Source organism: Gymnoscopelus braueri, assembly GCF_963280865.1.
Source record: "Gymnoscopelus braueri genome assembly, chromosome: 3".
NCBI lineage: Eukaryota > Metazoa > Chordata > Actinopteri > Myctophiformes > Myctophidae > Gymnoscopelus > Gymnoscopelus braueri.
This window is the reverse complement of record NC_137612.1, coordinates 35,718,319-35,790,407: the sequence shown is the minus strand read 5'-3', so window position 1 is coordinate 35,790,407 and position 72,089 is coordinate 35,718,319. Positions and strand designations below refer to the sequence as shown.

Below are 72,089 nucleotides of genomic sequence, written 5' to 3'. Positions count from 1 at the left end.
TAGTTGTATCTCTTGTTTTCTGTATCTGTCCTGTGTTTCATACTGCCATACTGGCCATGACAACTTAATTTCCCTCGAGGGATCGATAAAGGTCTATCTACATCAGAACACTTTCACATTCTTCACCAAAGCCCACTGAAACCAAATTAGGTTACATAAGCCCCTGACCATGGGAAGTTTTCCTCTCATGAAATATTTGGCACTAACGATGCCCTTTTGCCATTGGCTTTCTTTGGACAGTTTGGCATTTAAATCACTTCCAAATGAACTGTGTTCCCGTTAGTGGGGCGTTTTCAACCTGTTGTCAAAGCACTTTCTTGGACCACGTTTCCTCAGCAGCTGTGAGCCTGTGATCCAACTCACTGGGCTAACTCATAAACATTGAAGCGCTTTCATTTATTTAATCAAGTAGAGTTTAGAAAGCTCATGTCGCACACAGATCCTGTTTTGTTCATGGCGACCTTTTTTTCCATCTGTAGAAAGTTATGATTTCATCAGATGATTTTCACACCCATCATTATAATTTTACACAAGGAAAGCGATGTTTAATGAAAATGTTTGCTGAACCTATTTGTGCTCTGTGTTCTATGAAGGTCAATTGTACTTGTTTAGATATATTCTGGGAATGCTCTCCAGTGGCCAGACTCTGGGAGATGGTGTCTTCTAACCTCTCTGAGATGTTTGAGATTACAGTGCCTCACTCGCCTGTTAAGATGATCTTTCCAACCTGGGCTTGACACTGTTCAAAAACTGAGCACTATTAGCCTGGCTTACAGAAGCAGAAAAATGTATACCAACGTGCTGCAAGCTCAATACAGCGCATTTAGGTTGTAGATCGGCAATCTTTGGTGAAGATATTTAGATCTGGTTAACTAAGTATAGGGCCCTTGGGAATCAGGTCAACTAACTATAGTAGGGTTTAAGTGGTTGAGTTGGATGTGTTTTTTTCTTTCTTTCTGTTACCATAATTTTGTGCAACGATTGTGTGCATTGCTATTCATATTGAGAACGACTGTCTGTTTTTCAATTCATGTCATGAAACAAACGTCAATAAAGGAAAATAATTGAAAAGGACTTTTACGCACCAAAACACTTGAGTAACCTATAACCATTTTCGCTAAGGCAGTGCTTTCCCTAATTGCTTTTTGAGTAGATTGCCCAACATTGTAGTAGTGCATTCAAATGGATATTATTTTACATCATGAATGTGTGTTCCAGGCTGAGGAGTATGGTAAAGCAACTGGAAGAGAAAGATGTCGACTTTGAGGAGATCAAAAAGAATTTGGATTTCACGGCATCATTACTTGAGGCAGTTTACCTTGACGGAACAAGGTAAGAGTATATGAACAGGTATTAACAAAGTCTTAGTGTCTTTTGCTTCTGTCTTCATTCCCTCCATCAGTGTCATTATAGTATATAGCCTTTATGAAGATTTGTTTCTGCATGACTGGGACAGTGGCTGTGCCACACTCAAAGCCAGTTTCCTTTCCTATGTGTTGTTCTAGATTGAAGAGGGTTTACTTTTAATGCTGATAAATTCTTAATACAGTACTTGCACAAATTCTTTGTGTACTGTGTTTCTGCATGTTGGCTTCCGGCTCTGTGGGTGACTTCTCACCTATACCTGCAACCCTGTTTTCACTTTGCTGAAATGCTGGCAAATGAGTGGTATACTCTATGTGATGTTATCTTCTATCTTTGATTTGATCTCTGATCTTGTATGGCGGTACTGTATAGGGCATAGCAGTGGTGGCCATTTTCTGGTTCCACTCCAAAATAGTCAAGGGATTTTTCCCATTGACATTTCCAAAAATATTTATATAAATTATTTTAAGCCTAGAATCAAGCCATCCAGGGTCCTGGTGAATCATGACCATAAAACATTTTTTTCTGTGATTTTTTAAAATTTTATATTTAATTATATGATATACTATATTTAATTTGTTTTGCCGTTTTCAAAAATTTTTTTTCACAGAATCAAACGTTTTATGGTCATGATTCACCAGGATGCCAGCCTGTTTTTAGCTGGCAATATACTGCCATTGTAGTGAAAACATTGTGACAGTGAGTCCGTGTGTGTATGTGTATGTGTATGTGTATGTGTATGTGTATGTGTATGTGTATGTGTATGTGTATGTGTATGTGTATGTGTATGTGTATGTGTATGTGTATGTGTATGTGTATGTGTATGTGTATGTGTATGTGAGTGTGTTCAAAGACAGTCCCTGGACTCTGAGGATGACCTTCAGCAGCTCCACAAGGACGGTGTACCCTCAGAAGTCACCGACTGGCTGGCTTCCACCTTCACTCAGAGAGCCCGTCGGCCCGCACGCCGCTCAGATGAGAAGCCCAAGTTCCGCAGCATCGTGCACGCAGTGCAGGCTGGGATATTTGTGGAAAGGTCGCACTTTCTATTTCACTTTCATTCTATTTTTGTCTCTTTGCTGAATCAAATTGGAGTAATGGTGATAAAAAAAAGCTATTAGGCCAGTTGTTGTTAGTGTTTATAAGTCTATCACAATGCAGTTACTGTAGGCCAGTGATTCTCAACCGTTTTTAATTTCAAGGACCCCCAGTTTTATATGCATTCGCAGGTCACAGACCCCCATACGATTTCTATCCCTGGGACCGGAATCTACACTGTAAAAGTCTCAGAGTTAAAGACCCGTAAGGGTCCATTTGGTTCCTAACTATCAATCATTTAGCCCCCCTCAACGACCCGTGGGGGTCCTCTGAACCCACGTTGAGAACCACAGCTATAGGCTGTAAACATCATCAGGCATATTATTAATGGATATAGTCTCTAGGGTATCACAGAGCATAAATAGCAGAATAGCCACGTTATGTATAAATTAGTATCAAGTATAAATACACCACTGTAAAGATTGAATGATTTCCACGTCTATAACTGTAACTGGATCATCCATTTGCGTCTCTCTCAAAGCCACAGAACAGACTGCCCGTGAAAACTGAGCACCATCATGTAAAACATTAGCCTCCTTTCCTCTGTAAAATATCCTGCCCAGTGGGGGGGGACAGGTCCGTCCACGGGAGGATTTATATAAACAGCTCCTGAGGCTAGCTCGCTGCACAGTGTCACCATATGAACTGGAGCTGAACTCAATATAAACATCTCATCATTATTCCAGGATGTTCAAGAGGGCCTACACTGCAGCGGTGCCAGACCAACCTGAGGTTGTCGTAAACTGCCTCAGGGTAAGTGATCATCAATATCAATCTAGCCTTACTCTTCGCATGTTACGCTATAAATTGGATGCCACAAAAGGAATTGTATATAGTCCAGGCAGGTATATATTATACGTTTCCTACCCATAGTAACCAGTGGTGGACAATTGTTATCAACCCCCAGTATTCCTGGTCAAATATTACTCAACTACTAAGTGAATGCTGCTCTGTCAAATACTTGAGTTAAAGTACTGGTGTACTTGCTTTTCAAAATACTTATAATGTATTAATAGTATAACAAAGTACAAATGAAAAGTAAATTTTATCTGAATATAATTGCATTGCTGTATTAACATTTTAGAATTAGACAATTTCTTTTTCACCATCTTAAAATAAATGTGCGAAATTTCAAATTTGGCACATGCGTCGCAGATGACCCGCGCCCAGAGGGAGTGCAGTGCATGGCATCGAGTCAGTCGGTAACCCCAGCCTAAGCTTGATTTAGCAAATTCCCCACACCTGTCGAATTCCCCACACCTGCCATTTGATTAGTTAGTCAGTCCACTTTCCATAGACAGTTTGCACTCTTCAGACATTCTCCACATATTCTCCTCAGACGTTTACCACTGCACAAGGACTTTTCCATATGGGCACAAAAGTGGCACAGACAGACAGGTACAACAGGTATAACGGGTATTGCATAACAGGGTGCGGCATGCATTCTCTATATGCATCGTTCCCAAGTAGGCCGGTACCAACGGGCACCGGTCTAGTATTTGAAATGGAAAGTGGTTAATTCATATTCATATTTTTTCTCTTCCTAAACATGTACTGGAGTCAAAAGTACAATATTTACAGTAACACAACTTCTCTCTCTCTCTCTCTCTCTCTCTCTCTCTCTCTCTCTCTCTCTCTCTCTCTCTCTCTCTCTCTCTCTCTCTCTCTCTCTCTCTCTCTCTCTCTCTCTCTCTCTCTCTCTCTCTCTCTCTCTCTCTAGGATGTTGACCGTTGGAACTTTGATGTGTTTGCTCTGAACTCCGCCAGCTCTGGCCACTCTCTGCAAGCGCTGTTCTTCGAGCTGATCATCAGATATGGGCTGAACAGCCGCTTCAAGGTCAATAAACTTCGGTTTTCATACTACTGTATGTACAGTAATAACATAATGCACAGATTTCTTCCTGCCCACCACCAACACGGAGACTAGGGGTTTGAATCCTCTGCGGTGCCTCAGGCTTAGTGGGGCATCCAAATGAACACAATTGGTGGGGGGAAGCCGGGCGGGGAGGGTGTTCTTTGTTGCTGCACTAGTGGCTACAACAGGTTGGTCAAGGGCGCCTGTCAGAAGGCTGTTGAGCTGTGAGGAATAGGATGTTCTTGGATGTCCTCCTGGTGAAGCTCCTCACTGGCAGGTGAAAAGAAACGGCAGGTGATTCCATGTATATCGGAAGAGGCATGTGGTTTCAATACCGACACTAGAACTAACCAGTCGCAAGACCAACTAGTAGGGGTCAGCAGTGATACGATTACAAGTGTGTGGGGAAAGAACTAAATTGGGGGGAAAGGGGAAAAACTCACAAAAAATCAAATTAATACAATTTACACTCAGGTTTCTACTATGTATTTTGTAGATCCCCATTTCCTGTCTAACAGAGTTCCTATCTGCGTTGGAGAGAGGCTACTGTAAACACAACAATTCTTACCACAGTCACATCCATGCTGCTGATGTCACTCAGACGTTACATTGCCTGCTCCTACGCACCGGACTAGTGGTACAGTACAGAGCACTGAGCACATCACTCATATTTTTTTGAAAAATGGAGATACAAGGTTTCTGCCCGACAACGATATAATTGAACGATCAGTTTGGTGGCCCTAAACCTGCTTCTCAGATAGAGAAGTGAGGACTTGCTGTCACTACAACAGATTGTAAACCGATCATTTAAACTACATATTATAACCCTAATTGAAAACGGGCAGTCCTTGTATTTGATTGTTTTCATGTTTTGTGTCTATATAGCACTGGCTAACAGAGCTGGAGGTGATGGCGGCCCTGTTTGCTGCGGCCATCCATGACTATGAGCACACAGGAACCACAAACAACTTCCATATTCACACAAAGTAAGTACTGTTCTTATATTTTCATATGAACTCCATCCACTTACTGTATACTGTATATACAGTACTACAGTACTAGCTATGTCACATCCTGGGGCTGGAGTTTAGGAGGGGTGACCTTTGTTTATACTGTGGGAGAAATTCAGTGCAAGCTTCATTCAGCTGATGGCTGCTCAGATGAGATGGCACCATTTCCTTCTACTCACTCTCTGTCTCATTGGTGGGTTTAGGTTATGGAAAGTTCTACGAATGACATCATCAATGGGGATTCCCAGCAAATGGAAACTACAGCCTTTCTCTTCCTGGAAAGTTAGCGTGCTAAAATAGAAGCCATTAGTAAAAAATTTGAGTTTGAAATCATGTAGTAGCCAGGTTTCTGAAATGTCCACAGCCCCCCTCTGAGTCCCGCCCGTAGGAATATGCACAATGACAAATATCACCCTCCACGCCCGGCTTACCCCCCACGGGCCAATTGTTTTCGTATAGTCGCTTGACAAAGCCGGATCACCACGGTGGGCAGGCCCTTTACCACTGTACCGCCCCAGAGCGCCCATAAAGATCATTACTGAGGACCAAGTATATAAAGATAGGTTGAAAATGTGGGAAGTACTTTAAGAAATGGCAGAGAGACATGGACAAAATGAAATATCCCAATATGATATTATTATTTTTCTTAAGTGATTAGACTCTGACCTCTAATGACATTCCTAGGGTAGGGTTTTGTGCAGTTTTTCACTGTGAGAACTTTCACTTTCTCACGCATTTGCACTGAATGTAATGGACACTTTATTTGTTTTATGACGAGATATGGTGAGACACGTATGAAGCACTGATTGTAATGGACACTTTATTTTTTGTTATGGCGGGATACGGTGAGACACTCAAGAGGCACTGATTGTAATGGACACTTTATTTAACAGGTTTTACGTTTGACAGGTATACCGTTGCTCTGTATTGTTGATGCTTCTTGTTTTTCTTTTTGCCTTGTATTGCTGTACTCCTTACTCTTTACCTGTAACTCTGTAACCTTAACTGCTGTGCCGCCTCTGGGCGACTGAATCTATTAAAACCAGAAAATACACCACTTACAATATTACGATATTGAAAATACCAGACAATATCTAGGCTCATATCATGGTATCAATATAATATCGATATATTGCCCAGACCTAAGTTAACATTCTTTTCAAGAAGCATAACTTTTTTCCCTTACTCTGTGTAAAGCTATTTTTAACAGATCTTGGCCACTAGGGCTGTTTTGTGTGTGGTTTGGTTATAAGAATCGCTAATTGGAAAGCTTTTCATAATGTACTTTGCTCCCCATTGTAAGAATCCTAATGAAGCAGATTATGCAAATGAGAGTAGACTGGAAGCTTGATAGTAAAATTAGGTCATTATCAAGCCTCAACTGAGTAATTAACACTCAAAAGTCCTCAGCTTTAATCATCTGCTACTATTCATTAATGTTAAATTCATTTATGAAAGACCTACAGTAATAGGTTGGAATACTCCCTGCAGCCTTTCTACTATCGTCTTTCACTCTCATTACTAGAGGCATTCTCCCTCAGCCCACCCTCTCCATACACTTTACTATTTTATACACTGTACATCCTTCTCACACTCATTATCTCTTTCCCCCTCTCCCACCAACCCTTTACCTTAGTTTTCCCCGATCAATCGATGCCTGTGATTATCCGATAGATCGATAGATTGATAGACAGATAATCACAAGCATTCGTTGTTCCCTGTGATTGGATACCAAGGGCCATGACGAACGGCGGTTATCACATTTGACTATCACATATATAGTTACTGAAGGCAATGCCAGATGATCATTTCCATTTCCATTTTGATCACTCAAAGAAAACTGTATAGACATGACGTACAGCCAGACTGTGTTGTGAATATGTCACCCTCTCTCTTAGGTCAGAGTTTGCGATGATCTACAATGACCGGTCGGTACAAGAGAGCCATCATTTGAGTGCAGCGTTCCGTCTGCTGCAGGATGACCAACTGAACATTTTCATCAACCTGACTCGAGAGGAATGGATGTAAGATGAGAAAGCTCTTGTCACCTAGTTTAACTTCTTGTTGTTCATTTATAAATCAAAATGGTGGTTCTACCTGTAAATTAGAATGCATATTATCACTGTTGGGCAGAAACCTTGTACAGTATCTCCATATTTTATCTTTTTATGTCTTCTCATAAATGAATGCCCTATTTTATTCTTTGTCGTATTACTACTATCCAATGTAGTAATGTAGATCTTATTAATCCGGTGGGGGAAATTCAGTTTCAGCTTCACCTAGCTGATGGCTGCTCAGGTGGTCATATGGAGCGCTCAGGCAGGAGCAGGTCCATGGGACCTTCTGTTTCCCAGGCAGCCTCTAACCGTTCAGCTATGGCCGTCCCCATCGAATCACACATTGAGGGGTCTCTAAACAGAGCCAAAAACTATTTCACTGACACCCATAGGGGGCAACACAAATACTACTAATTACTGTAATTGGCTTAAAACATTTCTAAAACTAAAAACATATATCATGTAATATACGTATAATCCATGACTTACACAGATGTGACTAGGCAACTCAGCCTGACAGAAATATGCGCTCCGAGGAGCGCCCCTTTTCTAGTTTCCGCATTTGACCCAGCAGTGGATGTTGAGTACTAAACAATGATTACTGTGTACATGGTGAGCTTACATTTCATATTGCACACCATATGCACTCCTGTCACTTCCATCAGCAGAAAAATTAATAAATACAATTAATTGTCCCTCAAAAATATATAAATAAATCATAAGAATGATGAGCTCAACCTCACAGTATGCATCACATAACTGCCGTGTTGCGTTTCTTGTCCCAACCCTAGTTGGTAGTACTCATGGCTGCCAATTCCCACCTGGTGCCGTGTGGGAGTCCCTGCTGCTCCAGATCATACTGAATTACTGCTAACTTGCATAACGTCTTCAGACTAGGACTTAAGTCTAAGATGTACAGGACACTACGTTCATATCCTCCAAAGAGGAGGATATGATCCCCCACCATGCAGCAACACATCCTATACATCCTATATGTCCTACGCGGGCCTTTCCCCTTTGGTTCAATATTCTTCCAGGTGAGGGTCTCTGGATTGAATTTCCACAGATCATTGAAGGTCTGAAGTAAGGTGCTGCCACCAAATATATACAGCTCTCCGTTGTAAGCAAAAGCTGAATGACCCTTTCGTTCTTCTGGAAAAACCTGTGAAGAAGGAGTGCTAAGCCAGCAGTTGGTCTCTGTGTCAAACACATTGATGTTGTTGTAGTGGTCCTCGTCCCGTCTGCCCCCAAATACAAACATCTTTGTCCCAATGATGGTGGCAGAGTGCCATGATGAAACAGGTGCCTGAGTTTCTCTGGATGTTAAAGACCAGACCATTGTAATAGTGTCCAACGTGTAGATGTCATTGTGTCTATTTGGCATGGTGAATCCTCCATAGATATACATGACCTTACCCAAGACACAGGCTGAGTGCAGGTACCTCGCCTTTGGAACAGTCCCGGAAACATTAGGCTTGAACCATCTGTGAGTGTCGACATCAAATGCATAAAGCATGTTGCAGTGCTCTCCTTTGTACTTAAGTCCCCCCCAGATGTAGATGACATCTTCTATCAACACAGCTGTGTGGCCCCAGCACATGGAGGGAACCTCAAGGGGACGTTCACCTCTGCCAGTTGTTACTGGGGGCAACTTCGTCCAGCGTAAAGACACTGTGTTGAAGATATGCACCTCAATCTCAATGTCTAAGAAGGCCCTGTTTACAGAGCCCCCTCCAAAGCAGTACACCTTGTGTAGCACTTCTACAGCAGCATTATTCCCCTCTGGTCCTCCCTCCTTCAGATGCACTGTCCATCGCAACATGCCACAAACCAAGGACAACCGACTCAACTCAAATCAACTCTTGCTATAAACAAATGGAGTGCACTATAACTTATACCGGTAGAGTAGCACAAACGTCATTTAAAGCCTGGCCAGTCCGTTAATCAGCTATTAACAAATACTTCATCTCCACTTAAAAGTCGTGTTAATGTTGGATCCGGTTCCAACCTCGCCTTTGGAACAGTCCCGGAAACATTAGGCTTGAACCATCTGTGAGTGTCGACATCAAATGCATAAAGCATGTTGCAGTGCTCTCCTTTGTACTTAAGTCCCCCCCAGATGTAGATGACATCTTCTATCAACACAGCTTCCATCACTGTGATGACCACTGTGATGACCACACCGCCCACTTCACACTGGGTGTGATTTTTGTTATTCAGCAACAATATTGCATAGCAAGTAACCCATTTTTAGCAAAATTAGACAAAGGACTAGTCAGCTTCTGATTAATGGCCTTTATTGGCCATGTTAATCGAGGGTTCCAGACAAGACAGACAATGCTTTACACAAAATATTGTACATTTTGTGGTAAAGCTTTGCAGAAGCCTGCAGGAAAATGTTTACAGATCTATGTTACCATGGTAACAAGAAAGCCCATCAGGAAATCTTAAAAAGGTTTATTATGTCTTTTGAGTCTTGCTGCCAGTCATCTGTGCACAGTACCACTGTGCTCCCCCGACCCTGTGCGTGCGTGCGTGCGTGCGTGCGTGCGTGCGTGCGTGCGTGCGTGCGTGCGTGCGTGCGTGCGTGCGTGCGTGCATCTTAGTGTGCGCATGCGTTCACCCATTATCTCAGATCAACAAGTAATGTGTGTGTGTGTGTGTGTGTGTGTGTGTGTGTGTGTGTGTGTGTGTGTGTGTGTGTGTGTGTGTGTGTGTGTGTGTGTGTGTGTGTGTGTGTGTGTGTGTGTGTGTGTGTGTTGACAGGGAGTTGCGATCGCTGGTTATAGAGATGGTGCTTGCCACAGACATGTCTTCTCACCTCCTCCAAGTTAAAGCCATGAAGTCCTATCTACAACAACAAGAACGGTAATGGCTGATCTGTGTCTGATGTTGAATAAAAGTATATTGGATAGGTATATTATGGGTTCGATGCCGATTATAATGGTACATTGTGCGTTTATATATCGCCTTTATTTAAAAGGCTTTACAGTGGGCATTACAGACATTTCAAAGTTTCCAAGAGCCTGCCATTGGCACTTCAGTGGAACATCAGTGGATAGTCCAAGCCTTGTCGGAATGGAAGGAGGAAGGATGGAGGAAGGATGGAATTTGCCAGGTGTGAAATGGTCCCAGGTGCGAATTGGCAAGGGGGGGGGGACTTTAAAGGGAAAGATCAGGAAAAGTGAAGAGAATTGTGAAAAGGTCAGATGTCATGTCATGTCTGTATATTCAACCATTCACACACACATTCATACACCGATGGCGGCGGAAACCATGCAAGGCACCAACCTGCTCATCGGGAGCAATTAGGGGTTCAGTGTCTTGCAACTGCCCAGACATAACCATGTTGGAGATAGGTTAGCCTGGATTCTGTGTTGTCTTTCCAACCTTGAGGCAAAATGCACCATAACAAACAATCCCTAAAAGCTGGCTGTGACCTGCTCAGGGACGGCCTTAGTGATCTGGGGGCCCGTTCCAAGAGCTAATATGGGGCCCCATTTTTTAAAGTTTATTTTTTTATTTTTTACAAAAACCTGCCCATGTACGTTTCATTTTGCTATCAGCAGTAGTCTCACTGTCTGTCACAATTCACCGGCAACAGAACAACAACACCTTGACAGGTCAAAACAAACACCAGTGATTATTAGCTGCTGCCAACTAGTAGTGGTGTTGAGGCTGAATAATTTTTATTCAATTCTTGCATGAAATTCTTGGACGTCGGGCAGCCGGAGGCGGGCCCCGGACTGAGCCCCTGAGGCGTTTCAATTGAAACGGGTGAAACATAGCAAAGGCCACCACTGGACCTGCTAAGTACAACTGAAGTGTACATCAATAGGATTTGATAAATGTATGCTCTTCCTCAATAGAATTGACAAGCCCAAGGCTCTGTCCTTATTGCTGCATACGGCTGACATCAGTCATCCATCCAAGCCCTGGGGGTTGCACTCTCGTTGGACCAAAGCTCTGATGGAAGAGTTCTTCAGACAGGTAGGACCACTGAGTGTGTTTTGTCATCTTTTCTCGTCTATGTTCGGTCCAGTTCTCCTCAATTCTGTACTTCTGTACTTTTCTAATATGTGTGTGTGTGTGTGTGTGTGTGTGTGTGTTTGTGTGTGTGTGTGTGTGTGTGTGTGTGTGTGTGTGTGTGTGTGTGTGTGTGTGTGTGTGTGTGTGTGTGTGTGTGTGTGTGTGTGTGTGTGTGTGTGTGTGTGTGTGTGCGCTAGGGCATTAACGAATAGTGATTTATGGTATTCGAATTATTCGACCCAAAAGTATTCGAATAGTCGATTATTCGGTTTGATTATAAAAAAAAAAAAAAAAAAAAAAATCTTTTTTTTTTTTTTTTTTTTTCAATTACATTGATGACTCGACTCAAGGAATGCGAGTTGACGTCACACCAGAGCTCACAGCTGCGTGTCTGCTCTAGAAAAGCCACTAAAAAAAAGAAAATCTAAAAAAAAAAAATGCTTTTTTTTTTTTTTTTTCGAATAGTCGAATAGTGGTTTGATAGTCGAATAGTCGGTTTGATATTCGAATATTCGAATATTCGACTATTCTGTGAATGCCCTAGTGTGCGCGTGTGTGCAGAGCTAATCTCACAAGTACATCCACTATTTTTTGTTTAATAATGGATAAGGAGGTCAATGGGGAGTCAATCATCACCGACGACAGGCTGGCCACTTATACACATTGGAGCCACCACGTGGTTTCAATTTGGATATGAACAGCCACAAAAATAGATTTTTAACCACTTTCAACCTGGTGTACTGATTTTGGTTATGTCATAGGCTGCTACATTCTTCAAAAATCGTCAGAAATGTTTACATTAAAAGAATAGCTAAAATAGCGGATTGTCTATTTTTGCTATTCGTCGTGTGACAAATTATACATGGCTTAAGAGGTTAATTGGCCACGAGTCTGTAAAGGGAGCCTGAGTGATCGTGACATTTGCTTATTAGTGCTTCTTTAGAGGTGAGTCATATTAACTTGTGAGGGCGTTAATTAAATTATGAAATGACATAATTTTCCATTTCATGAGATTGAAAGAAAACTGAATAGTTCCTGTGGTGTGAGGTGGGTACTGTACAGACACTCTGAAAGGAAATCAAATATCTCCTGTGGTGTGAGGTACTGTACAGACACTCTGAAAGGAAATGGATTTGCTCCTGTGGTGTGCGGTACAGTACAGAGAGTCTGGTAAAATACGTAAAATATCTGTCAAAGAAGAGGGGCTGAGTTGGGTTCATTTGTCACTGAATGCGATTTATAGTATATTATACAATACTGCGTCCAAATGGATTCAAGTCATGCCATAACTCGTCAAGCTGTCATTCTCTGGTCTGATTCCTTTCCTGTCCATTTCCATTAAACCAATAACCATTATTTAATCCCTATTTTGGGAATGTCATTATAGGCGAAGATTTTTTCAATTTCTCTTGTGAGCTTGTAGATCGGCTATTATCGCTATTCATCGTACGACAAAGTATGTAAGGCTTAGTAGTTAAGGTGTCTTCTCTCTCCCTTTGTGTCTTTGTGAGGGCGATAGAGAGGCAGAACTGGGCCTTCCCTACTCTCCTCTGTGCGATCGCAATAGCACCCTCATAGCTGAATCACAGATAGGTATGTCTCCCTTACAATGCTCCACAAATTCCAGTCACACTGATTTGTTATGTAACAAAACACTGTATGCTTATTTAAATGCTTTTGTGACCTTTATACCTTGCAATACCGTATGCTATTTTCTCTTTTAGGGTTCATTGATTTCATCGTGGATCCTACATTCTCTCTGTTAACAGACATGGCTGAGAAGATAGTTATACCCCTGGTAGAAGAGAACCCGGGTCCACCTGACCCCTGCAATAGACACAGGTTACCAGCAACCCTCATATTGCAGTGATCTTTAAAGAGTGTTTAAGATAGTCTCGTGTTGCCAGACAATTGGAGATCAATGTCTACAGATACGTCTGGTGACATCTAAATTCTTCTAGAACAGGTACGCCTACTGCTTTAAAACAACTTCTGTCACTGCCCCAATATGAAGGACCATCTGAAGTCTTTGCATTGGTTCTGAATCGTTTCCACCTAGTATTAGCAACTATGTTGAATATAAAAAAACATATTGGTAGGTGGAAATCTCTGATCATCTGGCAACGCGAGACTATGTTATGACATAGTTATTAACATGGGAGCCATGCCATTGTTAGACGCAATCTTGTTAGAATGTGTTTTGTCATATTCATTATCCAATTATATTGAGTTATCAATTCCCTTTACGAGCTTATTGACCAATGTGAAAATAATGCAGAAAATAGGATAACAACTAGGATTGTTATTGTGAAATTAATTAGACCTTAACCGTATTAAAGCTGGTTTGGACAATGAATTCCAAGATAAATTAAATTAACACCAGTAACCAAGACCGGAATGTCTTTTTCTAAGTAATATCTGACAATCTGACGAAAATCTATAATGTTTCCCCAGTAATCTTTGGAAGGAGAGCTCCAGAGGCCTACAGTGGAGTCTGGCTCACATCACAGCTGAACTGGTCAGTTTCCGCTCCACGTGGACACGGCACACTGAAGACAACAAGTTAAAATGGAAGGAAAGTGGCTCCAATGGTATGATACAGTACTGTATTTGTATTATTTATCTGTAAATCATACTCAGTATGTGTGTGGATACTGTATTGTGTTATTTGTCTTTAAAAAAAGACACCGGGTCATATTTTCACATCAGCTTCCATAATGAAGCGTATATAGTAAGAAAATGCACACCCACAACTTTTCAAACTCTGATGGATTTGCCACTTTTCATGGCCTATCACATGCCCCATCCTACGAGGTAAATGGTGCATTTATATAGCATCTTGGTCAAAAGCACAATGCGCATTACATTCACTCATTGACGGACGGTGGAGGAAACCATGCATGGTACCAATTTGCTCATCTGGAACAGTTAAGGGTTCAGTGTCTTGCTCAAGGACATTTCGACACTAACCCAGGAGGAGCCAGGGATCTAGCCACCCGTAATTTAACCACGAGCTCCTGTGTCCCTAATCTGGGCACGTCATAATAGGCAAACATTCTGAGAAAATAGTTTGGCGAAAATAGCAGAATAGGATAGGCTATTTTTGGTGTAACAAAAGTACACAATGTGTGAAGTACAAGTACTGTATAATGCTAAAGGTTAGTTTAAGTTATTTTATCAGTTATATCCATAGTTAATCCATGCCTCAGGCTTTTGCTGATTTCAAAATATATCATCAGGCTTCAGATACTGTTGGTTTGAGACGCTTCTGGTGTCCTATTTTTAGCTGCCTTCGTGCGTTCTGACTGATCTGAGTGAATAAGCGTGATATTATCTGTTGTTAGCAGGGAATGAGCAGCTTAATCTCAAAATGTTTGATTGATTTGGCAGGGGCTAAAGCCTCTTAGCCCTATGATTGCTCTGATTCTCTTTTATTTGCCATCTGCATTCATCCTTCTAGCAATCACACAGAGACAAACATTCAGAGATAAGGTTTCCTTTGCCGCTTGACTCATACAAATCCCTTTTCACCCAATGTTCTTTCTTCTCCAGGTTTCTCAGATCCCACCTACACAACAGAACCGACATCCAGACAAGAGAGGCTGCCAGGGGCATGTCCACAAGCCCTAACTAATGATATGAAGCAGTAGACAGTAGACACCGTAGGGCTGTTGGTTGTTTTCATGAAGCCTTTGTTGAATTCGATAGAGAATCTCCAGAGGTCAACTAAGGTTAACATGGATCCACTGTGTGTGTGCACTGTACAATAATTAATGATGCCTTCTGATGACATGGTTGGAGGGCGGTTAAATGTGCTGAGAGAGAGAGAGAGAGAGAGAGAGATAGCGTTTGAGTGTGCGTGTGCGTGTGCGTGTGTGCGTGTGTGCGTGCGTGCGTGCGTGCGTGCGTGCGTGCGTGCATCTTAGTGTGCGCATGCGTTCACACATAAGGCGAAGATATTTTTTGTGCAGCGCAGTTACAGTACATACAAACAAAAAGTCAACACACAGACGCGAATTGACGTGACACTGCATCGGCAGCACAAATGAGGCAAACTGATTAAATGACTTAATGCATCTTCACTCAAGTTGAAAAATATCTCAACTTGAGCAAAGTTTGCTTCACCACTGAAGCGACATGAAAAAATATCTTCTCCTGTGTGAATGCACTTTCAGAGAGAAGAGAGAAAAAAGTAGCCTACTGTAGGAGGAGGGGTGGTTGAAGGTTTCAATCCTTTCACAAGGCAGAACGCTGCCATCATAGTCATGTCTTTATGTCTTATGTGATGTAGAATATATACTATGGTAATTTAAGTACAAAGTCTACATGCTGGCCATGTTGTACTGTAGTTGTTATGTAATTTAATTTACCACCTGAACAAACCTAAGTAACATTTTACCCATTGTACTGTACGTCAGTCATTTAATCATATATTAAATGATTAAATGAAAAAGATTTTCAAATTGTACTCTATATGACACTAGTATACAGTACACCTGCACTAAGGCTGGCCTTATTACTGTAGGATGTGGCCTTTTATAGATTTTTATCAGTTTTAACATGTAAGCAGATTTATATTACAAGACATACTGTAACAAGAAAACTAACTAGATCTGCAAAATAAATGTCATCTTTATTCATAATCTATGTTATTGTTCATACCCTGAGTGAATTACAAGTGCCTTCTGTGTATCATTTGTATTCACTGAAGTGTGAAACATGACCATTGAGTAAATGTTTATGTCTACAGTGCCAGGATTATTCCTCAGAGCAAGGTCCATTATACATGTGCTATAGTACGTCCAGTAACACACCATATACCAGTGGCGGAGCCAGAACGTCTTCATCTCTTTTATATGGCCCATGAAAGCCTCGCGCATGCAGCGAATGACATACGATTGAAAGACATTTGGAGAGAGTTGAATAACCTCTTGAAATGATATATGTATGTGTTTACACCTTTTAGCTTAGATATTAGCTAAAATAGGCTTTGCGATGGTAAACTTCTCTAAACTATTTTTCATAGATAGGCTTTTAGGCATATCAGTGTGCCACTGCCACTCAGACAGGCTAGAGGCTACATATTCAACTACATAATGCCTTTTACGACAATCAAAATGCAACAGGCAATAAAATGTACACGTGGTGAGAAAAAAAACACTAAAACAATAACAGGCTAATTCAAGAAGTTTTTTTCAGCGTCAGTGATTACAATCCATACATAATTACAAATCACATGGATGGACCCTTTAAAAGTTCTTCCATGCCAAAAAGTGTCAGTTCCAGGTAGGAAAGAGGCCGACGCTGTCATAATTCCATGGAATTATGAAGCAGCAACGGGCGCCTCTTCTTTCTCCCCCAATCAAGAATCAAAAAAGAAAAAGAATGAGGGACCTTGTTGTTGTGTGCCGTTTATACCTTCACACCTCATCACAAAAGAATCTCAGAATACACACAGACACTCAGAAAAGACTCACATGCAGGATGTAGAGAGGCAGTCTATCGGCCTTGAGGCGAGGGGCGATAGCCTACTCATAGCAAATACACAAACATCTGTCCATGGCTGAAGGAGGGCACAGCTTAACTCAGGTAAGGCCTGGGTCTCACTGCATGTGCCTACAGTAGATCCGCGCCTGCCATATACAGGAATACGGTAGCTGCCAGTGAAACACTTTTGGCAGTAGTTCTTTTCCAAATTTTATCTCCTTGTGCAATGAAGATAAAACAAGGTTAGAAAGAAATAGATAGGGCTGTGAATCTTCTGCTATCTAACGATTCTCAATTCGATTCCGATTCTTGGAGTCACGATTCGATTAAAAATAAAAATTTCAGATTCAAAACAATGTGATGTGTGACATTGCATACAGGCGTCATGTGCGTCCACTGCGGGCATGCGCACATTGTAAAACACACAGTAAAAAGCCATATTGCTATAATACACAGCAAGTTATTAGCAACGTCAGGGCTTGCAACAAACATGGAAAAACAGTGTATATATTTTTATACTCACCAAGCTCACCCTATACAGAGCCTATACGGGGGCCAAAAAAACACTGTAATTCAACAGCCACGGCCGTTTAACAGCTCCTAGCCGTAACCGGTGTGTACAGAACTGTGTGTGTGTTAACACACCACTGCATAATGTAGACTCAACTATATAGCTCTTAGCGTATATGGGAGCAAGCCACACAGTAAAAAAGCCATATCTGCCATAAACGTGAAAATAACTGTGTAAATATTTTTATACTTACCAAGCCCTCCCTATATAGCGTCGCTACATGGGGGCAAAACACAGGAATCCAACACTCATGCTCGTTCGTAAGCTCTTAGCCTTATATGAGGTGAAGACAGAACTATGTGCGTATACACACACCACTGTGTAAGACAGGCTCTCACTCCACTTGTGTATTAGCCTGTGGCCTTATACAAGGAGGATAAAACAGGACTGTATAGTGTGATTGTGACCTGAATATGTACGGTCCCACGCTAGATCGAGAAGGCTCAGACCAGTTTGTGTGGAACGCACAAGGTTAACACAAAGCACACCTTTGGTCGGATCACTCGCTATGGCTAGAGGAATCTCATAACCTGCTCACCCGGAGTGCACAAGTTCACGGTGTAACTATATGGCACAGCCACGAGGAGAAAACACGCGAGCATGCATAACACGCACGGCACGCATGCGTGTGTGTCTCAACTCGGGGAAAAAACTGCAAGCAAAGCTAAGCTAACAACACACAGTTTCCCACAACTTGTCACAGGGTATGTACCCGAAGCAAAAACGGGAGGGTTTCGGTAAACAGAGACAATATTAAAGACAAGAAAACCCACCGTGCCGCAAGGGTACAGGGTACAGGGTTGACCAGACAGTGCATTGACCACTTGTTTGTATACGGGTAAGTGCAAACAAATGACAAACTACCGTCACGGAGTATACAGAGTAATCTGTCTACCTCGGATGCCTCCGCCCGCCGCGGGGGGATATATCACATTGGAGTGATCCAATATAGCGCTACATAACCATTGTAAGCCCTCAATACCGTGAATGAGGTAGAGTTCCCACCCAGCCAATCATGTGACACACACACAACAATACAACAGTCATTCCTGTCACAATCCTTTCTCAGCAGCCACCCACAAAGCATGGATTCACATAAGCCTTCAATTACATTGCAAAAAAGATAGTGAACATAATTCATTGCCACTCAGACTTTGGGACAGAGCAATACATCGCTGTTGAGTGGAAACAGCGAATGTCCCAAAAAAATTATCTGTGTTACCAATGGATTTATGGATCCAATGTAGTTATTTAGTCAAAAGCTAAATTAGCTTGTATATATTTTTGTTACTTTTATGCGACACTACAATGAAGTAGTAGGGCATTCAACATAAAAATAATAATATGGAGATATAAGGTTTCTGCCCGACAGTGACCAATAGTCTGAATAGCACAGACAATGACCGGCAGGAACAGCAGAGCAGGTGCCTACCTTTCGTTGTCTTCTTCTAGACTTTGTCTTCTTATTTCTGACTTCTTCAATTGTGAACGTGATGGCCAGGGTTGGATTTTGGAAACTATGGACTGATCTGTGAATTCCTTCTCCTCAGGTCCTGTAACAGATGTAAATATTGTTACCGTTTATGTAATTGTTACATTTTATCAGGGGTTTGAGGAGGCTCAAACCTCTATAGCACCAAATATCCAGTATACTTCTGGAGATTTTGTGCATACTGTAGTTCTCGTGAAGAAAAGTCAGTAAAGGGGCAAAACTTTGGAACTCTTTGCCCACGGATCTAAAGCCATATACTGATGTCTATGGCTTAATGTTTTTAACTGAGAACTCAAATTATGGTTAAAATTAAATCAACCGCCGATGGCCTAGTGGTTATGGCGCATACCTCATAGATCTGTACGCTCTAATGCAGCGATTCCCGAGCACTACGACCTTTGCTGCGTGTCACTCACTGTCCCTCTCTCCCTGTTTCCTGTCCGCCTCTACTGTACTATCCAAAATAAAGGCAGAAAAGCTTTTGATTGTATTGGGTCTGATTTTCATTATAATGATGTTTGAAATATTTTTTTGTAATTGATTGGGTTATAGATTAGCGATTCTATTCAATTTGGAAAAGCCTCCTGTGTGGACAGGTGTTGAAAATTAGCACTCGTACTATAACACTTAAACAATGCATCTGGTTTGTCCAATGTGACTGTGATGTCCATGTAAACACAACACAACACAACACAACACAACACAACACAACTCGAGAATAGATTATTCAGGTAACTGAATGAGTGTTTTCTGCCCTAATATACTGTATACTGGTACAAGTACCTCCAGTCAATTTCTAAAAATAATATATCCATCATAAACACAAAATCACCATAGGGGAATTTATCCCGGCCTGATATTTGACCCCCAGGTTTGGTAGATTCATCTGGCTGCTTCTTGGAGGTTTTCTGTCTAGTTAACTTGGATCGTGTAAAGTACATGTTTGAGGATGTACTGTTGATGCAAGACAAATTCATGAATCTCTAACAATAAAGTATCATTAGTCAAATCAATCAATTAATGCTTTTGTCTGTATATGCATGTTGCCGGGAGAAGGGGAGAATTTCAACTTTCAATCAGCCTTAGAGGTCTTCACCTGGCTTCTCCCGTCCCTCGATTGTATAGACGAATCCACAGTGTGGCAATCATAACTGCGGTGTCAAGCGGGTGTCGCTCCGCACCGTGACACCGCAGCTACAGGCAGCGCTCTGTGGATTTGTCTATAGGCTCAGGCTGTTATGGGCCAATGCTTTGGACAAAAGCAGTGTCAAGCACTGAAAATAGCCGATGTAGACGCTCACAATGTGTGGCATTGTGTTGCGTCCCCTGCAAAATGAGACACTTTAACCTCTTTAACACTATTTTATACTTGGGCTATTTAACAATAGCCAATCTACAAGCTCACAACACGTTGCAATGCGGCGCGTTGTTGTGAGCTTGTAGATTTTCACACGATTTGGAAAAGATATTGAGGAATTGTGAATATATACCTGTGCAATGTATAAAGTATTTAGTAGCCTGTTTAATAGAGTATCCTACTTACCAACAATAGCTTCTTCATCATCATCATCCTTATTTTGGTGTGGTAGATCAAAAAGTTTCAATAGGGACCCTGACCTGAGAAGGTGGTAAAATAAGTCAAACATTGCAAAGGTATCATGATCTTCATATACCACAAAACTTGGCCTTTTCCTTGAACCTGTTGTTTCACTTTGATTTTATTATGGTGTTAGCTAGGGCAGTGAATATCAACCCTGGCAAACGTCCCAATTTTGGTCCGCGAGTACTGCTGAGGTGTTCCGCGCCGTTTGAAGAAAGTGTGAACCCAGCCCCTCGAGAACAATAGCGCCGATCGTCCGTCAATTGATACAGCCATCATCCGTTTCACACACAGCCACGGCCGAGTCCATGCATTCAGTGTAGCGAGTAGCGACCATCACCCATAGGAATGCAAATATGTTGTCCTACCTGGTACTGTATAAGGGCACAGGGTAGGCCTACATGCTTTGGCACTCAGTCAGTATTACTAAGTGGGTCGGAACGGGTCGATACGGCGGACCTGAACGTCGTACCTGCTAAGAGGGGCTGTCCTGTCCCAAAAGCCCATGTTATAACCTGCCATGATGAATGTCCAACAATAAAACAATACATAAGTTTTCTTATAAAGTGCTTCTAAATCACTCCAGTGTGTTTGTGTCAACGTTTGTAGTGTTTAATTACTCCTCGACGCCACGGAGAGAATCTCTTGCAACTCAAGCCGCGGTGCCGTGGATATAACCGGAAAACTCGCCCCAAAACACGCTCGCCCCCATTTCTTTTCGCGGACCAGCGGTTCTTGTATTAATGTATTTGTTTTACTGAGGATAAGGTTAGACATAAGTTTACGGTTAGCCATATTGTTAGTTTTACTGAGGTTACGTTTAGGAATAAGGTTAGGTTTAGGCATAGTTTAATGAGGTTACGTTTATGAATACCAGATGAATATCACCGGATTTCCCCGGGGGTGACTGTTTTGGGGCGAGAGTTTTTGTGTTCGTCTGTAGTGGGCAACAGCGCATGCGTCCGCAATAACGCTATCAGGATCAGATTATTAGATATTATTATCAGATATTAGAAGTATATTGGGTACCAAATATACTTACCAAAGAAGAACTTGAAGTGACCCAAGTGTATATATTTGTAGGCCAAAGATTTATATATTTGTAATGGTCAAGGTTTCTTTATACTTGCCCAATAATCTCTCTCTCTCTGTGTGTGTGTGTGTGTGTGTGTGTGTGTGTGTGTGTGTGTGTGTGTGTGTGTGTGTGTGTGTATATATATATATATATATATATATATATATATATATATATATATATATATACATATATATATACATATATATACATATATATATATATATATATATATATATATATATATATATATATATATATATATATATATATATATATCGTATATCTAGGTGTGCCCTGGGATATTTTGGCTATGCCAGGTGTGCCTTGGCACCAAAAAGGTTGATATACACTGAGCTAGGGTATATTATCTATGTCAGCTGGTTTGGAAGAAAAACGAGATTCAATTAAACAACAAGTAAATACCTGGGGTGGGGGGGGCAGTGTGGCAGTAATTCTCTAAGTGGGTTCTGGGGACCCCAGGGGTCCTTGAGTGGGTTCCAGGGGATTCCCAGCTAAAATTGGGAATAATCATAAAAAGCAGTTTAACCACTTTAACCCTTTTATGCAATGATTATTTGAAAATAGCCGATATACGCAACATGTTGTGAGCTTGTATTTTCAAAAAATATGGAAAGAAATCTTGAAACATTTTTGAAACATTTTAACACAAATCTTGTATGGGGGTCCCTGGCACACAACATTTTCAGATGTGGGTCCGTGGCTAAATATACATATTAATTTGGGGGTCCTTTGAGAAAGTATGAAAGCCACTGGTCAGACTGGTGTAAGGAACCTGCCAACATGGTACTGTAATAGCTGTATTTTCGAGCACAATCCGTAGGAAGCAGCATGAGTTAGGATGAGATTGTGCTGACTGACAGGACAGTAGTGTCTGCTTTATTGCCAATAAAAGCTCAGACTGCAGTAGTGACCCATTTCCAAACTGCTCAGTCTCCTTTAAATCACTATAAGTGTCACCTAATAAGATAACCTCTTGCATTATCAACCTCTGAGGCTGAGGCTGAGGACAATTATACTTGTCTTTTTTTCCTTCTTTTTATTTCTTCAACAGGGGGTCTGGGACCCCTAGGGGGTCCTCCTCAGAGTTACTACAAAGGAGTTACACAAATCTTTGTGTGATAGGACTTTATTTTATTTTATACTACATTAAAAATCTGAAAATACATAGCCTATGAACATGATTCCAACATAGAAAAGATAATGTGTAAACAAACAAACAAAAACATTAATTTACACAACACTGATGATGATAGTGCTGTTTAAATGAAGCCATCTATATGAAATCTATGAAAAAGTTTAATATGAAACACCATTTTAGCTGACAAAATTGGAACTAGAAAACTATCAAATTGAAGCTGATATAAATGATTAAGGAAATTGGCAACCCACCTGAAAATGAAGGCCTATTTTCTGTTTATTAAAGAGCTGGAGATAATAGCCTCAGAATAGGCCTATAGGACTTTAAACTTTAAACAAAAGGTTTTGTTTTAACCTAAAATATATCACTTACACGACCTTCATTTTATTTGTATGCGGTGAATGACATCGAGCGTGCAAGTCTGTTTATAGTCTTATCTCGTGTAAAAGTGGAGATTTTACTAAACGTCTTCTGCCAGAATCTTCACAGGGATTGATACCAGCGGTGGTGTAATAAGTAACTAAGTACATTTACTCAAGTACTATACTTAAGTACAATTTTGAGGTATTTTTATTTAGTGGAGTATTTCCAATTTTCAATACTTTTACTTCTACTCCACTACATCTCAGAGGCAAATATGGTACTTTTACTCCACTACAATTATCTGAAAACTTTAGTTAGGCTACTGGTTGTTTGCAGATACATATTATAAAACATACATTAACCACTTAACCCCTATTTTATACATAAAATAGCATATCTACAAGCTCTCAATGTAACAGAGTATTTTTATATTGTGGTATCCCTACTTTTACTTAAGTAAAATATCTGAGTACTTCTTCCATCACTGATTGATTAATCTCTCAAGAACATGGCGCTGTTTTTCCTTTTTATTTGGCGATGGGTTCCCAGATTGCTGATTGATACGCAACAGTCGCAGCGGCAGCAATATATCTGGGACACACAGCGCGAGCGAGAACTTCCCCCCCAAAAATGCATTGAGAGTTCTAAAGCCCGATTCACAACAATAACCGACAATTTAGCCGACTAAGTTGCAAAGCAAAAAATGCCTACGGTATGTTCTCAAATGCAAATTGCATTTCAAATTCACACGTAAGTGACGTAACGTAACATGTTTGGAAATGGATACTTTACTAACCACTTCGACGTCAACGCTGTAGTCAAATCTCCTTCTCCATTAATGCAGTAGGCTTCATTTCATTAATTAATCTGCGTCACAAGTTTCGTGGCGCGTGCGGTGCAGTTTGGGGCTACCTGCTGTTTTGGAAGAACCCATGTGTGTGTAGGAGAAGGGCAGGCATTCAGTGGTGGAATAACTTATTTTTTACTTAAGTAAAAGTAGCAACACTGCAATGTAGATATACTCTGTTACAAGTAGAAGTCCCGTATTAACATTTTTGTACAAAGTACTGCATCAAAATGTACTTAGTTAGTACAAAAGTAAAAGTACTCATTATGCAGAATGTCCCATTTCACAAGTTTTCAAATGTTGAAATTGTATCAAAATCTTTTGAAAATAGCATATCTACAAGCTCACAATGGGTTGCATTGCTACACATTGCTTGTAGATCGGCTATTTTCAAATGGCCGAAATGTATAGGCTGAAGTGGTTAATGTATGTTTTGTAATAAAAATCTACAAAGTAACTAGTAACTATAAAGTTTTCAAATAATTGTAGTGGAGTAAAATGCACAATATTTGCCTCTGAGATGTAGTGGAGTAGAAGTAAAAGTACTGAAAACGTTAAATACTCAAGTAAAGTAATAATGCCTCAACCTTTTACTTAAGTACAGTACTTGAGTAGATGTACTTAGTTACTTTACAGCACTGGGCATATGCATGATGATCTATATATGACATATAATTACATCATGCCTGATAATATGAAATGATCATCATAACTAGACCGGTAACCCCCACCCCCCCTTTCAGATATCCCCCCAGCCCAGCTTGAATGTGGGAGTTTTGTTTCATTGCTCTCTCGTTGTTCACATATGGGAAACAGCGCCCCCTGGCGATGACAGAAGCTTCACATTCACTCCCTCAGAGTCAATCCCTAATCGCTTTCCGGGAGTCCCTCCCCCGAGGGCATAAAAGGACCCGGCAAGCGGAGTCATTCTCTTTGTTCCTTCTGCCAAGCGTGTGAAGGAGCTCCACACTTCTACGAATCGAGGTTTGCGGGTTTCTACAAGCTCAATAGCGACAGGTCCGATCCCTGTCCACTGAGTTCCCCGACCTCTTTCTCCCTCTTTTCCCTGCTGTGTTTTCTCGGCGCGGAGAACACCAACACTGAACTACGAACGCTAACCTTCAGCCACGCTAGCTTCCACTGTTAGCCCGGCTAGCAGCTAGCGGCCTAGTTAGCTCCTCTACCTCGGTGGCTATTAGCCTAGCTAGCCACCTTTCTTCCCCATGGCTCGACGAGACTGTCCAGCCGTCGCCGATCGCCGACACCGGGAGACCAGCCTGGATCTTCCCCCGGGGCGATGCGGCTCCCGTTCCTGTCACCAGTTTCTGGACGACTGGGACACGCACGACCACTGTGTCACCTGCCTGGGCCTCATCGTAAACGGCATGCTGAGGACGCCGTTTACGATCAGCACCCGCGGTGCTTCGAGTGTGCCGGCCTCCGCACCTCCGAGCTCAGGAGCCGTTTCAGCAGGGCCCAAAGGTCCTTTCTACCACCTCGGGCCCTGTATGAGAACTACGAGGACGAGTTCTACGAGGACGAGTTCGACGGGGACCGCCGCTACTTTTCCTCCCGACGATCGGTGGACCGCGGGCCAGCTAGCCTAGCCGCCGGATGGGAGGACCGCACTCGACTGCCCCGCGCATCGGCAGCAGCCGGCTCTGCACGAGCTCTGGAACCACCGGAGCAGCTCCGTTCGTCGTACAGAGAGGGTGGGTCAAGGCCTACCCTACAGGTCCCCCACTCTCGCTCTCCTATGACGAGGGGACCCTACGAGAGCACCGAGCCCCTCGTAGATCCCCCTTCCACTCCACCTGGGGGCCGCAGCAGCGGCGCCGGGCATCAAGCAGCCTCTCGCTACTCTTCTCCGCCGGGGAGTGTCGCCTCTGCCGGCGATGAAGAGGCCTGCAACGAGGTCGTCACCTCTTACCAAACACGGCACTATGACGACGAGGGAGGTAACTACCACATCGTCGACGAAGTCGAGCAGGACGAGGAGGTCGTCCTGCACGACGCCGACGCCATGGACCGTGGCCCCCCTGCCCTCGGCCCACCTCAAGGGGGGACCCCCCTCCCTGCCGCTGTACCTGCGGAGGCGACTGCTGCCCAGCCTGGCAGCACTCCTCCACCGGCTGAAAAATGTGAGACCTCACTACTGGAGCTCTACAAAACAGCCACCGTTAGATGCGGCCTCAAGTGGCCGGCCGACGACGCCGAGGAGACCCCCGCTAACCCTTCGGAGTGGCAGGGACTCGAGTCGTGGACGAAAAGGTCGGCAAGAAATCCAAGCTTCCCCTGGCTAAGGGTTTCAGTGCAGCCCTCTCCTCGTCGTGGGACTCTCCCCTAGCCCCCGACGCTGATCCTAAAAGACTGCGCTTCAACATGGACTGTGCGGGTGCGATCAAGCTCGGCCTCGTTGCCTTCCCACCCATGGATCGCACCTTGGCCCTCTCACTTCTCCACAGCCAGCCACGCGGCCAGAAGGCTCCCTTCTCCACGGCGAAGGAGCCTCCTTATTTAACCAACGAGAAAGACGTCGCTGGCTCCACAGCCACCAGAGCGGTCTACAAGGCGTTCGACGGTGGATTTGCATCTAGTGGCCAGGGGCCACGGGCCCGTGGCCACGGGCCACTAGACCCCTGCTGTCATTGTTGCCAATGTTTCTTATATGACAATAAATGCTTGTGCAATTAAAAACAACAAACAAAAATTGCAACAAAATACAGCCGAAATGAAAATGAGCCAGCGACCACTACGGACCTCCTTCCGGGGGCCCATGGTGGTCGCTGGACAGAACGTGGGCTTTGTGGCGGGCCAAAACCGTCACTTTCTACATGGGCCACGCCAACATTTTCCTGCAATTTTCCACCAAACCACCCATGTCCAACAAAGTACTGTTGTCACGAGCGAGTGGTCAGGCGGCGGTGACGTTGCGAGAGGAGATAGCCTCCCTATTACGCAAGAACGCAGTGCGGGAAGTGTTACCGGGAGAAAGTCGGCTCGGTTTCTACTCGAGATACTTCCTGGTCAATAAGAAAGGAGGGGGGTTACGTCCCATCATGGATCTCAGAGCTCTCAACAGGTATTTGAAAACTTTTCAGTTCAAAATGTTGACGGCAGCGGCGTTGCTGCGCTCAGTCTGCCAGGCCGACTGGTGGAGTTCGATAGATCTCAAGAACGCCTATTTCCACATCCCTATTTACCCGTCGCACAGGAAATTCCTGCGCTTCGAGTTCGAGGGTCGGGTGTACGAGTACCTGGTCCTCCCGTTCGGAATGTCTTTGAGTCCCAGGGTGTTCGTGAAATGCACTCAGGCAGCGATTGCTCCTCTAAGGCAGAGTGGCATTCGCATCGCAAGTTACATAGACGATTGGCTGTTGACTGCGGATTCACGTCAGGATGCATGTCATCACACCAATTTGGTGGTGGCTACCTGGGATTCACGCTGAACTTCGACAAGTGCCTGCTCACCCCGTCCCATCGTGCTACTTTTATAGGTATCACGCTGGACGCGGTCGCTCTCAGGGCTCGTCTGTCTCAGGAGAGGATAGATTCCTTCCTGAAATGTCTGGCCATGTTTCAACTGGGACGCAAGGTCCAGTACAAAACCTGCATGAGGGCAGCGGGGCTCATGGCATCGGCCATTTCCTTAGTACGCCTGGGCAGGCTACACATGCAGCCTTTTCAGGGTTTTCGTCGCGTGACGGTGTCCGCGGCGTGCATGCAGTCCCTTCAACAATGGAAAGTAGCGTCTTTCCTGTCGGAGGGCGTCCCGATGGGGAGGATCATTTCAAGGAAGATGATTACCACCGATGCCAGTCTGACAGGGTGGGGTGCCACCTTCGAGGGCCGGATGGCCAGGGGTTTGTGGGACCGCAGTATGACTACTTGTAGTCATACTGCCATACAACTACTTGTAGTTGATGGCAGTTTTTCTGGCGGTAAAGCACTTCAGGCCCCACATCAGTGGATGTCACGTTCTGGTCAGGACGGACAATACCACGACCATGGCCTACATCAACAAGCAAGGAGGTCTGCGATCTCCTACCTTGGATGGTCTGGCGCGGAGGTTGATACTGTGGTGTGACACGCACCTGGAATCAATAAGCGCCTCTCATGTACCTGGACTGCTGAACAGGGGAGCCGATCTTCTGTCCAGGGGCAGGACTCATTATTCAGATTGGTCTCTGCACCCTGGGGTCGCGGCCCAGATCTGGGCCAGGTTCGGACGGCCCCAGGTAGACCTCTTTGCCTCGGAAGAGAACACGAAATGCTCACTATTCTTCTCAATGAGGGGACAGCCCCGGCTCGGCCTGGACGCTCTGGCGCACGAGTGGCCGGGGGGGCTGCTTTATGCGTTCCCGCCACTGGAGCTGATCCACCCCACTCTGGAACGGATCAGGCTCCGAGGTCTGACAGTGCTGCTGGTGGCCCCAGCGTGGGGCTCTTGGAGGTCGGAAATAGCTCCCCTCCTCTACGAGCAGCCTTGGCCCCTCCCGCTGCGCACCGATCTGCTACAGCAGGCGGGGTGCGAGATCTTCCATCCCAGACCCGCAGACCTAAAACTGTGGGTCTCGCCCGTGAGAGGGAAAATTTGACTGCGACTGGACTTCCACCTAGAGTGGTGGCTACTATTCAGGCCGCTAGGGCACACTCCACTAGGACCGCTTATGGGGCAAAGTGGGGTGTGTTCGAGGAGTGGTGTCTGGGACGGTCTCCGGTTGTGGTCCCGTTCCAGGCCTCGGTCGCAGACATCCTGATTTTCCTACAGGATAGGTTGGATCTGGGAAATGCTTTCTCCACGATCAAAGTGTACCTGGCGGCCATCTCGGCCAGCCATGTCGGCTTCGATGGGAAAACCGCAGGAAAACAGCCCCTTGTGTGCCAGTTCGTGAAGGGCGCGTTGCGTGAACATCCTGTCTCAAGGTCCTTGTTTCCCACGTGGGACTTGGTCCTGGTGCTCGACTCACTCTCTCGTCCGCCTCTTGAACCATTGGAGACGGTGGAACCAAAGTTCCTCGCGCTCAAGACGGTACTCTTGGTTGCGCTGACAACTGCGAAACGGGTGAGCGATATACATGCCCTCTCGGTGGTTTCGGAGTGCATGAGGTTCGCTGGTGATGACAGTAGGGTTGTTCTCAAACCTAACCCGGCGTTCATCCCCAAGAACCACCTGGCGGTGGTTACGCCAACTGAGTTGATGGCTTTTCACCCGCCTCCGTTTGCCTCGGAGGAGGATCGGAGGCTGCACTGTCTTTGTCCAGTGAGAGCCCTGCGGCTGTATGTCCGGCGGACTGTGGCCCAGGACCGACCCAGCCAGTTGTTTGTTTCCTTGGGCCCCAAGGCGCCCCTGGCGCCCGGGGGCTGGGGCAGCTGGTTTGTGGTATCTCGATTGTAGATACATTCCGGGGGTTTATATCTCCCATATGTGAACAACCAGAGAGCAATGAAACAAAACAACCCCGGTTTTGTAAATTGCGAACGAGTTGTTCACAAAAACACCCTTCTTTTTGCTTGGCAGAAGGAAGCTGGTGTGTGAAGAGAATGACTTCCACTTGCCGGGTCCTTTTATGCCCTCGGGGGAGGGACTCCCGGAAAGCGACTGAAGGCCCACCGGGCCAATAGGGATTGACCCTGAGGGAGTGAATGTGAAGCTTCTGTCATCGCCAGGGGGCGCTGTTTCCCATATGTGAACAACTCGTTTGCAATTTACAAAACCGGGGTTACGGAGGTAATCCATAGTATGCATTGACATTTGACAAGCATTTCTTTCTCCTCTTTCAGGTTATGATGACTTCACTTAATTTGTTTTCTGAAGTGATGCACTTTAAATACAATTAATGTGTGTCAACATCTTGTGTTTCTGAGATCAACAAATCAGGAATAGTGTGTTATCTTCTTATATCTTCATATCTTCATATTATGCACCTGCTTGCACCATCCAACAGGGTGGCCTGATAAAAAAATTATAATCTACAAGCCAAAAGATTAAAGGCGTTATTCCCGCAGGTTATCAGATATATAGGCTATAGCTGTGTGTGCTCCTAATTCATAATGATATACTTTTGAACTTCTGGGTGCTGTTGTTGCCCCTGGCTGTAAGCTAACAGAGTAGCTCTCCAGGTCACTTCTCCAGGGTGAACTCCTCTCAATTATAGTAGCCTACGTCTCACCAATTTTTCAGCTAAGATTCCCTTCTACAGTTATAAGAATTTAGGTGCGAAGTAGGTGTGAAAGTGAAAAGTGAAAAATTAAATCTAGGCCATCAGAAAAGATATTCTTCAAAACAGAATTGTCACAAACACGCACACACACTCAAAACTGTTGTCAGGACTTCACCTTAGGGTTTAGTTCTGCTTAGAAACCATCGTACATACATGCATTCCACTGCACTGTTTATACTGTTAACTGTTAACAGTATAAACAGTGCAGTGGAATGCATGTATGTAAAGTGGTGTGATTATAATAATCACATTGTAAAACAGTCAAGAAGCTCCCAGACTACTTTTAACCACATGAACCCTAGCCTTCCTGTTCTGGGCATATCATAATAGGCGAACGTTCAGCAAAAATAGCAGATCTTCAAGTTCACAGCGAAAATATTTGGTGTAGAACGGAAAAAAGGAATGGACCTTGGTCAACTAAGTATATAGGGTTCATGTGGTTAAAAGGTAAATGTCTATTAGACAGCTACACTGTACGTTCAATTATGGACTGAAAACTTTATCACAAGACTGAAAGATCTTTATATTGATGGTATATTCGCCTCCTTTGATTTGTTATGTAGGAAATGTAATCTGCCTCAAACGCACTTCTTCACATTCTTAAAATATCAGCTTATGACCACCTATCGAGTCAATTAGTTACGTCCCTAAAATGGCCTGGTAAGGGGACTTAGGGGTGTTAGCTTAACAGAGGAGCAATGGATAGAGGCGCAGGAGAGTGTGCATTCAGCATCTATATGCGTCAAGGCATGGTCTTACACAGTTAAAGGTGTTGTATCGTCTTCATCTCTCAAGGGTCAAACTCTCCAGAATATATCCTGATGTGGACCCCCTGTGCGAGAGTTGTAAGCCACTCCGGGGCACATGTTCTGGACTGGTTATGCCCAAATGTGTGTAATTTCTGGAACTCTATTTTTAAAACCCTATCAGAAATTTTGGGAAGCGAGGTAGAACCTGGCCCAGTGATGGCTATATTTGGGGTGCCGGGAGAAAACAGCCCTCTTAGAGGGCCCAAGTCCACAGTTGCTAGATTTGTAAGTCTCCTGGCACAAAGGCTGATTTTATTGAACTGGAAACAGGCCCAGGCTCCCACGTTCACTATGTTGATAGAGACATTATGCAACACACACATTACAGGGTTCCACAGAAACATTTTATAAGACTTGGCAGCCCTTTATTGATTATGTAGAAGCCAGGCAATAGGTATCATCCTGATTGCATTTTTTCCCTCTGCTACAGTGAGTGATGTCTCCACTTGTTCACCACGTGCATAGAAGCGGCTTCTGTACTTTGTACATTTGTATTTTATTTTGTCTCTTCCTGTATATTGTCTATGAGTATTAGGGTGGGGGGCTTGTTTTATGTTTCAGTATTTGTGTATCTGTGTTAATGATCATTTATAAATAGATTTCATACTGTTACTATTATCTGTGTATCTTTGCATGTTCTGAATTATGGCAAAAATCTAATAAGCAGATTGAAAAAGAAAAAGGTTTATGTCTCTCAGATATAGGATACTGTACACTGCTGCAGTATTACAAAATGCATTTGGGGAAAACGGGGCCCTTTTATGAAATATGAATGTGATTTTATGCCCATGCCTCCTGGTCCACTGAATAATTTATGGTTATGGAGGCTATTTTAAGAGAATAGTCGAAGTCTACCTCAATAGTACACATGAGTAATGGTACAATAATGTGTCAGCCAGAGTCCTTTCACTGGATGTTTTCAAGCCTCCTCCTGGCTATACTTTTCCAAAAGATATCTCAATAGAACCCATCTCTCTGTATGTTACAGTATCTGAAAAATGGTTATATGGATATCGAAATGCTCCATGTTTACGCAGTAAAATCCTTTGTGTTCATTTATCCATTTGTAACTCACTTAACTTGTGTGTAACCCATACGTTGGGTACACACTCACAGTTAAATTAACAGTCAGGGTTTTACAGTGTACTGGATTGGGGTTCCCAAAAACATCTCAGTTCTAAGATCACATCTGTTCACTTAAAGGGGGTGTACCGTAAGTGATATTTCTTTGTAAAAAAAAAAAGAGAAAGAAAAGAAAACCTGACAAAGTTAAAGCTCTACATTCCAATAGTAATCATTGATGTAGAATGTTTGTTCATTTAACAGGGGTCTGTCTCCCTGTCTCTCCAGCTCCATCAGAAAATACATTTTCAGGTTGGGATAACAATTTGATCCAATCAGGAGAGAGAACCCTACAGAGATAATAAGGTAATTTACCATATCATTTGCCGTATTTTCTGTTTACTAAAGAGCTGGAGAGATGCGGGGGAGAACTCTGCTACTGAACAAACACTATAGCAATGATTGCTATCAGATCGCTATTTAACACAACATTATTTCACTTAAACCCCCTTTTTAAGGTGTATGCAATCTACAGGCTTGTAGATCTTCTATTTTCGATGCGCAATACCACTGTACAGCGGCGTGTAGATTAAGCATCACAGATGAGCTTAACACCCTTGCTGAAGACAGCCTCCAGCCTGCTCCTCCCTGCACAGTCAAGGTGATGGTTTTCTAAAAATAGATGAGTGGAGACATGACTCTCAGGGACTATTTACCGAACATGGTGTCAATGAAAACATTAAAGCGGGGCATGGACACTAGAAAGAAAGAACCTTAAAGAAAGAAAGAAAGAAAGAAAGAAGGGAAGAATGAAAGAAAGAAGGATCTGTGGAAAGGAACACTGCCAATTTAAATATTTTTTATTGTATCAAACAAATTTAGATTACAGATGTAACCATTAATCAATTCAAGTAAAGTGGAACTAAAATAACCCAGATGTATTTCCTACTGTACATTGATTACCATTCAAAACAGAACAAACATTCTCTATAAATACACCACAAAAGAACAGACGAAATCACACAGGAATGCTGTTATTTTGTTCATAATGAACAATAAACTATAAATGTAAGTCTTTATTGGCAGCTAGGATTTTAATTGTTTGTGTTGTGGCAGACAAAAAAACAGAAAACCTTCAAAAATAATTTAATTAACCTGAAGGCGGACGGATTATTTTCTCTAGTTTTGCAAAGATTGTCTCATAACCACATAATAACACTTCAGTGATACAAATGATTGGAATATAATGTGAAAACAGTTAAAATGAGTTTACAATGAGAGCTTGTCGGACTTACAAAATTATAATTTAAGGAAAATAATTACAATTTGTGTCTATTATTTATATTATTTCAAAAACTGATTTATTTAATTTATTTTACACAATTAATTATTTAAACCGTATATACTTTTTTGACTGGGATCTACTTTTTTCTCTTTGCCAAAAATAGCTGATCTACAATCCCACAGTGAATCACATTGTGACGTGTTGTGAGCTTGAAGATCTTTTCTCGCCAGAAGTTCACCTATTATGACCTGCCCAGAATATAGGGATGCTCGGGTTCATGTGGTTAAACTATTTCTCATTGAAAATGAAGCACCGTAGGGTCCTGGTCTTAGAGAGGACTGTTACTGTAAACCCAGTGCCGTGTGTAATGTAGGTGACCTTTCATAACCAGGACAAAATGTCCAAAAAAGCATACTAGAGTTATAGGTGGCTGAAATATCTAATGTATACACCTTTTTTTTGTATCAGATATTTTAAAATATAGAAAACAAATCTATTACAATTGTACATCCCTTTGCTTACGAAGTTTGACACATTAAGTGTAGAAACCTTCACGTTGTCGCGAAGGTGTAGCTAAGGCCTGACTGTAGAGAACTATAGATACCCTGATGTTCCTGTACCTATAAAGAACAGTGGTTCTTCAGTCACTACATTTGGCTGGTTCAGATTGAACTGCGTTGTGGTGTACTGAAGATTTGTTTATTTCCCCGTCCGCAGACCAGAGTGCTTTTTCTTCTGTCTGACTCACACTCGATGCTGTTGCCACTGCCACTGTTGTGTCTGTAATGACAAATGATAGATGGAGAAAGGTGCAGGGTGAGGAAACAGCAATTGAACAAATCTGTCCAGATTGGCACAGCGTCATAGAGGAAATAGACAAAATAAAGATCCCCCCCCCAGCCCACCCAGAGTCTGCATGGTTCTACTCAAGGTTTCTTCCCGTTAAAGGGCAGTATTTCTTTGCCACTGTCGGCAAGTGCTTGCTCTACATGTAAAATCTCTTTACTTGTTATTTGGCACTAGAATAACATTTAACTGAATAACATAGATGTTTGAAAGCTGTTTGAAACCATGTTTGAAGGATCACGTTGAGAGCAGATCATTTGAAAGGAAATCTTTTGAACACACTAATGCAGGGCTCAGTGGTATGTCCCGTCCCAGGCTCCCAGCCTCTGCCATCTTTCCACTTTCACATGTGGAAGCCTCCCAGGGCATTTCAGTCATTGCAGTGCTCTGTGAAGTGCAGATGAAAGCCCTCCGTAGATGTTTGTTGACTTGCCATGATTACATGAGGCCAAGTCAAGCATTTCAACTATTTAACTGGCCTTAATAAATGTAGCATGGTGAAATAATGACTGGTCCCCTGTGGGTTTGGGCCATGAAGTGAATGTGGATGTATACTGTACAGGATTTCTCTGCTTAATCATGTTGTATACTGTACCTGCTTGAGTGCTATTTTGTTGTGACGAGGACTCTGCTACCATGGGGAAGTTGGAACATCCCACCTCCTCTTTGGAGAGGGGGCACTCCAGTCCGCCTGATGCTTCTAAAAGGCTCTCCCGTGAAAACTCTGTTGGAGGTCAGGCGAGGAGAGGCAGAAAGACAGAAAATAATTAGAGTGACAGTGAGAGTGATAGATAGTATAGAGAGACAGACACAGAGATAGACTGCGGAAGAATGAATGATGATAACATCATTATGGTCCAGAGCGTTAGCGAGAGAACTCGCTAACGCTCTGGACCAGAGCTATGCCGATATGCCCTAGACTAGTGTGTATTTTTAATCATGTAGCCCACTGATTAAAGGCTTTTTATCCAGGAGGACCTTCATTTTGTGTGCCACATTTGGGTCATTTTGTAGTTATAATTTTTTCACTTTCTTTCCCCCGAAGGCAAAGCCACCCAGTCACCAAGTGTTCCACTATTCCACGACTTTCCTGTTTTAATGTATTGACCGATCCAGCCCACTCCATCTCATCAATCGATTCCATTTGACATTTATAGACATACAGTATGTTACTTTCATGCTGAAGTTGGTCTACAAATGAAACCACGGTTGACCAGACGGGTGTTAATGACCATTGATTGCTGTTCCCCTAGCTTGCCGTTTGCTCTTTTCGTGTGGATCGGAGAAGTTAATTTGTAGCCCTGCCGTTGCAACCTTTAAGTAAACAACAACACAGCCTTCATCCCGTGACCCTGCACTCAAAGGGGCTGGGGGGCTTTCTCAGAAGCTGCCGCTGGCTTTGTTCAAGGAAATTGCATAAAATTAAACAGTGCCCACAGTCAATGTACAGTTCAGAAACAGTACAGTACAGTGCAGAAACAGTACAGACACAGCACAGAAACAGTACAGTACAGTGCAGAAACAGTACAGAAACAGTACAGTACAGTGCAGAAACAGGACAGAAACAGTACAGCACAGAAACAGTACAGTACGGCAAGGGTGGAGATGACCACGTTATGGTCTCCATCTTCAGGAGCACTAAAGGGAATCACTAGGCCAGAGCCGTGATGCTGAGCTGTGTGTTTTTGTTGCTAAATGTAATGAATCTGTCAGGGACGAGTGAGAGAAAGTGCCAAGGTGGCACTTTGTTGGCCCGTTTAAGCATCTCCTTGTCAGCATTCCCATTTTCACTCCTTTACTCGTCTTTCCCTCGTCTTTTCTTCAACTCCTTTTATCAATGCTGATCCTCCTCTGTCCCGACCCCATTACATTACATTACACTACATTATACATGCTTGCATGCCCTCTATTCTTTTTCATCCTTCCTCCCTCTCTCTCCGTCTCCTCCTCTTTTTGCCTTTTGTCTCTTTTTTCCTCGATCTAAATAGTCCCTTTGTGTTATGAAACATTTTAAAGTGTTGATTGATCCAAAAAAGTCTAGCTGAAAAATATTCCCCGGAGAAAATATTGTTTTTCAAACAAAATTCAAAATGCCTTATGCCTTATTAATAATGCAATGCTGTTGAAAAGTTCAGTAACATTTTAATGACTTTGGATAAAATGTAAACAAACGCTACATCTAAAATTAGAGCCAATTAACGGACAAATTGTCTACGTTTATGATATATGACCAAAGCTACGAATAGACACATTTATTGATGCTGGTATAGTCCTTTAATCCCCCCCCCTCTCTCTCTCTCTCTCTCTCTCTCTCTCTCTCTCTCTCTCTCTCTCTCTCTCTCTCTCTCTCTCTCTCTCTCTCTCTCTCTCTCTCTCTCTCTCTCTCTCTCTCTCTCCCTCTCCTCATGCACTTTCCGTTTTCATCTCTCAGAGGCTGCTGCAGTGACCTCCTTATCTGTCATCTAGCATCCTTCTCCATCACTCCCTCTCCTCTGTAAAGTCCTTCAATCTCCACCTCTCACACACACCTCTGCATCCCCCTATATCCACCCCTCCTTCCTCAAACGCTTGTCTCCACTTCATAGTTCTATGTCCCCCTTTCTCTACTCGCCCCTGTTTTCTCAATTTAGATCTACAGTAGTCTGTCCTGCATTATCTCTTACATTTTATTTCAGCAAGCCCTGAAGTCTATGAGTCGACAAAACCCCAACCCCCCACCCCCCGGAACAGCCTCCTACAAAGCCTCAGGGAAGCCTGATCAACCTTGATTATTTTGTAAAGCCCCTTAAGACACATCTATTATGTATGTAGAGTGTGTATGGTTTATTTAATTGTATTCTTACTTTTTGTATTATTGTAATTAAATCACCTTTCTGGATTTCTTTCTGGAAAATCTCAAAAGACATGACTTTTTGGCATATATTGCTTTGCCAATTATTTGGGGGCCCACTTGCAATATACTCATGGCCCACCAGTGGACCTTGGGAATAGCTAAACTCATTATTTTATGTGGTGCTACAGTATATAATGGAACTGGAAGGCTTATTTTTTGCTCAGGGTCATATCTATACCTGCAACCCCAGCTTCCCTCCCTCTCCTTCACCTTTCCTCAATTAATTTTATCCTTCCCGTCTTCTCACCAGCTCAGTGTCCACCCTGAGATCGGGAGGTTGGGGTTCAATCCCCCGACCAGGTCATACCCAAGACTATAAAAATGGTTTCCAATGCCTCCCTGCTTGGCACTCAAGGGTTGTACCCTGCGACATACTAGTGTCATGTGTCCGCCTTCATGCTACAGAAGCACCTGATTCGGAATCCTATCAATGCATTGAATGACCATCATTCAATGCAATCAGACCATTGAATGGGCAAAGTAGGCGACATACTGACCTACCCGCGATTTATCAGACCATTCATTGGGTGTTATCAGGACATACTGACCTACCGACGGAGATGACTTATATAAAGTTAAGTTTCGGTTTCGGACCATGTCGGAGGCGCGCAGTCTCAAGCGAACTGGAGCCACGCGAGGCACCACCGAGCGAGCTAAAGCGAGCGAGTTGCCGTGCCGAACGTTGCGACGCTCGCTTGAGCCTACTCAGTGCCGTCCGAGTTATGTACCGATAGGCACAGAATCGTAAATCATGTTGTGGGGACTGCTCTGCCTCCGGGTAGGTCAGAATCTCCTGATTACCCCAATGAATGGTCTGATAAATCGCGGGTAGGTCAGTATGTCACCTACTTTGCCCATGCATTCAATGGCCTGATAAAACCTGATAATGTCCCATTCAATGCATTGATGGCATTCGAAGCCGGTCCCAGAAGCAGGGGACATGGCTCTGGCCCTATGGGCCACATGGCTCGGGAACCGTTGGATCCCAAGGCTACTTACTTACTGCTACTTCTCCCTCAGAGAGTATACGTACCCTCCATTTGGCAGCGCAGCTTCTCAAAGGCCTCGGCGGTGTCCTCGTCGTCGTGCGGGAGCTCCTCCCCAGCGGGGACGGAGTCGGGACTGGGCCGGTCGGACAGGCAGCTCTCTGAGGAGCACTCGTCCCCGGCTCCCTGCTGCTGCCTGTACAGGTGGTGCTCTACCATGAACTGCAGCTCTGAAGGAGGAGGGGGGAGGGCGAAGAATTCAGGCCTGATAGGTCAAAGAAGTACCTCCAATCTAAATGTACGTTTTACACCGGTGATTCTAAACCTTTTTCCATTTCTAGGACCCCCAGCAGTTTGATAAGATTTTTTATCTTTGGGACCCAAATCTACACTGCGTATTTCTGTGTTATTTTAACTCTGAGGGTGTACAAATGGAACCAAATGGACCCGTAAGGGTCGGGTCCATTTGGTTCTATTTGCACACTCATGTTGTTAATGCAAAGCGTCCTTGGGTTTTTGAAAGGCGCCATATAAATTCAAGTTATTATTATTGTCTACGCCAGGCCGAAGGCGTGGCCGGGACTATGTTTTGCACCCTGTCTGTCCGTCCGTGTGTATCTCTCTAGTCATGTGATCAAGACGGATCTGTCACATTTTTCATATTTCATCCTGATTGGCTAAAATTGGCTTCCAAAGTTTGCAGGAGTGCTCAGTTTTGAACAAAATGCCTCAAATCATGAACGCAGCGTGCAATTGCTGTGAAACTTTACACATTTTTCAAATCAGCTTAATGGTGGCGCTAAAACAGGCTGATTCGCGTTTTGTATAACCGAACAGATCGGAGTGAAACTTTGCACGCACACTTCCTGGAAGGCTAAGGAAAAACCTCGGCCCTGCATTTTTCACATCGGCCACCAGGAGGCCGATTTTTGCTGAACTTTTTTTTTTTAATTACTTTGATATTACACATTATCTCTATAGTCATGTGATCAACACAAATCTGTCATATTTTTCATATTCCATCCTGATTGGCTAAGATTGGCATGTAAAGTTTGGAGGAGTGGCTTGTTTTGAACAAAATGCCTCAAATTATGAACGCAGTGTCCGATTGCCGTGACACTTTGCACGCACATTCCCACTAGGCTGGTGACACTATAACATTGTCGTGTTATAACGTCACCAGGAGGCCGATTTTTGCTAAACACATTTTTTGCTGTTACTCCAAACATCACGCAAATCGGTACACATTATCTCTATAGTCTAAAACATTGCTGGCCCACAATAACCTACCTGACCTCGCGTAGACCTGTGCTCCGAGGAGCATTGTTTTCTAGTTATTATTATCATATTGGTCCATTTGGACCCCTGGTTGTTCCGGGGACCGGACGTTGAGAACCAGTGTTTCATACTTTTTGAAATATTGAATTGTAATTGTATAATGAAAGTCAATGGGGCTCTGATCGGGCAGAAACCTTGCCCACATTTGGAGTCATACATCTTAGATATGCCTAAATTGTAGCTGAAGTTGATGCTCAGATCCTACATTTGTTTGTCATCCTGTCACTAGGACAGCTGCTTTTAAATTCATAGTTCATAGCTAGAAATCCTGTTATCCTGTGTATCCAGTGGTAGCTACAATCCAAGACGAAATTAACCATCTTTGCTACAATGCTGCCTGTCTCCTACCTCAGTAAAGCGGCAATGACTAGAGGCTATGCTGATACATCAGAGTGTTGTGAATAGGACTGACAAGAGCAAATAATTAGTGTCTCTCTGACAGGTTGGTTGTTGCCCCTTCTGACAGCTGAAATGTGAACAGAATTTAAATTCCAATTAAATTCTCTCAGACAAAGCCACTAAAATGCAGCAAACATTGTAGTGAAGCAACCTCAGTAAAAAGGTGGAATCTACAGTACATATACAGTACAGAAATGTCACCTGTGTAGTGCAATATATTCAATGGTGGAAGAAGTACTCTGATTTTACTCTGTTTTTACTCAAGTTAAAGTAATACTAGGTAACGTTTTCAACAAAACTAAAGTTAAATTGTATATCTTTTGTCAGTGGCAAAAGTTTCACAACACCCACTCCATGAATTTCACCCCCGGAAGCCTTTTATTTATATATTTTCTATTGAACGGTGAAGGGGGGGACTTTCCCGGGAAAATGACGTTCCTGGCCAACGTCATGACGTCATGGCCGACGTCCCCAGGAACTACCGCAACGGTTTCCTGTTTGGCCAGGAACTACCGCGGTAATAGCAAAAAGGAAACTCACGCTGATGTTAAGAGAATGTAGGATTGGAAGATCGAAAAAGAACAGAAAAAGAAAGCACAGCTCATGGTAACTAATGCTCCACTGGCTAAGAGAAACGATCCGTAGATAGTATAAAACAATTAAAAGATCGCTTTTTGAAACGCTTCCGGCTTCCGGTGAAAACGAATGGAATTCTGGGTAATCGAGGATTACGGAAATTGTATGCAGTGACGGTAGTGACCAGCAGAGGTTGCTAAAAATCGTTATTTGGGATTCTGCATTGTACAACTTTAAATAAAAAATACTCTGTTACAAGTACAAGTCTTCTAATCAAAATTGTACTCGAGTAAAAGTACAAAAGTATAGGCATGAAGATGTGCTTAAAGATGTAGGCTACTTAAAGTAAAACCCTTATAAAACAAGCTCTTGTAGATTGCTTATTTTCGAGTAGACGAAGTATAAAATAGGGTTTAATTGGCAGTCTTCTTCTTTTTCTTTCAGCTGTTCCCTTCAGGGGTCGCCACAGCGAATCATCTGCCCCCATCTAACCCTGTGCTCTGCCTCCTCTTCTCTCACACCAAATAACTTCATGTTCTCTTTCACTACATCCATAAATCTCCTATTTGGTCTTCCTCTAGGCCTCCTGCCTGGCAGTTCCAACCTCAGCATCCTACCTATATACTGTACACGCTGTCCCTCCTCTGTACGTGTCCAAACCATCTCATGTCTGGCCTCTCTGGCTTTATCTCCAAAACATCTAACATACGCTGTCCCTCTGATGTACTAGTTCCTGATCCTATCCATCCTTGTTACTCCCAGAGAGAACCTCAACATTTTAATCTACAAAGTAATTAGTAAATAATAATTGTAGTGAGTAAGTAGAATATTTACATCAGAGATGTAGTGAAGTAGAAGTACAGTATAAAGTATCAAAAACTTACATACTCAAGGAAATAAAAAATACCTCTCAATTGTGCTAAACTACAGTACTTGAGTAAATGTATAGTTACTTTCCCCTGATGGTTATGTTACACTAGTGCAGTGACCAGTTGGGGTGCCCTGTTCAAAACACATTCCCGTTCAGAGTGGGTCAGTTATGGAGAACTGCTCATCCGATCGACTCCACACTCGACACTGCACTTTCTTGGGAATCTCACTAAGCAATACACCCGCAAACCAAGAAGTTGATCGGATGAGCGGTTCTCGAGATGCAAAAGACATGCATACGTACGTACGTATACGTGTATACGTATGTATACATATATGTATGTATACATATATACATACATATGTATACATATATGTATGTATGTATACATATATACATAATGTGTATACGTATGTATACACTTGCATACATATGTACATATACATACATATGTACGTATACATACATATGTGTATGCATGCATCCATCCATCCATCCATCCATCCATCCATCCATCCATCCATCTATCCATCCATCCAGTACAAAGATTCCTGGTATTTATAGATAGATATGAGGTGCATAGTGTGATGAAGAATGTGTTTTTTTGCTGTTAAATATAACAGAAGCTTTAGTGTATGTTGTGTCTTTGTCGTGTGTATACTGTAGCAGAGCATTGTGTTCTGTTGAGGCAACTGTACAGCAAGGTCAAAATTGGTAACAACATTTGATAAGATGTGTTTCTCTGGGACACCAATCTACACTGTAAAGTCCCAGAGTTAAATTAACTCTCAGAGTTACAGACATTTGTCACAGTTCACAGTCACAGTTCAATTGGTTCCTAACTATGTATAATTTAGCAGGGAGGCCTTGGAACCCCCTCAAGGACACCTGGTGGTCCAGAGACCCCATGTTGAGAATCCGTGCTAACTAAACAATCTACTGAGATACACTGGGACTCATTTGAGGTGTTAAGATGAGCTCAGTGCTACAGTGATTTGTAAAATATCTTAATATTATATAATATTATATCTTAATATTATTTTTAAAAAATGATATTAATTCATAATATAAGTAGTAAGCGTGCAATTGAATTCCCATGAAAATGGTAGCTCTCACCTTTCATGGTAGGTGTTCCTTTCTGCCCTTTCCTCCGCTGTCGAGGGGAATTCAACAAAGCTGCCTGCAAAACACAGATAAAGCTCAGTTCAGCATGTGAGCACTGAAAAACAGTGATACGCCCCACAGAACTGGAACCAAATTGTTTAGAATCCTATTTTGACCATTATTTCCCCTTTTTTTTGTTTTGTGGCTCTGCAAGACTCTAGCCCCATGAGAAGGTTGTGTGTGTGTGTGTGTGTGTGTGTGTGTGTGTGTGTGTGTGTGTGTGTGTGTGTGTGTGTGTGTGTGTGTGTGTGTGTGTGTGTGTGTGTGTGTGTGTGTGTGTGTGTGTGTGTGTGTGTGTGTGTGTGTGTGTGTGTGTGTGTGTACTTTATTAAATATTTAACTTTAGTTGTAATGGAAGTCCAATTTGGAGTGATTCGTCATAGATACGTCATAGACAACTTACATCACAGGCTGGCCAAATTAAGTCTGAGATCCACATTGGAGTTCCATGTGGATCCCAAGATCCACGATTCAATTAGTTTCCTCCCAAATTTTGTCATACCAATTCCCGCTTCCCCACGTATTCTAATACCTTGTCACTGCTAACTGTAACAGTTGGTCCTAGGGAGAGCACATATAATCATGTGTCTCCTCCAAACGTGTAACATCAAGTCTGTTTCTTTTCACCTGACGGTCCACTGTGCCCTGGTTAACATGTAGGAGTCGCTACTGCAGCGACAGAGATCACCCTCTTAGCCTGACTTCCCTCCCATGAACACGGCGATTGTTCATTATGGACGCTCGGCCAAGCCAGAGGCAGCACGGCGGATTCAAACCCCTAATCTCCGAAGTGGTGGGCAAGAACTTTTACCTCTGTGCCCCCCGGGAGCCCGAATTAAATGATTTAGAACCTTAGAATTGTAGATGCGGGGTCCTTGTTTCAAGCGTTACCATTGAGTTGTGTATTTGAATAGAGTACTGTAGATTACCTTGTATAGCGTGTTTGGGAGACGATCTTCATCTATTTCTGTAAGAGACGTAAATAAAAGGTTGAGAGTTATTGGGTGAGCTGTCTGTTACACAATGTGATGACAATAATCGGCTGTGTTAAATGCATTCACTCACACATGTGAATGTTCACATGTCCGTGCATGGACACATGCGTGGATGTCATGATACGTTCTGTATGCACTCTATGTTTTAAAAAGGACAGTTGAGCTCAGCCATTTGGGTGTCTATGCAACTAGATTGCTGGTAAGAGTTCAACAGGGCAGAGTAGAGTGGATATAAGGTGACCTCAGACCAGATGGCACAAATGTCAGTGTCAGTGCCAAGATGGAACCCCCACTTGGCCAGAGGATAATTGATTGATTATTGGATTGATTAGATTTTTATTAAGATTCATAAGATTCATGAAAGCATGAGGCAATAAAAAATGCAGAGCACTTTTTTAAGCAATACTTCAAAAAATATATTTCCAAATTGGTGAAAAAACACAAAACACAAGGAAATAAATAACTCTAAAATAACATAATACAGATAAAATAAAAACTCTAATCTTACTTTTAATCAAAACCAATTTGCCAAAGAAATAATTAAATAGATCCAAAACAACCCGGCGTCCTACTGTACCTGACACCGGGGTCTACATTTATCAGTGGGTCAGTTCTGCAGTCTGTGGTTTGGATAATAATGGTTCTAGTATATCTAATGGGTACACACACACTAATCGCTTGCAACTTCGACTGGAAAAAACTGATTATGTATCATTGTGGTCAATATGTGTAACTGTGTTCAGTCTGGAATGTGTGTGTGTGTGTGTGTGTGTGTTTTGAGAAATAAAACAGTCGATTACAATGGATTTGTTAAATGTGATCAATAGTGTATTTGTTGAACCAGCATCCAACTCTGTGCGCTCAGCCTGAACTTTTTTCTAGGACACCACCTTGTTGCTTGGCAACAAGGTGGGAGTCAGGTAGTCAGGCAGTCAATGTGCACGCACACACTCAAAATGCCTGTTCATTATCATCTCTCCACACCAAACACAATCTGAGAGGGGTGTAAAACCTGTTGTATTTCATTTTAACGGCAGCATTCGTTTTAATTCTATGAGCTCACAATGACGCTTCAAGCTCAGAATTGTTATTATTTTTTTGTAACTGATTTTTTATTATTCTCCAGGTAGAAAATTCAACAAAAATGGAAAGTAAAGGAAAGACAAACAAATAAACATTAAAATTGTGTTGAGGTGGGCGTTATATCACAAGGATTGTGATATAACATAACTATCTTCTTTGATAGGTGGTGTGACCTGTAGCCGTTTCTGGGTGATGGCTTTCTTACAATTTAGATTTTATACAGATATAAGTCCTGGCTCATGAGTTCGAAAGGGATTTTTTTTGTACGCATCCATGAATAAATTGACCAGATTAGGTTCAGTACCCATATCTGTTTGATTTCTTTATTAAAATAATCCCTGACCTGGAAATATCTGAAAAAGTCATTTTACCCAACATTATAGGAATCTGTTTTGACTAAAGGATGCACAATTGTGTCTTCTGAATAATGTACAATAAGCTGTTATGCCATTTGATGCTCAATGCCTACAGTATATCACTTATCCAGATTGGATGCTTTAAACTCACTTTTTAATTATTTTCAACCTTGGCATGCATGATACTGTACATAAGGGTTTCAAATGTGTCAGTAAATGGCCCACTTTTGGATTGCATTTCAAGCATAAGTGGAAGCAGCCCATAGGGCTATGAATATGTCCTGTAGATGGACAACCGTTAAAAGGTTTGTATGGGAGCTCTGGCAGTGGGCCAGGAGGGTTTTACCTTATAGGGTCACACCACACAATATCTGAAAGGCACAGTATGCTGTAATGGATAGAGGCTATGAAGAATCATCTACCCAAAGTACCATAGTTAATAATAATTAAGCAATTATTTAAGTAATTAAGCAATTCATTCAGTAATAAATCTGAGGATTAACCTAAATCAAAAGAGCCCTCTGGTCTGAGAACGAGTCAAAACCATTTCCGAGTTCTACATCCTAAATTGAACATTGCTGGTGCTGCAGTAGCTTTGAACCTCTCTGTTACATCTCAAGTCACAGGATTATGATTGGATTGGATTCAAACTGAAAATTAAATCTGTATCCGATGCAGTATAGCTGATATATCTGATATATTTATAAGTGGCTAATTATGAGAAAAGAAGATAATTCTGGCATCAAATGAGAATGTGAGAATGTTGTTAATTGAGTTCAGCATTCAGTTCCAGGTCACTGTATTCAGCCAAACCTTTAACAGAGTTAACCATTCCTGTCTTGTCAGTCATGTTTGTATTATCTCAAGGACCCCAGGAAGGCTATCTGTTGCATTGGGCCAGCTAATAGGAATCCTAAATAAACTGTGTAAGATTGGCAGGGGGCAAGATGACATTCCCTTTATTAGCACAGAAACCTCATACCTCATTCCCAGCCACCCACCCTCTTATTAAATTGGAACAAATTGGATGCTAATAATGTGTCCACTGTTGTACTGCACCACAAAAAAAACTCATACCTCATTCCCAGCCCCTAACCCTCCAATTAAATTTGAACAAATTGAACACTGATGTGTCCACTGTCGTTTTTAACCACTTAAACTCTGTACTTAGTTGACCGGAGTCCCCCAAGGCTCTATACTAGTCCCTCTCCAGTTTTAGCTCTACACTAAGAAAATAGACGATCTACAAGCTCACAACACGTCGCAAGCTTGTAGATCGGCTACTGTATTTTCACTGAAAAATCGCCCCAGAATAGGTACGCTATGGTTCAAGTGGCTAATGGTGCAGATATGACCTTGAATCAGTGAGTGAAGAAAACAACCCAGCATATTTCACCTGCCTTATAGTCGCTGGATAGAAATCTTGTATACTGTCCAAAACTGTACATTTTCAGGAAATGTTTTCATTAACAAACACTATGTGTTGTTTGATTTACCAAAAATGTGTTGTTTAATTTACAAAAAAAACATAAAAAGGTTGACATTCTGAGATACAAGCTTTCTGCCCGACAGCACCGTTATAAAAAGAGATCCAGAAAAAATAACAAGTGATGTGCTATAGTACTGTACTGCCTCTGTCAAATTTGATTGCTGTGTTATTAACATCTGTCCAGACCAGACACATTGTAAAAAACAGATGCCTCCAGAAAATATTTGATAAGTGATGTATCACTGGAATAACTTGTGTAATATTATTTCAGAGAAAAACACAGACATAAACAAGATTAGGCTATGCACCATGTCATACACATTGTACAGAAAAAAAGCAGATAGCATCTGTAAATTCTGCCTTGACATATTTTCTTGTACTTACAACAATGGACCATATAAATCTGTTTTCTTTGCCACTTTATCTTGTTTTATACTCTTTCTTCTAACAAAAGTTTCCTCTCAAAAATGTAATTATCGGAACATTGCGTCTGCTGACAAGTTTTTTTTTTACCACAGCAGTGAACTGTACAGCATGGAATCTCAAGGGACACCTGTATACAGAGCGAAAATCTCTGACAATATCTGAGCTCAGAACGTGTTGTGAACTGGTAGAGCTGCTATTTTTGGCAAATTTGTGATTTTTTAATATAAAATCTAATTAAATACATTTAAATGTATGACGCCAGGTTGAAAGTGGTTAAAATATTTTTGGTTGGTTATAGAATTTGTTAAATTGGTAAATCTGATATAGTAAATTTAAAAAAATATTAATAACTTTTTGTATTGTTGTATATATTGCAATAATAATGTGTGGTTGTCACAAAATTCCAAGACACACTTGGACTTGTCTCACGGCACAACAGTGTGCCTCGGCACACACTTTGAGAACCACTGGGGTAGGATATTGTCATGATTTGTAACTTTCCTTTTTACTGCCTTTCTCACTCATTCAAAATTAATCATTTTGTGCCCTTGTTATTTTCTAGGTCCTTAGTAGCCTATCCCAAAACGAGGAAGTATAGTTCCATTACAGTGGACTTTGTTTAACTTTTCTCACTCAGCATTACTTTATTACATATAAATGTCAAATAATGAATCATGTGATGACAGTGTTTTGTCTCAATCAGTAACGCACACATCTCCTGTAACAAACACTTTTCTCAAAGGCAACAGTTTGTTTTCCGGAAGAGCTCATTCTTTCTTCCTCTATTCGTCTCTCTCTCTCTCTCTCTCTCTCTCTCTCTCTCTCTCTCTCTCTCTCTCTCTCTCTCTCTCTCTCTCTCTCTCTCTCTCTCTCTCACTCCCTCTATCTCCTCTTATACACAGTCACACGACAAACTAAAGTCTAAATCAGGCTTTTCCCTAGTTAGTGCATCATAAACATCTCCCTTCTTAACAACAGGAGGACTGTCTGTGTCAGAGGGAAGGTTTGAATCAGGGACCTGATTCTGTTCTGTCTGCATGTTGCTTTTGCATGTATGCCTCTATGGTGATTACCCCTGTGATGTTCTGTCAGGACTCACAGTGCACAGAGCATTGCTATTCCGCAGAGCCTTAAATAATGAAGGAGTCAGTATGATGTGGGGCACACCAGCAATGCTGCACCAATACAGACCTTCTTGTCTTTTCTCATAATTTACCCCTCCTCTGAAGAACCCCCCATCCCACCCCCAGCTCTGTCTCTGGCATCTGTTTCAAATCTCTGTCTCTATACTATATTTCCATCTCAGCCGGTTTCCGTCTATCTGCTTCGTGTCTTTGTCGAAGCAAATCAAATGCTCTCCTCCCTTAACCACATAAATCCTATACACTTCGTTGACCGGGGTTCCCCAGGGGTCTATACTTGGCCCCCTCCTTTTTTCCCTTACACCAAATCCCTTCGCGGGAAAATAGCAGATAGGCCTATACAAGATCACAATGTCTGTAACTTGCAGATCTGCTATTTTCACAGAATGTTCGCCTGTTATAACATGCCCAGAATAGGGTTGCTAGGGTTCACGTGGTTAATGGTAAATAGATTGCATTGCCTTTTGACCAATCAAAGCGCTTTACAATGTATGCCTCAAATTCACCCATCACCCAAAACATTTAGGGAAATGCAAAAAAACAAAGGATATTTACTTGAGACCCATAAAGATGGGTCTGCAACCCAAAAATGGGTCCCGACCCATTGTCTGGGAATTACGGCTGTAGGCAGCCATGCAAGGTGCCAACACTGTTTTTAAGAAACTGTTAGGGCTTCATTATCTTCCTCAAGGACACTGACGCACAATGCCAGTGTGTGCAGGGATCAAACTGGGAACATCATTCCTCCTGGGCCTCTTGTTCTCCCTGCTCCTACAGATCAGCTCCTTTTGTTTTTTGTTCAACATTTCTCACTTGTTTTTATTATATTTTTTGCACAGTCCTGTCTCTCTCTTATCTCCCAGCGTTTTGTGTTTTGTCTCTCGTTCCTCCTCTTGGAGTCCTCGCCCATGTCTCCATTCTCTCTCTCCACTAATGCCTAATTTATGCTCCAAAGAGAAGTCCTTGAGCCTGACTCATACTTGGCGCGGGACACCATAGTACGACTATATGAATCAGGCTTAAGGATTTCTCTCCGTACTCGATTTTATTCATGAGACAATCTGTTCCTTTCTTTTGCTTCCTCCACCCCACTAGTGACTGGGGGGGGGCACTGAACCATATAGATGCATGCCTCAATTGGGCCTAAAAAAAATGTATGAATGTTTTTTGCATTACAATGGGAGTTTATTTTTTTTGGGGGGGGGGGGGGGGCTTTTGAAAGTATTATATATAATTAATAATTACTTGTTCCAAGTCTCTGAAGGGACATAATTATTTAGACTCAGAAGTTCTCAAACTGGAACATGATGAGCTAATACTGTAAATCTGCTATATTATTTGTATGTTCGCCTATTATGACATGCCCAGAATAGGGACGCCAGGGTTCATGTGATTTAAACATTTGGGCATTGGAAAAGCAAAAACATAGGCTTCTGTGCCCCACCATCCACATGATATGATAAGTAGCCCCTTCCCTAATAGTGACCCGCCCCCCCCCCCCCCCCCATCTCAAAATGTCTGTCACTGTATCACCAATGCACATGACCTAATCTTACGCCTCATTTTTCCCATATAATTTCACCCTCACAAGTGCAAATCTCCCAAGTTACAAAGATGTTTGCATCCCCCTCTCTCTCTCTCTCTCTCTCTCTCTCTCTCTCTCTCTCTCTCTCTCTCTCTCTCTCTCTCTCTCTCTCAATCTGTCTCTCTCTCTCTGTGGGTGTCTGATAAAGCATAATGTGGCAGAGAGTGAGTTCTGCAGTTTCATTCAGAGATCAAGTGGGATAATTATCCACTCCATGACAATCATTGGCCCAGTAGCGCGCACGCACGCACGCACGCACACGCACACGCACACGCACGCACACGCACACACACACACACACACACACACACACACACACACACACACACACACACACACACACTTTTCCCCCTGCGAGAGAGAGACTTTCCTCCCATTTCTATATTGTGTCTGAGCTCTACGGATGGCCAAGACAGTTGGTACCACTACATCCAAACAAGATATTTCTCAAACTACTGACTGGAGTGGCCTTGTGGTTAGAGTGTCCACCCTGAGATGGGACCCAATGCCTCCTTGCTTGGCACTCAGCATCAAGGGTTGAATTGCAACATACTAGCGTCCTGCATGTCCAGGGGGTGTACTTGTACATCATGGCTGGGGGATGTACATCAAGCCGGCCTCACACTACATAAATAGGAGATAGGCTCCTGGCACTGTCCTATGGGTCACATGGCTCGCAAGGCTTACCTACTGACTGGATTGCCAGTCAGCTGGCTAAGCTAAGCTATGCTCCCCTGAGGATGTACCGTAGTGCAGTGGTTCTCAAACTTAATCATGTCAAGGACCCCCAAAACGATATGAAGGCCCCTATCTGAAAATATGTTGTGCCAGGGACCCCCAAAAGAGAAGATTTGTGTTAAAACAACATTTTTCAAAAATGTTATGTTCAAACATATGGATAAAGGGGTTACAATGTTGTACACATTTAGCCGAGGACCCCCTGAAACCCTCCCCCCCCCCCCCAAGAACCCCTGGGGGATGGTCCCTAGTGGCTTTGGTGACCCCACAGCCGTTCCTCTAGCACCACGCTTAGTCCAAAATATCCACTTGTACACAAGCTATATAACAAGATTGAATGGGCAGATTGCCATGAACTCGATTGATTTTAGTGACAAATGGCTTTTCCTCTAGCTCCACTGTCGAGGAATTCTGGATCAGTAATTGACGAGGCAAGAGTCTGAGATGCTATTTCAAGGTGGTGGTGGTGGTTGTGCTTTCATTACATTATATCACGGCGAGAAGTACATTAGACACACAGATCGGTGGTAAAGCACTTCTGCCACGTACAGAAGGGATCAGACCTAGTTATACTGGCGATAAGAAAGAAACAAGCTGTAGCCTACCCAAAACAATAGATAGCAGGCCTGTCCCATGGCATCTTGTCTCTTATAATATGCAAAATGTCAGAACACATCATAAGGCGAGAGAGAGAGAGAGAGAGATATCGCTCTCTCTCTCTCTCTCTCTCTCACGCGCACACTATAAATTATAGGTTTACAGGTGTTTAAAAAACTACGTTTTTTGTACATGCTCCCATCATTTTGTAGTTTTCTGGAAAGGGAGGAAAGAAACTCTCTCTCTCTCTCTCTCTCTCTCTCTCTCTCTCTCTCTCTCTCTCTCTCTCTCTCTCTCTCTCTCTCTCTCTCTTTCTCTCTCTACCCCAAGTTTCCCTTCCTTTTTGTTGTTGCAGTAACTGCAATTGAGAAGTAGGCCAGAAGAAATGTGCAAAGTGAGCTCCCTGCTGGCTAACTCCTACCACTATGTGCGCAGTAAAATCATCAGCATTACATTAACCCTCGAGAAATGTACACTCCGTACACTCTCGAGATTTTACTGCATAGTGGTGCACACCCACACATACATACAGTACAGTACTATAAAGAGTACAGTGAGTGTGTGACAGGTAAGGAGGCAGAGGGAGACCGTGAGAGGTGTAGGAGGATGGGACAGAAGGCAGGAAAGGACGAATGGAAAATAATTTTAGTTGACTGCAATCAAAATAAAAACGAGGCTTTACAAAAAACTATAACAAACCAAAACTAAAACGAACAAAAATCATAGAAAGTGTCCTCAGTTTTTGTCAAAAAAGGGCAGATCTACAAACTCTACAAACTAGATCTACTATTTTTGCTATTTTTCTGACCTTGTTGAATATTGCCCCTGTATCTTGCCCCTGTGTTGTATCTATATACATATTACAAAAAAAGAAAGAACCAAAACTAACATTAGTAATAAAAGTAATAAAAACTAAAACTGAAACTTAAGTGTCAGACCCACTTTAAAAACGAATCAAAACTAAACTGAAATTGAAAACCAAAAGTCAAAACGAAATAAAAATGTAAAACTGATGAAACATTTATTATAAAATAAACTACAAACTACACAGGATATATCATAACCTTGGTAGGTAAAGGACAGGAGGTAAAGGAGGGAAGGACGAAGAAAGGCGGGGTGGGAGCCATGGAGCCCGTAAGGCTGACTCACAGTGTTGGATAAATCTCTGGAGGAGTGCTGTTGTGTTTGATCACTGAGTTCCCATGAGATGAGATGCACTGGGCTGTGTTTTATTTATTTATCTTCTCCCTCTCTTGTAGCTATGGCAAGACTTCCGCAGGAGGGTTTAGTTTAGTGCTTAAGCAAGTGGGGAGACTGCGTCACAGATCTTATTATATAGAAATAAGGAATTGTGTAATTCTATGATTTGGGTTAATTACTGTACATGGCTCGAGCTTGCTTTTGTGTGCGAGTGTATATGCCTGGTGGATTTAAGGACTTTGGTGATTTATTTTCATCTCTGGAAGGGTTTCTGAAGGCCATTCAACAGACATCCCACACTCTGCTGCAGTATTACGCCTCCCAAATCGCACTGTGTGCGTGCGTGTGTGCATGTGTGGTGCGTGTGTGTGTGTGTGTGTGTGTGTGTGTGTGTGTGTGTGTGTGTGTGTGTGTGTGTGTGTGTGTGTGTGTGTGTGTGTGTGTGTGTGTGTGTGTGTGTGTGTGCGCGTGCGTGTGTGCGTGCATAGGTGAGTTATTGTGTGTTTCAAGTACTTCACCTGGTGATGACTGATCGCTGGAAGCTACCAAGGTTGCAGGTGTGGGTCGGCGTCTCCTTATCTACAAAAGAAGGAAGTAGGGGCAGAAGTAGTGTTATAGTACTTACTGTATGATGTTTATCTGTCAGCTGCTCGATGTTAAGCATACCACATACTACATGGACCTAATGCATTCAAATTCATCTTGCCACATCTCATGTCATCCTCATCACCCCTCCATCTCTCACTGTCACACTTAACCTTCACTTGATGTTCAAGTGCTGGTATTTCTAAAACTACAGGAGCAAAAAAACAAAAAGATAGTGATTACACTTAAATCAAAGTGGTGTTGTTAATAGAGTGGTGTTAATACATTGATTATTTTATGTAAATTGATATTTTTAAATTGATATTTTTATATCAACTGATTAGTTTGATTAACTTTATTTATTGGTTTATCTATTGATTTATTGATTTAATTGTATATACTTTTTTCAATATAAACTACCTTGGATACTACCAAGGTTGCAGGTGTGGGTCGACGTCTCCTTATCTACAAAAGAAGGAAGTAGAGATGTATTGTTACAGTACTTGTATGTCTATCTATTGGCTCAGTGTACTAACAGTTTCATATCATGTCATCATCTCCCTGTTCCATCTCTCCCGCACAACATGTTATATACCGTCACACACACACTTAACCTTCACTTGATCTTCAAATATATACTGATGTTTCTAAAACAACAGGAGCCAAACATTATAGTGATCATACTTCTGTTCAACAGAGAGTTTGGCCTGCATTTCCCAGAGGAGCTTATTTTTGTCATTTTGTCATCTTGTCAGGGGTGCCCCCGATTCCACGCATCCTTAAAATTCAGACCTGAAACCAATAAACTGTTATTTCAGTGTGGTCTTAATAAAACATTTATGTAAGAAGTGCTGTGGTGAACCATTACTTTTTGTTTGCCCACAGGATCAGGATGGTGAATACATTTCCTTTTCACAGTTACAGTACATAAACTGAAACCGGAATGTAAATAAACAGCCATTTGCATGCAAAAAATACACACACATACACGTACACCCACACTGTACATCATGCACACATTTCCATTCAGTGATAAGATAAAAGTACAGAAGACAATGAAAAAGTTATGTTGAAAAACAGTATTGCACACGTTATTCTTCTGCACACTCACTCACACACACAGACACACACACACACACACACACACACACACACACACACACACACACACACACACACACACACACACACACACACACACACACACACACACACACACACGCGCACACACACCTACACACACTGACCTAACACTCCTACACACACCTACACACACACGCACGCACGCACACACACACACACACGCACACACACACACACACACACACACACACACACACACACACACACACACGCACACGCACACGCACACGCACACGCACACACACGCACACGCACACGCACACGCACAGACACCCCCCCCCCCCCCCCAGCATAGCTGGACCTAGCTGACAGGATTGCTTACTAATGCTAAATGTCATGTGTGCTCTGGTCCTCCATGCATCATTCTAAAAGCTGCTCACGTAATTAGGAAGCAGCCTCATCCTCTGTGACAGCCAAGCGCAATGCAAAATACTCATATCATTGTGCGCTATGAGAATAACAATGAGGGCAACACCGTTCATTGTTTCCATGCTGCAAATTAAAGGTGTTTTTAAATGTCAATATTGGTAGTAAAGTGTGCATCTGTTCAGTTTACAAATGACATTGAAGGTGTATAATGGGGGGGGGGGCGAAGCCGTTATGATGCAAATGACAACATCATTCAATGGTTTATAAAATGAATGAGATTATTAGTGAGGTGACTGAGGTCTTAATGAGAAAATATAAACACTTTGTGCGTCTTCAGGTATATCCAAATAACCATTTATATTCATCTTTCAAGCCCAAAATAATAGGGGGGAGATTCAAAAACAAAATGCATGCACAGCGTAAGGTGGACGTTTATCAATATCAAGGTCAAACTAGGACTATTTCTTATTTAGTGCTGATGTAGACAAAGGTTTCTGTTGGTTTCTGGACGCTTGCCTAAAAACCGGCGCTTCAGTTCATCTGCAAGATTTCCTTCACTTCCTTCTGTACACTGTCCTTCTCACCTTGCTTATTGTTTGTCTCTACCAAGGGCGATGGACTGCCGACTCCACTTAGAAAACAGAAAAGAAAAACAACATACAAGAAAGGTGCACCTTCTCAAGGAGAGATATAGAAGGAGATAGTTTCATGAGCACTGAAAGGGGAAAAAACACCCCTTGCATTTCTTGTCTACAAAAAGAAAAAGGTTAGAGAAGGAAATGAATAATAGACAGTTCTGAGGCTGTATATTTCTGACATATTTCACTGGCTTTCATTCAAGCTAGAGCAGGTTTTAAATTGCTTCTGTTAACCTATAAAATCCTACATGGGCTTTAACTCCATCACACCCTAGCTAGTGGATCTCCTCTCTCTCTGCTCTAACCCGCCTCGGCTTCTAAGGTCTTCAGGAGCTGAACAATCCTTAAAGGGACACTTCACCCCAAAAAACTTTGTTTCAATGGATTAGTCACCCCATGGAGACTTGAATTCATGGCATTTTTTGTTTGTTTTTTGTCTTATTCCTAAGACAATAATTTGATGACCGGCAGCGGTTCCGGTAGGAGACACAACGAGTCATTGTGTCTCCTACCGGAACCGCTGTCAACCGGTCCGCTGGTCATCAAATTATTATCTTAGGAATGAGACAAAAACTAAAACATATCCATGAATTCAAGTCTCCATGGGGTGACTAATCCATTGAAACAAAGTTTTTTTGGGGTGAAGTGTCCCTTTAACAAGTTAAAATAAATAAGCCGTTAGTAGGGCATTCACTTTTTGATAGCCTGTTCATAGCTTTAAATTAGGGTTAGGATTGTCACGTAACTACTACAGTAGATGAGAGTTGGAATTATGCCTAATTTGTGCTTCGTCATACAATGGCGCTGCGGACCGAACATAGGCGATCATTAGCTTGTGAAGCGTTGTGAGCTTATAGATGGCAACTTATAGATCGGCTACTGTATTTTCAGCTATTTCGGCTATACTTGTCTACCCCACACACACACACTCTTGGTGCAGTTGGGCAAATAGTCAGGTCTTATCTGGTACCCTCCATGAACACCTTGCTGTATCTCATCACTGCATTTTGTCTCCCCTCTCTGTGTGAGTGTGTGTAATGTCCAAAGTGAGTGTTGTTTTATTATAGAATCTAGGTCATGTGCAACCCTACAGTACATCAGGCTGCAGTCCTACTGATGGTCCTGCAAGTTCCCTTTCCACTATTAACCACATGAACCCTATAGGCAAGTAGGCTGGATCCCGGTCAATGAAGTAGCCTATAGGGTTAAAGTGGTATAATGGCTTTCCACACCAAGCACTATAACTACTGTATGTAGTTCAGTTCAGTTCACTGTCGTCGTTATAGTTGTGGTGTGGACTCGCACATCCACTTGAGTTTTTCAACGATTTTTGAAACAATCTTTATAGTTATATGGTGTGGACAGTCCATTAAATGTGGCTGTGTCCTCAACTCTCACACACACACACACACACACACACACACACACACACACAACACACACACACACACACACACACACACACACCACACACACACACACACACACACACACACACACACACACACACACACACACACACACACACACACACACACACACACACACACACACACACACACACACACACACACACACACACAATGCTGGGCCTGTATTCATACTTTGGATCCAAGACAGCACACTAATTGAATGAGCATTTTGCTATCTTTGAAAAGGCTCGACATACAGAGGTAAGTGCATGAAGAATGACATGTACGGGGGAAAAAACAAGCATTCAGTACTGTGTTATCTCACCGATAGTGCCTAATTGGGTATTCAGACTAGAAGAGGCTTCGTTTCCTTTCAGCACTGCAGCCAGGATGAACGATAGGAGGCCTCTGTGAATGTTAATTATGTTGTTGTTGTTGTAGCATACAGCGTATTGGATTGCTATGAATATAAATTGGGATAAATCATTTGGGATATGTATAATGCTGTATAATGATGCTGAAATACAGTGTGTGTTTGTGTATGCATGTTTATGTTGTAAGTTCTCATACTTGAACCCTATATTCTGGGGCAAACTTTTGCCGGAAATAGCCAGCCTACAAGCTCACAACGCGTCCCGTAGCGACACATTGTGAGCTTGTAGATCAGCTATTTTCAACGAAGACATTTGGTGTAGAGAGGGGCTAGTATAAAACCCTGGGACTACGGTGAACTAAGTACATAGGGTTTGAGTGAATTTTAAAAGCTCTTTATAAAAACCATATCTTTCCAATTCAGCCCATATTATTGCATCAATCAACCCATAGGACAGTTAATCAATTCAGTTCATCCCAAGATCATACAACTACACAAACCAAAAACACAAAATATACGTATGACTTTCCATTAGAAGCAAAGAACCAGCTCTCCCCCTTCCTGTGGCAGGCACAACACCCCCTCAACAGCCCAGATGTAATTGAAATAGGGTTTGAGTGGCTAAGCAGCCATGCCTACGTTTAGTGTCTCAGTTCCGGCAAGTGCGTCACTCAGCCTCAATGATCCATAGCTGTGCAGAACTGATTCATTGTTATTCTCGACACCAAGGAAGCAGCACCCTCCCTGATCCTCCGTCCTCTCACTCACACACATACCACTGCCCCCGGAGCCTTCACAATGCCAGCCTACGCTCCGTTTAAAATGCAGCTCAGCTTCTTCTGCCAACAAAATACAAAAAGGCCTTTCTCCTTAAGAGCGGTGGGCAGGCAGCGTCTTTGAATGTCTACTGATATTATGTGTATGGGGAATGTGCAAGAATGAAGCAATACGCATAGCTCCGTATCGTGCCGAACGACGCCTTTTAGCTGTTCTACAATCACTGTAGACCGTGGCCTCAAGTGGCTTTTTCCTTTAATAAAATATGCTGACATGAAAATTATACACATATCCCAATTAAAACAGGTTTTTTTAAATAACGATTTCACTACAAGAATAACTTGAAAGTAGGTCTGACTGTCTGCACAGTCAGTATTAAGCAACTGCATGGCCTATTTTTCAACTAAAATGTTATTAGAAACAGTTTTTGTAAATCAAAATTCCCAACAAAGTTTGACATTTTGAAACACTTTGTGTGGCGCTTTATGTGGTCACAGGTGTGTGTTTATAGAGTGATTTTTACAACAGGTTTGAACACGGCTCAGGTAAAGGACTGTCCTTTTTAATCAATGTTTTATAGGTTGGAAAGAATAGGTTGCCCACCTCGCCTTGATTATATGTGATCATATTTTGATATATCATACTGCTATGGTGTTTCTAACCACTCTTATTAGATAGAGAATACAGTGGTGTTGAACTAATTGAACTGAAGGGCATGTGCAAGCTAACATACTTTTTAGCTATATGTAGATTAGAAATGCACGATCAAACTGCAGAAGTTTACACAACGCTAGTGTTATTTCCTCATTGGATTTCTAAGGTGCAGGCAGCCTATACAGTATGAAGTTATCAGGCAAAGAAGGACATGCTGTGCTCAACAGCACAGAAATCAGTCTCCCTTGTGTAGTAATCAGTGGGCCAATTATTCCCCCTGTAAAAAAGAAAAAATGGAAAATGAAAAAAGAAAAGTCAATCTGTCTTGCAATTTCTCATCTTTCATCATGTCACATGAAATGTGATCTTGGCACCGTATGGGCTAATATCAGCACACAGCCATTATAAATCTCCTCATGGAATCTTTTCCCATTCAACAGTTCTTTTCCCATACTGAATAGCATGAATTATCCACAGGGCTTTGAACTGGACTTGAACTGGACTTTTCTTGTGACCGTCTCTCTGTGTCTCTGTCTCTCTCCTCACTGCAAAATCCTGAGAAGGGTCCATGTCTACACTTTCAGAGTTAAATTGACACTCATCACTTTACAGTGCGGTCACACATTAAATTGGGAAGGGATTTCCTAGTCTCTTAATGTCTCAGTTTCAGTCTTACAACTACGCCTCCCTGTCTCATTCACACAGTATCTCTGTCTTTCACTCTCTCACTCTCCTTCCCCTGTTATGTCCTCAGTGATATGGCTCTCAATTGTCCTTTCTCTCACCGACTCCAAATGCATTGGATGGGGGGCGGGTGTCAGATATTGATTTGACACATGAGTTGTAATTTAATCGCTTGAGGTTAATGGATCGGTGGACATGCTCACTCATACACACACACAGAATTCAAAAAGAGCTAAAACTCAGAAGGACGACACGAGAACGTGAGGCTCAGTGGTGATCAAAGCCACAGCATCTATCTTGTATAAGCCCTGGGATTGTGAGCTTGTAGATCTGCTTTTTTTCTTATTAACCATATTATGTTCTCTGTTACTCTATGTCTGTGAGTTGTAACAACATCAAGGGAACGATTTCCTACATTGTTCAAATGAGGAGGCTTTTAAAGTTGAAAGAAGTAGGGACACTGACACATCAGTGGAATACAGATGAAATGACAAATAAAATGTCCAAATGGAATATAAATTAGCTCGTCTAATGTCTAGGTGTACAATTTAAACCTGAGCAGTGAGCACAGCTTCGTCTCTTCTCCATTCAAGCCAGGACTGGATTGCCTTAATTTACAGCCTATGCATATCTCTTGTTCTATAATCAAGTCCACTCTGAAAATTGTTTCTTGGAAAATGGCCTCCCTGAGGCGACAGGGCTTAATTGTCATGGTCACGTTGAAGCATACTTTGGACGTGACTGAAAGAGGGGGGGTTAACTCGGGTGTGAAATGTCTTTAATAGAGGAATACTATTCCCTCTAAATGTCACAGTCCATCATCCTAACTACACAGTAAAATCCTTAGTGTTAAAATGGACCCAAATTGGATCAACTGGGGTAGCATCTTTGATGTAGGGTGTAGGAGCCATATTCGACTTCCATGTAAAGTCTCGTGTTTTCATTATTCAAGTATTATTTACATTTGTCGTCATGGGCACTGAACTGGAAATATGTGGGAAATAAGTGGGCGTGTTTAGCGTAGCTGAGGAGCTTATAATTAGTGACGGGTGGTATTCACCTGTTCACTTGTGGGGGATTTGGACAAAGAGAGGGGGTGAGAGTGGGAGTGACATTTTCTGTTGGCTGCAAATGCTTCGCGTTTGCACGTTATGATAGTTTGCTGGGAACTGTTGTATTTTTACGTGTTTTGTGGACATTATTAAATGGTAAAACGCAAAGACATTGGACTGGACCTGAATTATTTTTGTGCACGTCATAAAGTGTTTTAGTTTAGCTACTCGTGGCTTTTTTGGACTGCCTATTTATAGCTGCAATTGGGAGGGGGTACTTATTTTCTTGCACACTACACCGTCATGGTCCAGAGATTACATGACTTTAAATTGGTGGCAAAGGGTACAGTAAAGCTTTGAATAAAAACGACAGAAAATGGGAGTAGCAGTTGTTCTCGATACACTTGATTGCTCAGCGACCCTAAGTGCAGTCAAGTCCCTTCCTTCAGCCCTTGCAAGATAAGAAGAGCTGAATGAATCACTGTGAAGGTATCAGGCAACCAGTAATATGTTAAACTGGGCGAGTCTGTCAGCGAAAAACAGCAATGTCTGTTATTAATCAACCAACCCAGAGTATCAGTAAGGTCACTGCATCTGTCCAGTACACCCAGTGTGCTTATAAGCACATGTTGATTTATAACAGAATGTTGTATTAAAGGACAAGCATATCAATATGGGGTGGAAAGAGTCCTTGTTGATGTATATATCCACAAGTTGTCAAGTAAGGAAATTTTCCCTTAGTCTCGCTTATTTCTTTGATAGTGTGCAGATTCACAGAGTACCTTTTTGGCTGGGCCAGAAATAGCCCAATAACTGCATCTGAGAGTGACCTGACTGGCTGACTGACTAACTGACCGCTAACTGCACTAAGTCAACTGATAAAATTACACAGTTTTCTACTACATCATCAGGGGCCATTTAGAGCGGCTCCACAGTCCTCAATAGGCTCTATGCACAGCAGCCACATTGGAAAGAAATTGGGCCTCTTCTTTACTTCCTTCATAGGTGTTACCAATGAGACTAATGAAGGCTATGCTCCATTCTGGTCTAACAGAGTCATGGTACTGATATTGTGCTTATTGGCTCACTGGAAAGACTATTTTCAACTGAAAAGCTCTCTAGCTGTTCATACACAGTCCAGCCTTACATTAGGTTCTGGTCTAGTCTTGTTGTGGATAAGTGGCTGTTTCTTCCAGTGTGGGTCACACCTCAAGAGAGAGTGTTATGATGGACATGGAGTCCTCCCTAGAGGCTGATGCACCCTGCTGGGAAGTGTCAAAACTCAGAGATTACTGAAGCATGGGTGAGGGCCCCTAGCTGGGAGTGTACTTGCAGCATCTGTACATACATGCACTCACACACAAACACCTCTCTCTCTCTCTCTCTCTCTCTCTCTCTCTCTCTCTCTCTCTCTCTCTCTCTCTCTCTCTCTCTCTCTCTCTCTCTCTCTCTCTCTCTCTCTCTCTCTCTGTCTGTCTGTGGCTACCTGACTGTCTGGCTCCCACAGAGTACAAACATAACAATATGCATACACAAATACACCCAACATAGCAGATCTACAAGCTTGCAACGTGTCACAGCGTGACATATTGTGAGCTTGTAGATCTGCTATCTTTGGTGTGCGACAGCATTTCACAACTAAGCAAGCCTATATGAATCAAGCCTAAATCTAACATTTTTATAACCCTAAAACAACCCTTTTTCTTGTGGTTCCACACATAGTCTATTTCTCAGATTCTACTATACTTGTGGGGACATTTGCGCCCCCATCCCGCACACACACACACACACACACACACACACACACACACACACACACACACACACACACACACACACACACACACACACACACACACACACACACACACACACACACACACACACACACAAACGTGCGTTCTTGCAAACAGAAGCATGTCATCCAGGCTTGGTGGTGGGTCACAGTGGTCTTACAATAAAAATTAGGTCAAAGGTCCAAGGTGGCAGCCTGGCAGGTGGCTCAGCCACTTAGTGCATAGACCATATGCTCCTTGTGAGTCACATGGACCCGAGTTTGGATCCAACTCCCATGGTGTCTCGCATGTTTCCCCTCTCTCTGCCCTAGGTGTCCTGTCTCACTACATCTAAACAGGAGAGCCAAAAAAAAGAATAAATTGGGGCAAACTCCCGGTCGGCCAGCGGCCAGGCCTTGGTCACGCTTTTTCAGGCTGAGAGCTGAGAACTCCCTTGTGTCTGAGACTCTTCAGACACAGGGGTAAATAGAATTTCTTCTTTTATGCAGGTAAAAGGGGAAGCTGTCTGCTGCTGTGGAGGAACAGGTCAACACTGGGATGGACGCAAGAACCTCTGATGAATGCAGCATGCTTGTCAGCCAACAAAGACACAGAGAGAGAGAGAGAGAGAGAGAGAGAGAGAGAGAGAGAGAGAGAGACAGAAGAAAGCATGCAGGGCATATGAGACATTGAGCACACACACACACACACACACACACACACACACACACACACACACACACACACACACACACACACACACACACACACACACACACACAGGCAATTATGCAAATATAAATATGCCCACCAACTCACCCAAACACCATAGTTACTTATCAACACACTCCCATACCTTCTTATATATATATAATTATATACAGGGACCTAATAATTATTACAAGAGAGCACGCTGACAAGCTCCAAATCCTAACCAAGTCACACTAACAAGCTTCAAGCCTCACCAGCACTGTCACTTGCTCACATTTAGCGGTCTAGTAGTTAATGTCAGGGAGGGACATTTATTTTTGGAAGGCCCTGCAGAGGGACAAAGAAGGACACCTTGACCACCATATTCTCTCTGCTGAGAATCAGATGTGGGTCATAAAGGTAAAAAGGAAAATGGATCTAAGATTGCATACACATATATTGTCTTTGATGTGAAAAAGACAAAATGAGTTCTGGGGCACACAGAATTTTTTTTATGAGAAAGACGAGACTAACGTTTCACCAACAGGTGTATCGATCAGAGCATACAAAGTACAAGGTCATGCCCCACCAATGAGACACTGTTATCTATGAGGGACTAGTATTTGAACCTGTCATTCAAGCCTTGTCCGTTGTGGACTCTGTTGAAGACACGAGGAAGACGAATATGAGTCGAAACGTTAGTCTTGTCCAGTGGTTCTCAACCTTTTCGGGATCAGGGCTCACTTTAAAATGTAAAAAGCTTTCACAGCCCGTGATCAATCAATAAATTGTGTTCCAGCTTGGATCAATATACTTCCTATTTATCACAATTTTTACATTATGTTTTTTATGTTGATGTTATGTTATCAATAAAATCATAGTGTTTTGCTAATCATTTGGGGGCCCACTTGCAATATCCTCACGGGCCACCAGTTGGCCCCCGGTCCACAGGTTGAGAACCACACTGGTCTGATCTTTTTGCGGCATTAAGAATTTTCCAAATTCTTTGTCCCATTTCTGAGAGGCGCCGGTTCATCAGCTGAAGCAGGTTAATGGGGATACTCATGTACTGATAGTGACATTGAGAAAAGAGACAGGAACAGTGTGAGAGAGGATGACATGCAGTAAAGAGCTTCTAGTTGGATTAGAACATGCGCCACATGCTGCACCAGAAAGGACTATATAACCACATTTATGTGGCATGCAGTCTTACCAGGTGAGCCACCCCCACTCACATTTCTGTTTAATCGTTACCAATCAGGGGGAAATGAAGTGTGTACTGAAGCTATGAGTATAAGGATGATTACCCGTCCATGTTCTACATTGATGTGTAATAAAGGGAATAACACAAATAATACTTTAATCTATTAAGACCGGGAACGCATCTGCGTCATTTTAAGATTTATTTGGCTAAAAATAGTAGATTTTTTTTTTTTTATCGTGAAAAATGTGTGCAGATCTTTGAATATACAGTATATGAACATTTTAAACTCCATTTTAAACTGTGCCTCTAGGGGTCCCTGGAACAACATATTTTGAGATGGGGGTCTGTGGCCAAAATACATGTTTTGTTCCAGGGACCCCCCAGAAGCAAAGATTTGAGTTACAAATGTTTGCTTTAAAAATATATGCATTAAAAGATTTGCTTTTCAAGAATTTTCAAAAATAGCAGATCTACAAGCTCATAGCGTGGCACTCTGTGCCGCACTATGAACTTGTATATCTGCTATTTTTGAATAGCCAAAGAAATCTAAAATGACACAGATGTGTTCCCGGATTGAATGGCTTTTCAACGTTTATTCAGGCCTTTTATAAATCATGCATGTTTGCAGCATGCTTTCCAATGTGTAATAAGTTCAAGGGTTATATAGAACTAGTCAGCAAACCCAGCCCTACACATTACATATTCATGGTGTCCTGTGTCTAACATCTGTTTCTCTCATTGACCACAGGCTATATGCAATTATATCTACTATCTACTGACTAGAAACTAGAGAGCCTTTAATGGCCCTATAATGGATTATATGATAAACATACAACAAACATAATGAGACACGATGAAAAAAAATCATATGCAACTGCTCAATGGGAGTGGAATGGAAGTAATTTTACTCGTGTGAAACTCGAGTTTCTACATGTGTGAGTTACTGAATTTACTGAGGTGCATTTATGAGGTGAAATATTTACAGTGCGGGTCATTGTGCCCATGACTGTGTGTAGTGAATCATCTCTGTTAAAAGACAAATCCTCCATCACCTTAACCTTGTACACACCAGTACCCTCACCAACCACCTGTGTTCACAATGTGTAACCTTTAAGTCCTGAAAAACCCAATCCTAATTTAACGCTGGATGAAGAGTCTTTATTACATGTTCAAATTCCCTATTTGATATGACTTTTGTGGTGTCTGTATGTCTGTATGTCTGTGATGCAAAACAAAATTACAGTGCAAAACCTAATATTCACTGTTCCTCTGAGACAGAAAGTGCTAGTATCCTTGAGAAAAAGTAGAGCAAGAGACAGAGAGAGACAGAGAGAGAGAGAGAGAGAGAGAGAGAGAGAGAGAGAGAGATACTACATAAAGTTCAAGTTGTGGCACGCAGGCGGTGTCTGTCTGTGGCAGGTGCACAGATACCGTATGCCCATATGGACTGGACATTCGTGGCGCGTTCTCAACCCTGGCAACGACAGCCAGCCTGATAACATTATGCTTTACGCCGCATTATCAGGTCAGTTGGCGGGTGCCCAGATATGCCCAAATATGCAAATGCACAAATCAGCATTGTTAGCCACCGGTTTCTGTTGTGTTTGATGTCTCATACCCATGAGAGAGCCCCGACATAGAGAGATTATTGAGAGAGAGAAAGAGAGAGAGGCATTATTAGGCACTCTGTGTGTGTGTGTGTGTGTGTGTGTGTGTGTGTGTGTGTGTGTGTGTGTGTGTGTGTGTGTGTGTGTGTGTGTGTGTGTGTGTGTGCGTGTGCGTGTGTGCGTGTGCGTGTGCGTGTGTGTGTGTGTGCGTGTGAGTTGAGAGACAGACAGACAGAGAGATGATACAGAATCTTTCATAATGAATGGTTGGCCTATTCATAGTATCCTGAGAAAGGGGAATTAATGGGACACGTCCCTCATCCCAGGCCCTTACACACCCAAGCTGTTCACTCACAGCTGTCTTCACAGCACCTACTGGGAGGTGCTTTTTTTGCTCCTTGTCAAGATGTGACACTGGATATATTAAGCCTTCCTACTGTAGGTATGATATGACAATACTTTTGACTGAATACCTATATATATATATATATATACAGAATATAATATACAGTATATATCACTGATGTGACAATAATTTAGGGAAGGTGTTCAGAAGATATTTGCAAACATAGTTTTTTCGAGAAATGATAATCAGTCATATGGACATGGTCGCTGTCGGGCAGAAGTCTTGTACCCAATTATTTCACCTCTTCGTTTTTTTCATGTGGAGCAAAAGTTGTGAAAATAGCTGACCTGTCGGTTTTATAAATATTTAACAATGAAAAGTATTAACAGGAGCTTGTTACTAAATAATAACTAGACAACATTGTTGGGTCCATTGGAACAAAAGTTATTTTGTCCATTTCCTGAAAAGTAACGGTTTCCACCCGACAGCGACAATGTGATGACCAAGGAAATATAGAGGCATTCCTTGTTCACTCAGCTAGAACGGTCTACAGTATGTTCAGAAAATTCACTTTACTGTAATGCAGCCTTTAAAACAAGGAAAATACAACATTTAATATAGTACAATAATACGATAGTAACCCAAATCCCAGTCTCCAGTCTCATGTCATGGTATCGATATTATGGATCTATCACCAAGCCCCGCTACAAGGATCTTAAAAAACTGCACCCAATGCAGCTTTGGATATCTTGAATCATTGCTATAGTTTGCCTACTACAGTACCTGTGTTATTAAGTGGCTTAGTCCTCCTATAATTAAATCTATTAGATCTCTTAGATCTTACCAAGCCCTCATAGTAGGCTCATACTGCAGTTCATTAATAGACTGGACACAGTTCTACAGCCTACATTTTTGATGCCATCTAATTTGACCTTGAATATGTAGAGTAGACGGCACATCAGTTTTTTGTGTGTCTCGGCAACTCATGTAAGTGGCGTCCTTGCAGTCAGTCAGTCATTCCAGTCAATCAAAACAACAACATATCACTGGGGGTTCTAATCCCAGTGTTCCACGTGTCTCTAAGATACCGTGACTGGGAAAATAAAGATTCCATTCTGTTCAGTCATTTCAGAGCTGCTGCAACAAGGGTCTTGTCAATTAATTAAAATGAGAGAGAATAATACATGCAAGACCTTGAATACTCTGGGGAAGCAGCTTTCCAGAAGAGCATACTGCACTGTATTACCTGCAGAACAGCCAAAACAGTGAGATTTATTTTATTGCACTTCTGGTTGCCCCCCAGCCAGGTCTGACTGCTGATGTTTTGTGGAATAACTGTCTATTTAGCAGGTGGTGTGTTTTTTTAACAAACACACATGGGAGGAGAAAACAATTGTTTCCCCAATACCTTTCCTGTTAAAATCTCAGTTTTCTTACTTTTTCTTTCTTTCTTTTTTCTTTTTTTGCTTTCAAGGAGATTTTAATGGAATGCTTCCATCCACCTTCACCCTCTCTATAAGAAACTCACCTCTGCACTTAATTCACTGACACCGACAGTAGCCATCATGGACCTAAAGGTCCCACAAAACAATAAACCCATCTCATCACAATAACCTCTTCCTCCATCCTCTCCTCTTTCATTCCCTTGCCACCTCCAGCCTCCTCCTTCTCCTCCTCCTCCTCCTCCTCCCCATCTCCCTCTTCTTACCTGTTCGGCAGCCTCCGGGTCCAGGTGGGTGTCCAGGAGGGGAACGGTGAACTGAATCTTCCTCGGGCTGCCGGTTTCCATGGTGGCACTGTCCCTCAGCGACTAGAGAGAGGAGGAGGTCCCGTGGGATAGCAGAGTATCAGCCAGGAGGGTCCGTAGGGAAGGGAGGAGAGGGGGGTTCAGTGACGGCGGCTGAAACAAGCAGATAAAAACGGGGCTTTTGGTCCTAGTTCTCCCCTGGGTGTAAACGAGGAGTATGCTGGTTTCTATCTAGTCTTTTCTTTTCTCCTGATTTAAATTGTTTTCCTGAACTCACTTTTCCCTAATGACCTTTTTCTTGCTCTTTTTCTATCTCTTTCTGTCTTTTCTTTTCTTTTTCTCTTCTTCTTTCTTTCTCAAATCCTGAGCACCTGCCGGTGTGACAGCCTCTCGTTCTTCAGTGTAGCCTCACGCTCTATCTCTGCGTATCTGCCGGCTCTCAGTGCTGCTGAAGCAAGGGCATTCTGCACTTAGGAACCACCTCCCTGACTCTCATTGGCTGTACCCACCTCGCTCTCAGACTATAAGTCCCACCCCGCCACCCCCTTCTTTATCTCTGTTGGCTGTCTGAGCCTCCCCCCTCCTCACCACAGAGGGTTGAGTGAGGCTAAGACATGTGTGCATCTATGTACACATGCACTAAATGCACGCACATACGCAGTCCAGTACACATACACCAGTCACGCACTACAAGTTATGCAATTCACTGGCGCAGGATAACTTTTGAGTCATAGAGACAAATATAGTGTATTGACATGTTTTATTAATGGTGAGCATATTGCGGAGAAAAGAGTGACACAGTGAAGATGAAGCTGTGAAATGACAACAGCAGGGCTGTATTCATCTGTCCTGAATGAATACACTCGGCTGACAGCTGAGTGTCCTATAGCTGTCAGCCTGCCACTATCCATTTTTATTGATCTCCTCAGTGCCTGAAAATCCCTAAACCACTGGGCTCTGATACCTGACACCGTGCCGTGACACACGGGCGGTTTTTAATTACAAAACATACTATTTGGACTTAGAGCATCCTGACAGTCAATATCTCAAAATCGTTGATGATTCTGTAGTCTGCTGTTATGGAATCTGTTCTCAGATTTAAATTTTGTGTTCCGTTTGGATTTTGTGTTTAATTCAATAAGCGGTTTGATTAAACATGAAAGACTTACATTGTATTATTGTCATAAGTACACATTGTTACACTTTGTTAATCCTGCAGGAGGAATACAGCAGCCAGCAGCCAAGATACAGAACTTACACCATGCAAGGCAGAACGATCTGATTACAGTATACTGTAGTAAGGTAATACATACTATAGGCATCTAAAACCTCATATTGTCTTAACTAAATGTTTTCTTGGCAAGGTGCAAAGGCTTCTATAACAATAATTGTGTAACTTGGCAATAAAACTACGAAAATAATCTTCCATTTACATTAGGTGCCAGCGATTAATACTGCAGCTCACACCTTTGTCAGCTTTCTGATTGGTCCCTGACTGACTAACCGGCAGGCTCTTTCTGCCTTGTTCTGGTTCCGCCTTATGGTCGTTCATGTGGAATTTGCTAAAACATTTAAAAACATCACTTATTGCCCAGTCACTATACTGCACCTGAGACGTTCCTTTTTACTGAGACCAAGTTTAAAATAAGAATTGAATATACTGAACATCAATACGAAGCAACTGAGAAAACCCGTTATTTCAATGGATGGAGAGAAAGGATTTTTGACACAGCAACCAATGGGTGCGAAGAGGGGCACAACCACGGGCGGGACTTGACAAAGGATCAATTACTTACAGTACCTCAAAATAAATCAATAAGAGTGGAAGAAACATAATATTTTGTTGTTATATTCCATTGTTGAGAAATGGTTTGACGCAGGAATCTAATTTATTCTCGCAGTGTGATTCTAGATTGCAGTGAAATACACTGGCTGGTAAACAACCTCCATGATTTAATTTGGAATCAAAATGTTTTTTTTCAGTGAGACCATTATGTTGTCCTGGCATAATTATGCAAACGGATTATGTAAACAAAAGCCAAATTCTCCTCTAGTTGCTGAGAGAGTGGAAGAGTGACAGAGAGAATGAGAGAGTTAATTAAAAGCTGCCACCGTGACAATAGACCAAAGCTCCTCTAGAATTGTCTTACAAGCAAAATAAACTACTTGTGTGTACGCACATTAATGAACGTGTGTGTGTGTGTGTGTGTGTGTGGGGGGGGGGGGGGGGGGTGCTTTAGTGCTGGTCAGATAGGTACAGTCAGATATGTGTATATTTATTCACGCACGCACGCACACACACACACACACACGCACGCGCACACGCACACGCACACGCACACGCACACACACACACACACACACACACACACACACACACACACACACACACACACACAATTAGGCTTTTGGCTTTATTGTATTCATCCTTTTGGATACCGCACATCGACGGTGGACACAATACAAGACCCCAACCTGCTAACCAGCTGCAGCATCACTTACTGTAGTGAGGCAATCCATAGGTACTTATAACATACGCGCAAGCATGCATACACACCCCCACACCCACACACACACACAAAAGGCAATTCAACCTCTTTCAACCTGGTGTCTCTATTTTTCCCTGTTTGTCCCTTGGAGGCACCCCATAGTCACTTAAGACACACACATAAAAGAAAAGCCTGTGGAATATTTCCACGCTAGTCTCAGATCTCTCAGCAGTCAACAGACATCAATGAGACAGTAAGCTAGATATGGTGAGCTAGCTTTGAAAGCCTCTTATGAAGTTGCATGGAAGGCTTTCCAAAAACTACAGTGTAATATGCAACACAAATGTATACAGTTTATGTGTGTGTGTGTGTGTGGGGGGGGGGGGGAGGGTGGTGGCAATGCATTTACATACCACCTCGCACTACATAGACTGTCACCGGCAAATGCGCTATTCCTAACATTACCTGTCAGCAGAGCCGATGTCAGAGGATAGATGAGAGGGGAATATGGATAGGTTTCTTAAGAGAACAAATTACAACAAAAGTGAGGCTTTATAGTGATTGCTTTTTTATGGCTCCAGCTGGAGTGGTGCTGCTGCCCCGTGGACGTGGTACACCTGATCTACAGGGAAAAGTGGTTTAATGCAGCTATGGTGCCAAACAATTAGCCAGGATACAAGTGCAAAGACATTGAATATTTTAAGAGATTGAGATCACAAAATGAAAGAGAGAGTGAACGTATGCTTTCTATTGTGTGTTCATTTGAATGTTGTGGTCTCCATCATCATCTTATAATAATAATAATAATAATAATAATAATAATAACAATAATAATAATAATAATAATAATAATAATAATAATAATAATAATAATAATAGAAATAATCATTATAATGTTACAAATACTGTAGTTATAGTAGGGCCTATTATACTGGTATGTTAAATAAAAGCAGTAAAGTATGCCATAAATATAAGGTGTTAGTGTGAATGGGGTGCTGTGGATGAAGAGATTATGCATAGGGGAGACCTGGGCCCAAAAAGTTTGAATGTTAATAGGCACATGAACACAAGATAACTGTATTTTATCTAGTCCAGTGTGTTAATGGGCTACTCTATAACAATAAATTGTCCATGTGACGTTATAATACAACATACCGTAATAATACATAGTAATTCTGTCATAAATAAAACTACCTTATCAGAAGAGGTCCTCTGGATGTCTGGAGCAAGACTGGGTTTTCTAATACACTGACCCATTACAGTTTGCTGGCTTTCTGGACTCTTCTCTGGGTTGGAGAAACAACACTGGATGATGTGGATGGTGCAGTTTCTATCTGGGAGGATAGTTGTCCTTGTCTACTTCCAGGAGGACTGGATGGTAGTTGGTAGTTGTAGGTGGAGGGAGGTTGTGTGTGAGGTCAGACCAGAGATGCTCAGCGCACGCGTACAAGAGAGAGAGAGAGGGAGAGAGAAAGTGAGATTTGATTTAGATATTTTGACACAATGTAACATACATACATTGGCCCACCACAATCAAAAGGATAAAATGCAACAAAGCCAGTAGCTTACTTCCATTGCGGTCCTTTTACGTATGTGTGAAATATGTAGTGAGGAGTGAATGGATGAGTGTGTGTGTGTGAGAGAGTGTGTGTGAACGTGTGCGCGCAGTTTTACGAGCGCAGCTTCTGTTTTAGGAGAAAACACAAAGCACGGGGGAATAAAGCCATTGCAGCTGGACTTTTACATGCACCATATTGGTTAAGATAACAGTTTACTCATTCAAATCAGGCCCAGCTTGTAGCTTTATAACACTCAGAGTATTTTGCAGTGCACCACCCTCAATTCTAGATTCTTGTTTACAGCAGAATGTGAGGTTGATGTTATTTGTGAATAATTTCCCTTCAGGCAATCACCTAGTATACTCCCCTGAAATCATGTGTGGGCTGCTCTTTGAAGATTTTTAGCATTTGTTCCGGCATGCAGACAATATTCTTACACACACACACACGCACACGCACACACACACAATCTCTCTCATAAACAGATGACAGGTGTTGTCGACAACGACCAATCATAAATCAGGCTACAGAGGATGTTACACAGACAACGCAGCGTATTGCAATCTGCAGAATAACAACACATTTCTATGGGGCAGCGGATGAAGAACTCTTCATGATGTGCAAATAAAATCCACTAAGCTACATCTACATGCACTTTCTATTTAGTCATGCAGAAGAGCAAGGCTCTGCAGTATAACCTTGGAAGTCTCATTGCGTCATGTTCTGTTTCTTCTTTCTTTTTTCACCATGTGTACGACAGTGATTCTCAAACCTTTTCTTGTCAAGGACCCCCAAATCAATATTTATTTGGCCGCAGACCCCCATTTGAAAATATGTTGTGCCAGTGAGTGACCCCCATACAATATTTGTGTTGTAAAAAATATAATATACATTTAAAAATTGCCAATGT

At 42.4% G+C, this 72,089-nt stretch overlaps 2 protein-coding genes and 1 long non-coding RNA gene across 5 annotated transcripts in view; 1 reads left to right on the top strand and 2 right to left on the bottom strand.

Moving 5' to 3' along the window:
- The window catches only part of LOC308082401 (dual specificity calcium/calmodulin-dependent 3',5'-cyclic nucleotide phosphodiesterase 1B-like), an 18,604-nt gene extending 2,498 nt beyond the window's left edge, over nt 1–16,106 (top strand). The window contains exons 2-14 of one of the 3 annotated variants that reach the window (XM_080424137.1): nt 1,219–1,332; nt 2,219–2,401; nt 3,150–3,216; nt 4,184–4,300; nt 4,815–4,955; nt 5,204–5,304; nt 7,227–7,352; nt 10,152–10,253; nt 11,255–11,375; nt 12,926–13,007; nt 13,139–13,256; nt 13,869–14,015; nt 14,967–16,106. In XM_080424137.1, the coding sequence (XP_080280263.1) occupies nt 1,219–1,332; nt 2,219–2,401; nt 3,150–3,216; nt 4,184–4,300; nt 4,815–4,955; nt 5,204–5,304; nt 7,227–7,352; nt 10,152–10,253; nt 11,255–11,375; nt 12,926–13,007; nt 13,139–13,256; nt 13,869–14,015; nt 14,967–15,048 (1,501 nt within the window). In that variant the 3' untranslated portion in view covers nt 15,049–16,106. The remainder of the gene's footprint in view (nt 1–1,218; nt 1,333–2,218; nt 2,402–3,149; nt 3,217–4,183; nt 4,301–4,814; nt 4,956–5,203; nt 5,305–7,226; nt 7,353–10,151; nt 10,254–11,254; nt 11,376–12,925; nt 13,008–13,138; nt 13,257–13,868; nt 14,016–14,966) is intronic. The other 2 variants (XM_080424138.1, XM_080424136.1) reach the window with 2 other exon arrangements.
- Nucleotides 1–20,582, bottom strand: part of LOC308081740 — a 143,337-nt gene extending 122,755 nt beyond the window's left edge. Inside the window, exons 1-2 of the long non-coding RNA XR_013932889.1 lie at nt 20,508–20,582; nt 18,905–19,025 (exon numbers count right to left, since the gene is read on the bottom strand). This is a non-coding gene — a long non-coding RNA (uncharacterized lncRNA). The remainder of the gene's footprint in view (nt 1–18,904; nt 19,026–20,507) is intronic.
- A 12,446-nt stretch (nt 20,583–33,028) lies between these two features.
- Nucleotides 33,029–67,538, bottom strand: LOC308082485 (protein phosphatase 1 regulatory subunit 1A-like). The gene is made up of 7 exons (XM_080424243.1): nt 67,093–67,538; nt 52,594–52,654; nt 43,394–43,431; nt 42,417–42,480; nt 38,164–38,346; nt 34,833–34,961; nt 33,029–34,171 (listed from the first exon to the last, which is right to left on the bottom strand). The coding sequence occupies exons 1-7, from the start codon at nt 67,171–67,173 to the stop codon at nt 34,032–34,034; spliced, it is 696 nt and encodes a 231-aa protein (XP_080280369.1). The 5' UTR covers nt 67,174–67,538; the 3' UTR covers nt 33,029–34,031.
- Nucleotides 67,539–72,089: the final 4,551 nt, after the last annotated feature.

What these genes read in the sequence shown, in the direction of transcription:
- LOC308082485 (XM_080424243.1), bottom strand. Translation starts at nt 67,173, where the DNA reads ATGGAAACCGGCAGCCCGAGGAAGATTCAGTTCACCGTTCCCCTCCTG. An exon ending in ACCCGGAGGCTGCCGAACAG is followed by an intron (nt 52,655 to 67,092) that starts GTAAGAAGAGGG and finishes CTTCTTTTGTAG; the next exon opens with ATAAGGAGACGCCGACCCAC. An exon ending in AGGAACACCTACCATGAAAG is followed by an intron (nt 38,347 to 42,416) that starts GTGAGAGCTACC and finishes CTCCTCCTTCAG; the next exon opens with AGCTGCAGTTCATGGTAGAG.